Source organism: Lygodium microphyllum, chromosome 11 (genome assembly GCF_053477565.2).
Source record: "Lygodium microphyllum isolate KBCC chromosome 11, Lygodium_microphyllum_v1.1.10, whole genome shotgun sequence".
NCBI classification, from domain to species: domain Eukaryota; kingdom Viridiplantae; phylum Streptophyta; class Polypodiopsida; order Schizaeales; family Lygodiaceae; genus Lygodium; species Lygodium microphyllum.
The window spans coordinates 122,167,657-122,239,745 of record NC_141145.1 but is presented as its reverse complement, the minus strand read 5'-3'; the positions used below and the strand labels follow the sequence as shown (position 1 = coordinate 122,239,745).

General features: G+C 40.7%; 1 protein-coding gene and 2 pseudogenes across 4 annotated transcripts; all 3 read right to left on the bottom strand.

Moving 5' to 3' along the window:
* Nucleotides 1-11,523: 11,523 nt before the first annotated feature.
* On the bottom strand, nucleotides 11,524-49,521 carry LOC148029313 (phosphatidate cytidylyltransferase 4, chloroplastic-like). 4 transcript variants are annotated; one of them, XM_087688089.1, is made up of 7 exons: nucleotides 48,665-49,520; nucleotides 48,161-48,531; nucleotides 43,940-44,133; nucleotides 14,697-14,806; nucleotides 14,450-14,583; nucleotides 11,823-11,938; nucleotides 11,524-11,727 (listed from the first exon to the last, which is right to left on the bottom strand). In XM_087688089.1, the coding sequence occupies exons 1-7, from the start codon at nucleotides 49,076-49,078 to the stop codon at nucleotides 11,651-11,653; spliced, it is 1,416 nt and encodes a 471-aa protein (XP_087544215.1). In that variant the 5' UTR covers nucleotides 49,079-49,520; the 3' UTR covers nucleotides 11,524-11,650. The 4 variants fall into 4 exon arrangements, 1 of the variants encoding a protein (XP_087544215.1); XR_015692402.1 differs by having other exon boundaries at nucleotides 11,695-11,727; nucleotides 11,823-12,600; nucleotides 48,665-49,521; XR_015692403.1 differs by having other exon boundaries at nucleotides 11,695-11,727; nucleotides 11,823-13,633.
* On the bottom strand, nucleotides 25,681-27,349 carry LOC148029315 (uncharacterized; annotated as a pseudogene).
* LOC148029314 (uncharacterized) lies at nucleotides 27,341-28,391 on the bottom strand (annotated as a pseudogene).
* Nucleotides 49,522-72,089: the final 22,568 nt, after the last annotated feature.

Below are 72,089 nucleotides of genomic sequence, written 5' to 3'. Positions count from 1 at the left end.
AAGTGCCAAAATTCCTATGTTTCAATTACATCTTGTGCAAATGTTCTGAGCACCCAATTGCATTCACTTATGACCTAGATGTGGCTGCATTTTGTATGTGCTTCAATTTTGGGCCAAAGTAAAACAAAAAATTGGGAAATTCTACATTTGATAAAATAAATTATGAGATTATAAGTCCCAATATTGATTCAAAATGATCGCATACACCACAAAAAGTGCTTAAGAGAAGAATGACAAAGGGGGAGTTTCTTAATCTACTTCCTTTTGTTACAAATTTGTAGAATTATTCCATTTATTTTATTGCATTGCTGATTAGAGTCATGTCCTGTCATATTAAGATCTCATCTTGATTTGATATCAATTGGATTCACTAGGAAATTCTAGTTGAACTTCATTAACCATGTTAATCTTGAGTCAATAAAAATTCAAGTAATATTGAAGTTATTGATTCAAGGGCATAACTATTAATTGTTAGACTCATGAATGTAATAACTACATAATGTACACTCCTCAAAGTCAAGAAAAACCTAAATGCACCCTAGAAGCCTTTATTTCTTTTATGCTAGCTAGTTGTTTAATTACTAGATTCTTTCATCATCAAGCACAATCTCAATAATGAAACAACATGTATAATGATTAAAAATTGGATGTTTCGTAAGATGTAGAGTGCAAATAGTTGGACGACAACATTTGATGTTGTGCGTTCACTCTACTTTTACAATAAGGAAGGTGATGTTGTTACCAATGTTGAAATGCCATAAACATGTCACATGTTTGGAATAACTAGAGTCATGCATATAACTCTTTCCATGAGAAGAGTGAACATGTTTATCTAATCCAACTTCTAGCCACTAAAAGCAACCTGTAGATCCCTAATCAACCATTGGGCACATCAATTTGTAGCGGTTGTTCCTATAGTCTTCTTTATATTTTGCTTTCGTCCAAGCAAAGGTCTCACCCACACTTCCCATTTAACCAAATTTTATCAAAGAGCACTCTTAGCATAACTTTGAGTAAGCTAAAAAGTTGATTCCACACCCAAGTACTTTATTATGCAAGTACCCATATTTTTTGAGGAGGCAAAAGAATATGTCACACCATGTTCATGTCACTTCTCAAGACTTTCATAAGGTCTACTAATAAGAGTTGGGCATGGCATAGATGCGCCAGATGCTTAGCAAGTTACTAACACTCCAGTAAAGTAGTTTCCATGTTACTAAAAAAAAAATCCATGTTCTTGACAATAAAGAAATTCGAGAAGGTTTCCTTATCTTCTACACATGAAGATATAGGGTAGTGACATGGCAAACTTGCTAGACATGAAGATTAGGGCAGTGAAATGCCACTAGACCTTCTTGAAGTTTCACAAGTAGAGTTATGCATCACATGGCACTACCTTTAACTTTCTTTTTCTAAATCCAAGCCTCACTTCAATTTAACTATATTACCTTACACCCATTTTAAGATAAGAATGCAATACAAGGGTATATTGCATTTCAAACTCTGCTCTTCCATACTCAATTTAGTTGGAATGATTATTAAAGTAAAAACTGTGTGTTTTATAACTTGCATTTGATTCCTCAATTATTGCTTCTTACCTACTACTAGTGAAGCATTAATATGGATTAGTGGGATTAATTTGATGCCTAGTTGAATGAGAATTGAAAGGCTTCTTCCTCAAGTGTGCACAGGGTTATTGCTTAAATGTCATGTTTGATGATGATGAAGTTTGCTTGTGGAATTAATCAATGGATATAGGACCCATGGAGATTAAGCTAATGCTAATTTCAAATGAACATTAATTAGAATAGTACATCCTAGGCCTAGTCATTTATCGAGGACCAAATAATTATGGTAAGGATATGTCATTTTATGAGTGCCACATTGAGACTTACTAGACTTTCTTGATTGTTGCTAAATGAATCGAGCATTGTCAACCATTATACCAATATGCTTAAGATACATGAGAAGAAAAACATATTTTGTTTACATGACCTACATTAGGCCTATCCTTGTTTATGCAAAAAATCAAGCAAAAATAAATCTTGGAATAATATGTTTTAATAATTTCACACATACAAAATGGTTTTCACCAATGCCTCTTAAAGGTAATAATAATTTTATCAAGCCATTATGGATCTTAATTTCTATCACTAGTGCTTTGAAATATGTGACCATTTTATCAAGTCGTTATGGATCTTTATTGAGAATCCCCCTCAAAAATTCATTCACTATATGGGCTCCATTCTTTCTATGAATGAAATAAACTTAAGAAAGGCTAGTATAGACCTTCCAATAAGAGCAAGACCATATTTTGGATTATTTTTCTTTAAACGATCAACTCACAAACTTTGGATCAATTTCATGATAAAGTTATTGTCTAGTAACAAAGTCATAATGTCTAGCCTTGATGTGCATGCCCTTGACTATCTAAATCAACATTTTGGTAGCAATGTTATTGTTTAGTAACAAAGTCACACAATGTCTAGACTTGATGCACATGCCTTTGACTATGTGAATCAACATCTCACAATGCTCAATCCCCAAATTTTAGTTAGCTCCATGTTATTTATCATCATCGATAAACATTGGAATTTCTCCTAGAAGAAACATTAAAACTTAAGATCCAACCTAGAGCTTTCCATATCCTAGCAACACATGCCTTAGGGTTTGGACATCTTTAGGAGTGAAAACTAAGGGAAAATGTCCAAGAAGTAGTTAGGAGCATCAATGAACCAACAACAAATAAAGAGGGAAGAGCAACAAATGTATCTTAAATTGTTGCATGATTAACGTTCTAATATTCATAGAAATGAAAAAGTTATCCTTATGAGCAAGTCAACATTCTCACTTCAATTGGAAGTTATTCACAAACCACCTAACCATCTAGACTCCAAAATCTTAAGTCAATGGATAACCCTCGCAAGGTCTAACCCTTTTGTTGAGAACATCATCTTATAAAGAAAACCATATATTGCTATTCAAATTGGCTTTAATTCCTCTCAAAAATTTCACACTCACTTTCTACACTCATATTATTTAGATCACCATCAAAGCTTGTAGAAGATCATTGTGAACTTGGTCATCAATCATCATTTCTATCTTTAGTTTGGTATAACATAAGTTTATTGTTCCCTCCTATTCTCTTTGTCTTCGTTGTTATCATTCTTTATAGCAAAAGTACAAGTTCTTTTTTTTTTTTTAGTTATTGCCTTTCCTTTTACAATGTTTTCATTCATCCGATGGATTGAGTCCTTAAACAATTGCTTTGCTTTTAAGGTTTCTTCCATCTTTTGCATTTAAAGAAACATTTGGTAGAAAAGCCTTATCCAACCAGGGATCATGTCTAGCTAATTTGTTCTTTTATTTGGTAAAGATGGCTACCTGACAAATTGCAACCATTAACACGGACTTAGCCCTAAAAACGTTTGGCTCTCTAAGCCAAGTATTATTTATTGTGATCTTGTATCTCAACTTGCATGTGTAGTAGGAAACATAGATACCTCTTGATCTTCAAGCCTCACCATATGTGCCACAAAAACCTAGTCTAATAATCTAATGATTTTTAATATTCAAATATTCTTGAATGCAAGGGGCCACATAACAAATTGCATGTGAATATATTATCTCATTACAAGAGGATGGAACTCCCTCCCAAAGATAATCCCCCCATATTGCAAGTGAACGAGCCATATTGTTGAGCATGCAACAAGAACCACGCATCAAATCTAGCCTAATGATTAGTGAGAGCAATGGTGATCAATTGAGCATGTTGCCTTGGCATCACCAATTTCACAAATCAACTACTTTAATTATATCATTCCATAGTCACTTTTCTAGAGTGATCCACTTTTCTATATTTATCATGATGCATGTTCCATATTTTCATTATGATCTAGACAACTACTAAAGTCTTTTAACATGTTAGAGATAGAATGATGTGAATTCATAAATTCCTTGTATCAATGTGCATTGTTGCTTGTTGGAACAATTTCATCTACAAGTTTGCAATACAAGCAATGTGGCTCTTGGTAAAGATCATTATATCCCACATAAAAGATATCATATCCAATAAAGGAGCACTAACTAGCTTGCCAAACCAAGTTCATAATTTCAAAATAAGAGCCACTTATTTACATGGCTACGTATTAGCAAACTCTAATAGTATCTCCAAGGTAAGTATATGTGAGAAGCAATTGATTAAACCACCACCCATAGATTTACGATCCACATAACATATGTTAGGTGCTATAAGTCAAATCATCCACATCGAATGCCTTTATCCAATACATCAACCCATAGACATGTCACGAGGTTGCCCTCATTTGAATTAGCAACCTACCTAGACAAAGATAAGTATTTGCTCCAATTGGGGGATTAAATAGATGTCCATTCTCAAGGATGAATTTTGAAGACTACCACTATTCATCACATTGTGGTGATAGCTTATAATTTTTCTATTGTATGTCTCTCTGGCTTGAACAAGGCATTGCCATGGGCATCTAGTATGATTTTTTGGCTAGCAATTCAATTCCAAGGTTGGAATATTAAATGGGTGGCCCATTTAGATTATGTCCAAATTTGTAGCACGTATTGAGACAATGGCAAAGCACACATCCCTTGTTTCACAAAACAAATGTAAAGGCTTTAAAGAGACAAATTATGTTGAGGATTCATGAAATATAAACCTTAAAAGTGTCATGAACGCCTTCAATGTAGCATTCACTTGGCAAAGCATTTACCCAATTTGCTATATCACTATCAACTATCATTTGAGAAAGAGAAGCTTTTATTCGTTCCAAGGATGGTGCAATTCAAAACAAGCGTCAATCACCCTTCTTTTACATCAAACCATTGAGATTCTATTCTTAATAGATCTATTTCTAGTAAAAGATGTGTTGGTCCAAAAACACCTCCTTCCACATATGCAGCCCCCAATGCTCTACCTCCGATCTCTTGTAGCTTGTAGTATTAAGAAAGGGTTGCACTAGTAATAGCATCAATGATGTGTGATCAAGAGAAGCATAAGGGATTAACATCACATCTAAGAACTATTTTGCTTTGTTTTTCTTTGTTGTCCACAACAAGACATATTGTAGATCAATTATATTCACCATTTTGGACTTAAGTTATTTTTTCCTCCAATAAGCATTAGTGGTTTAATTCACACTCCTTCCCTTGAACACATGCGCATGCGCTCTCTCTCTCTCTCTCTCTCTCTCTCTCTCTCTCTCTCTCTCTCTCTCTCTCTCTCTCTACCATCACTTGCAAATATGATGTGATCCCTCCAATGAGCAATCACCACAAATCCCCAAATACCACTTCACCAAATTGACAAGTGCCTACTCAGATCAACTCTATTGGAGCTTGCAAGAGATGGATCCTCACATACCCTTGGAGTAGTTCATAGCACAACTTGCCAAGAGCATTTCACACCTCACCTACTATGTAAGCTCCTCAAATTCATATGTGAATTTAGGTGTTGATCTCCTAACCCATTGTGGTGTAGTATTAAATACCATTGCCTTGGTTTTACCAAGGTTCACTGAAAGCCCATTGTCCAAAGTATAGGAGTGTAGCGTATCCAAGTGTCTCTGTAGACCTTCTGGAGAGCAGGTCCCTGTGAGTAAGACTCCTAAGTATGTATAAGAATCCACATACTCCAGCTCCTTAGGTTTATATGTGAATTTAGGTGTCGATCTCCTGACCCATTATGGTGTAGTATTAAATATCATCACCTTGGTTTTACCAAGGTTCACTGAAAGCCCATTGTCCAAAGTATAGGAGTGTAGTGCATCCAAGTGTCTCTATAGACCCTCTGGAGCGTCAATTATCAATACAATGCCATCTACATACAATAGGAGAGGTATCCAAGTGCTAGCTAGTGGAGCTTCTCTATTTCCTTTGTGTGAAATGTAGTAAGCAATCCTATCAATGTACATGCCAAATAATGTCGGAGAGGGGGCATCCCTGCTTCACCCCGGTGGAGTAAATAGGTGTCGAAAGGCCCTTAGGTGTTCGGACTTTGCCCACAACTCTCTCATACAGTGCCAAAATATCCCAACTAAGCTCTTTCGGTACTCCCATGGTATACAATCTAATTATCAGCTTGTCTCTTGGTACTGTGTCAGGCTTTGCGGAAGTCCACAAAGCAGCAATAGGTTTGTCGGCCATGGGCCCTTCCCTCCTCAATGATCGCTCTGAGTGTGAGGATGTGATCCAATGTGGAGAAGCCTCTCCTAAAGCCAGTCAGTCCCTAGGCTCTAAGATCCCACATCTCTGCCCACCTGCTTAACTCATGCTCAAGGATGGAAGCATTTAACTTAGCCAATGTATGCCCAACCATGATAGTCTGATAGTTACTAGGTAGAATAGGGTCCCCAAACTTGGGGATAGGCACAATAGTGTTCGTGCTCCAGTTTTCTAGTAGGCCTTCACACATGGCTCTGTTAAACATGTAAGCTAGGAATCTTGCCACCAAATCTCTAGCATGGATCAAGTGCTTGGCTACTAATCCATCGTGATCTTGTGCCTTTCCTCTGCTAAGTCTATTAATAGCCTCTCGGACCCTACTTTCTGTAAAGAAAGTGGTGGTCTCTAGACAAGGCTCAAGTGGGTCAGGAAGAGGTGGCTGACCCTCCATAGTATAAAGACTAGTTGCATACTCCTCCCAAACAACGGTGGACGTAATAGGTGTGGTCGGGCAATGCTCTTTGGAAAGCCTCAAAGCCTCTCTAGAGTCTTGGCTCAAGAATAACTGATATAGGTCTCGCTCCAACTGGGCTAAAAATGTTCTCTTCTTCCACCGTGTAAGGCGTCTAAAGAGTATCTGTGTCTGTCTATGGGTAGTGGACCCCAATGCTATCTCTCTCTATAGTTGTACTCTGGTCTCATGGCACTCGTCATCATACAAGTTGTTCCGAGGTGTCACCCCGGTGGAGGCTCTCTATGTGGGTCGTGAGTATGGGAAGGCTACACCTGTAGCGATGTGTAGGGCCTCACTGAACTGTTGAGTCAGCTCTTGTAATGGAACATTGGGGTCTGCATCATGTAACAATCTAAGGATCTCCTCCTCATAGGTATCCTTTCTCTCTGGAAAAGAGGTATCTCAGGTGCCGGTGAGCTGCATGATGGGTGTGCATGTCAGTGAATTGGAGGTCGATGGTGAATGATAGGTAGGCATGATCCACTACAACTTCAAGAAGTCGTGGGGATACTCAGAGATCTTGGATGTGAGATATCAGCATTGGTGGGGCAAGAACATAGTCTACTATGTTGGCACCATGTCGGTGAGGATAACATGTGAAGGTGCCGGATAGGGGGTATTTAGCTAGGTCATTAAGAATGGCCAACCTATGTGCTATGCCCATCTCCTCAAGGTATCTCCCATATTCGATGACTTCCCCCATGTCCTGAGATGTCCTCTCTAGCTGTACCTCTGACACGTCCTACTCCTGTAGCATCTCCCCAGATGCATCAAAGAAAGACACCTGATGGAAGGTTGTCCTAGCATTAAAGTCTCCTAGTAAGATAACCTCTCCCTCTTGAGAGAGAGAGAGAGAGAGAGAGAGATTGATAAGCACATGGAGCATAATAAGTTTAATAGGATGGTACAACAAGGTTTGAGGACAATACGAGATGCCATTGTTCTTGGTTAGTCTTGGGTTCATCCTCTTCATCATATCCTCTTGATTTGGCCTTCGATATTTTTGGTTATGTGGGCAATGTTTGAGAATTATTATTATGGCAAATACTTCCATGGTTTCAGTTGGTGTGATTGTTAGATGTTGATTGCTCCATAGATGGACAGCATTTGCACCACCTCATTTGTCCTTGCTTTGTCATCCCCTTTCACCATTCTTGTAGCCTTGTGTTTTTTGTTCTCATTTAGTTGTATGTATTTTTTTATACCTTTCATTGAGTGTGTTTGGTGACTCTAGTGCGAGTTGGTGGCATCTCTATGTTGGCGAGTTGCAGAGTCTGTGTGTGAAAGTTATGTTTTGGAAAAAAGCCTTAGCCACTATGGGTGGTGCTCCCATCTCTGCTCTTACAATCTCATGCAGTATAGAGGGCTTAGTTTGAGCCATTCTAAAATCGTTAGCACTAGGGGTCTATATTTACTTCCATTCCTTATATATCTCTTATCCCTTGGGTAGTGGTTGATCTTGTGTAGCTCTCCCCATATGAAAGTGGCTTGATCCTCATATGGGGATCCCATATAGAAGTGTTGGGCCAAAGTGTCTAGCTAGATGTTCATTCGAGGCCCTTGAAATAGTAGGCATGTGCATTGGCTCTCCATTGATCCCTAGGGCCGTGTAGCCTTGTGTCAAGCTATCCTTTGTTGCCCTCAAAGTGAATCTCGGCCTTGAAAATGTAATCCTAAAGTAAATATATCTTTGGATCCAACTCCACTATCTCCTCTCCATATGTGAAAGGGGGCACTGATCGCCAAGGCCATTGGTTGGAGGTGTTAAGTACCATAACCTTGCACTTTCCAAGGTTAACAATGATGTCCATGTCCTAATGAGGTAGAAGGCTTGTAGTGTATCTAGGTGGCATCGCAATCCCTTTGATATGTTGGAGATGAGAACTAAATCATTTGCATACCATAAAATGGGTATTGGTACCCCTACCAAGTTGGATCCCTCTCCTTCAAGTTTATTAATGTAATTTGATATCTCATCAATATTAAGCTTGAATAGAGTAGGGGAAAGTGGGCATCCCTATTTTACTCTAGTGGTATTAATGATATCCTTCAACAACTGTTCTAGTGCTTATACTCATCCATTGACATACTCATATAGGTCTAGTATCCTTATCTCATCTCAGTTGGGACCTCTAGCTCTTATAGTCTCTACATGAGCTTGGCATGGGATATTGTGTCAAATGTCTTATGGAAATTCACGAAGCAGTGGTATATCTACCTTTGCCATGTCCTACTCTCCTCGATTATCGCTCAAATTTAAGGATATGATTAAATGTGCAATATCCTTTCTTGAATCTTGCTTGTCCACTTGCTCGATGTTGGTGCTTCTCTATCCATTTGCTTAGCTCATGCTCTAGTACAAATCCATGAAGCTTGACTAGCAAACCATGACCGTTTAGTAGTTCGTAGGAACCACGGGGTCTCTAGCTTTTAGAATTGATGCTATAGTGTTAGCCGACCAATTGGTAGGAAGACCTTCACATAGGGCCCGATTGAATAGGTGGGCCAAAAGGGGTGTGAGTATACATGTGGTGTGTGATAGGTGCTCTGTTGCTAGTCCATCATGGTCTTGGGCTAAACCATTCTAGAGTTTGTCAATGGCCTTGCAAAACCTTTGTTGAAGTGAAGATGGATGATGTGGGTCTTTTCCTTAATGGTTGAGGTAGAGGGGGTTGTTTGGGTACATTATACAAATAAGGTGGCATATGTATGCCATATATTTGGAGAAGTAATGGGTGTATAGGCTTGGGGCTCTTAGAATGCTTTCCACTCATCTTTGTTGCCTTGCCCCAATAATAATTGGTAAAATTGATGCTCTAATCTAGATAGATATGCCCTCTTCTTATGTCACACTAGGTGATGAAAGATCAAGGTTGTCTAGTTGTGTGTGTAGGTTCCTCTTGCCACACCTTGTTGGAGACAAGCACAACACTAGGTGGTTTAGAGAGGATGTGCTCACAGGTGCAATTTCAAGAACCCCGTACCAAGCTATGGCTCTTCGATACACTGGTCACATCCATGCTACTTTATGGAGTACAAATATGGAAGCCTAATCTTGACCATCGTAGCAGATCAAGGCGCACTTATGACGGATGGAGGTCGATGGAGAAACCCCTAGTGTCCATGATATCCAAGATGATCATATGTAAGGCCTCAGTGCCACATGAGATCATCAAACCCGAGCTAGCAGCCACACCGATTGTGGTAGAGACCCTCACTCGATCGATCGCATACATGCAATCTATGGGACTTGCCCAAATACAGATATGCACGATTGGCCCTTGAGTCATCCAGGCAACTTGCCAAAGAGGGTGATACTTCATGTTGGTATGCACAAATATCGGTCTGGTTTGAGCTGCATAGCTTTTGCATGGACAAGTTACCCCCCTTCTAGTACTCCCTTGATGCACCATCTCTTGATCTGAGCAGGTTGGAGATCTGCAAGATTATCAAGATGGATCTCACCCAATTGGATATCATGCGAACATGATTGATGTCAGGGCAAAAACTAGGGACAAAGATGGCTTTCTACCGTATTCATTTCCTTCATACTATAGATGATGGATTTATTATTCGCCAATACATGGACACCCACCTTTCCCATGAGATCAAATGTACTATTGGCCAGTTGCGCACCTCCTCACATCAGCTAGAGATTGAGACTGGTAGATATAGATCCATCCCACCAGAGGAGCGCATATGCCAAATATGCCAATTAGAGACAGAGACAGAGACAAAGAAGCATTATATTTGCCGTTGCCCATCATATTATGAGGTCCGTGATCGTTTTCACTCTCTTTAGAGACAAATTTGGACCACTATCCAGAGTCATGGATTTTACCGATCAGTGATACCTTGGCCTCTTTCTTCTCGAGATACGACGGCTTCGTGACATGCACCTCAAAAGTACAACTGCCCCAGGACATCGAGGCCCTTCACAAAGGTGGCTCACACACTTTGCAAATGAGACTCATAAGACTTCAATATCACAAGAGCCTCTCTCACCGCCACAGTCCACACACACACAAGGAGTACTAATTGATTGAGCCGCTCAACTTAGCTGATCCAGACGTCCTAGGTCTCGGCACAGACACCGACGACACCTTCATAGGCAAATACAAGGAATTATTGCTCGAGGCTAGAGCTAGGTCCTCCATACCCACATGAGATTGTACCATTTGGAGCTCATTGTTACTAGATAGAGCTCTATGTTTTACACATAGCTATAGTTAGTTTCCTTTCTGATTTTGCTTTGTGCTACATACATATTTTGCCCAGACAGTTGTACCATCATACACATGATTGTAACTCATTGTCTCATAGGTCATTTTGGCCTTTTGTAGACGTTAATATATCATTTCATTTCTCATATCAAGCTTATCACGGCAAGTCATTGAGCAAGAAAAGAATCAAGCATGTGTGGAGATCAAAAACATGGAAGATAAATTTTCCATATCTTCATATGTGGATATGCAAGAATGGGATGTTTTGCCTTGCCAAAGACCCAATCAAAGGGATGCATCAAAGGTCTAGCCACAACTCTCTCTCTCTCTCTCTCTCTCTCTCTCAAAACACACGAAGTATTTTGTAAAGTGATTGCTTTTCTATTGTAATTTGTTTTGAAAGTTGCCTGTTATCATCCGCATCTAGTCACTAAAATTACTAATCCTATTACTCCACTGCATCATATGCTTGAAGAATCAGAGACTTTCCTTAGCACTTACCACACTCTACCTTCAAGCTGCTTCTGTCCACCACAATGGAAAAGCACAAAATCTACTTCAACTTGGCACCGTTTAACAAATACAAGCATGTGCTTCTTGGGTGAAATTTTACATTTATTGGGCTTGCTTAAATTTACCATGTGATTACATGTGATGAGCTTTACAAGAAAAAGAGGCTTGGATACTAAAGCTTGTGATAGAAAGGCAACCCAAAAAGGAGTCACATCACTATTTTAATGAAAGAGTAGACCAGGGCCCCTGTGAACATGTAACTGTCAACACGGTCCAAAATGCCACCTGCAAATCATTGGAAGCATATAAACATCATTTGTTTATTTACCAGCAACTGCCAGCACATGTAAAGAATGATTTTGTATGGCACACTATCTCACCATGTCCTGGGATCAATCTTCCAGAATCTTTGACACCAGCATCACGTTTGATCATTGACTCTGTCAAATCACCAAACAATGACCCGAGGAAAGTAACCACTGAAAAAGCTGCAGCACTGGATTCCAACACAATTATTAATTAAGATGTAGTTAGCTTGGAGTTTGAGCGACACAGAGAGAGACAGAGAGAGAGAGAGAGAGAGAGAGATCCTTCGAATTGTTGCATCTGCTTGGTTGGCCAGAAGGCCTGGCATCTGCTTGGTTGGCCAGAAGGCCCTTCATCAATATTCCAATTCACCATTAATTCAAACTTCTTCAGGAGAAGCACAAAAAGCAAGAAATCCTTACAAAACTTTTATTGCAATTAGCTTTCCTTTTATGAAATGTCAAGAGTACTTTGTGGAAGGTTAAAAAACAATGTCCACATGTAAAATCAGCTCACCCCCCATTGAGCAAGTCATGGTGGCTGTGTGAGCATTAGGTGGTCAATACCCATACCATGTTACAAATCACTCTCAAAGATGGACAAAGCCATTCGTAATATCATCGAGATGCCCATCACCATCTTAAAAGTGCCCAGCTTCATTTACACATCTAGGTGAAATAGTTGGTATAACACATTTGAAGTATGTGCAGAAGCAATCCTGAGCTTTAGATCTTAGTACACAATCCTAGACCTTATTCTTGAAGTACATGTGCCCACGCTACCTAGAAAATGGAGGTGCCTTGATACAAAATGGGTAAGAGCAGTTGTAGTTCTTCTGTGGTAAGACCACACCTGCACCGATTCCAAAGAAAAGCATTTTGAAGACAGATTTTGAGAGAAAATCCTAGACCTTATTCCTGAAGTAGACATGCACGGGCCACCAAGACAATGGAGATTCCTTGATGCAAAACGGGCAATAGCAATTTTAGTAGTTCTAGTGGTAATAGCACACCTGCACCAATTCAAGAGAAAAGCATTTTGAAGACACATTTTTTTGAGAAAAGCTAGGAAAGGTCTTAAAACACCTTGGTCTGTCTGGCATCACTGTTATGCTATTGGGCTGATGAATGCTTAAGACTGCAAAGATATATAATGTATGAATAGTAGATGGTGCCATAAATATTCAATGAGCCATAGTTCTCAAGCCTAAGAATGGTGACAACTCTTTACATGGTGGATGATGGATCACGTAAGTTTGACCATAGTTCTAAGCTGATGTGGCCTGTTTGGAGTAGTGGACCATCCACAATGGCCCAGAATTACACTATGTACAGAGTTTCCTACATCAACATCTGTTCCCAAACAGTTTCCTAACAATACTTATGACCAACTCTCTTGAAAGAACAGATCCATTTGCTCTCAAAAGAACTGTCATTGTAAGATCAGAGAGACATGCCACTGCCTGTTTCAAAAGCATTTTGAGCCACCGCGCAGAGTCATGGAGTACGAGGACCAGAGGTGGCTAGGATTTTTCTTGCAAGAGCTCCAACACCACGGATTGACCCTCTTGAGTGGGGAGAGCAGTCCATCCAGATCCATCTAGATAGAGGCCGCACATGGAGTTCCTTGCACCGGAGTTCCTAACACCGGTGATCACCAGAGCAGTCCATCCAGATCCATCTAGATAGAGGCTGCACATGGAGTTCCTCGCACCAGTGATCACCAGAGCTCCTTCCCCACTGATGACCACCTGCCAGCCCTAAGGAACTCATCTTCACCATCAACAAATACGAGCCATCATTGCCCATAACAAGAGATACCCATCAAGATACCTCAGCCTCCTTGTGCTGAAGCAGCTGTTGCATTATGCTATCAGAGAGAGATCCTACAATGTGAAGAGGCCACATCATCCTCAAATTTCTAGATTTACTTTTTTCAGTACACTCCTCTCTAGCCATAGGTTAGATGTAATCACTAGTTAGACATACAGTTAGATTGTACCCTTTGATGAGACATCACTGCAGTTGCACTATATGCTCAGGTCTCACAGCCATTTTGGCCTTTTGCAGATGTTGAGTATATATATCTCTCTTTTCTTTCTACATGACAAGGAGCTCCAAGAATCCAATAGAGTCCCCATCGCCACTAGATGCGAGTCAAGAGGTATCCCAGGGACACCTAGGAGGGTTAGCCATGGTTTCATTAAATTCCAGGTTGAGCAAATCAAACCCCCAAGAATTCCAAACACCAATCAAAACATCCCCCACTAGATTCTAGTTGTATGATAAAATGCAAGGTTGAGCAAGTCTTTCTAGAAGCTATTAGTCAGGAGACAGCTAGTCCCTTGAGAGCAATTCAACCATTGGAGGCAAGTTTATGAGGTCTCTACAAAGGTCTCATACATGGTGGATGTTCAGAAGCTAGACCCCCTTTGACCTTACGAGATGCATGATCTATCCCAAAAGCATTGGGCCAAAAAATAATATTCCTGGATAGCCACTGTGGAAATGCAATGCTAGTAACATGAAACGCAGTTCTCCTCAAAGTGCACATCTAAAATGCTCATGGTTCAAATGTAACTAGATGCCAGTCTGGCATTATATGCAGATAAACAACAAACAAGTAATAATCACTTTCAAAAGGAAATGCAAATAAGCAAGTTTACTGTCCTAGATTAATCATCATGTCAAGTTGTTCATACCTGGGCAAAGAAGGTGGCCAGCCAAATATCTTGGATAGAAGAACTGTGATAATTACAGATGAACTAAGGCCCACAGCTGCTCCCTCCAGGGTCTTCTTGGGGCTGACATTTGACAAGGGAGTCCGCCCAAGGGCCTGCCAACCACAAGCATATAAGCTAAATCTACATGTTGCTATGCCAAAGTTCCACAGCATTGGAAGCTTGAGTATCACATGAATCAACAAAACAGAAATACAGAAGCCATTACCCGGCCACCAAGGAAAGCACCCGTGTCTGCAGCAATAATACTGCTTATGGAGATCAGAGTAGCAACCAGCCCCACTGAGAGTCGGCCCCCAAAAAGAATTGGTGTAACCTCTAGGTTTCAAAACAAGAAAACAAGCAAACCGACAGAAACTATTAACAACTTAAGCTCTGTTATTGCAACAATAAGACAAGAAGACAAACACCAAAGTTGAAATAGTAACAACAGACATATAAACACTTTAACTTTGTTAGTGCAACAAAAGAACATAATAATAAAAACAAACCATCTCTGTTCAGCGAAAATCCTTATTTCTAAACAGTACCTTTCATTCAGTATGTTACAACACCACGTTGCTTCTTACATTGCCCTTGAATACAACTTAACAAGAGTGACAATGTCATATACCAAGAATCCTCAATTTTCAAGCCAAAGATCACAAATTATTGGCTATGGTAAAAGTAACATAGGCCTAGGATGTGAATGGTCCCACATGAAGTACTGTAAAAGAGCACCACACGCCACCACAATTTTTCTGTTTAATTTAACCAACAACTTGCTTTCCTCCCAAACCCAGCAAACACATATGGCATGATGGTATCATGAACTACTTCTGTAAGGCACTCTTAGCAGCCATTTGTGTCATGCACAATCATCTCCTGTCTGTAAGCGTCAAATCTGAGTCTGAGAAGAACATTAGAAGCTCTGACATTCTGTTTGTCTGTCATCTCATCTGTTTTGATGGAAGTGGCAGCTCTTTCTAGAGTGTGCATTTCAGTGCATTACACTTTTTGGTCAGATTTAGTGTGTTCACACTGGCTGGTTTAGTGGACCAGTACAATGCATTTCTATTTTAGTGCCCGGATGCTGCATTCACGCTGGCAATCAGCATTTTAGATCAGTTGCTGTATTAATTGCAGCTCCCAGATCAGGTCGACTGATGTATGTCATCTTTTTGCAGCGGTCAGCCAGTTTTGGTCATTTCCACCTATTTGTAGCTGGTTCCCGTCATTAGCAGCCACATTGTTTTGCAGATTTTCAGCACTATCCATCATCATTGATTTCCTCCATCCGGTGTACATCTCTGCCTGATCAGGTGCCCTTGCTGATGCTTTGGGCTGCGTGTAGGGACTAGTCAGTCTGCTTTGTATTCAGTGTTCTTTTGGAGTTCAATGCAAATTCCTTTGTCCATTCCTCTTCTTTCTATGTAGCCTCTCTCTCTTCCCTTCTCTCTCTATGTTCGTTGTTCTTCTTCCATCGCACACTCTCACATGGTAACATCACCAAAAGAGAGGACCGGGATGTTCTACGAAGAGGAGACCACACACTATTAGCTATTTGATGTAGATTTGTTGTGAAGAATGTTCATTTTCTGCATTGTTCAGGCCTTCTATAGCTTACTTTCCAAGGGTATAGTTGATTCCTCCTCTGTTCAAAAGCGCAACATCAAAATGCAGCAGTGGATTGTGTGTTTTGCAAATGCTTGAAGGAAGATGGATTGCCGGTTTCAATGGTCTGATGATGAGGAGGACTGTCATTCAAAAGATTGACACTCCCATCCATCTGATCGTCAAGATGATTGTCATGATCATGAACGATCGCAAAGATTATCACAAAGATGACCAAAGATCAAGTCCCTTACCCAAAAGAGATCAGCTCTCTGACCAGTCTAGAAGATGAAAGCAGCCTCATCCCCCACCCCCCCCCCCCCCCCCCCGGTTATCTTTGTTTCCACACGAGCTATTACTAATTACCCTGTATGGCCATAATGGCACCAACTATTCAGGTGCCAATCCTTCCATCATTGCCCAAGGAGGATCAATTTGATGGCATCAACTACTCCCCTTGGTCTTGCAAAGTGAAGAGTATATTGGATATCTTTGATATGTGAGCATTTGTTACCATCCCGATACCCTCCCATAATCAAGCTCCTTTTTGGGATTGACTCAACTCACAAGTCGAATATTCTCTTTTCATGAGTTTGAAGGATTCTGTCCTTGTTCATGGACTTCAAACCACAGCATAGGTTTGGACAAAGCTCTCTTCCCTCTACTAGTAAAAGCCTTTGCCCACCATTTACCACAAAAGAGAGGCTCCAAATGGTATCAGTTAGACAATATACCTTCCATGAAGGACCACATCAACAAGATGGAGGAATTGCAAGATAAGCTTGCATTCCTCGGCAAGACAATATCATCCAAAGATATGTCGATGATTCTCATTACCCATCTCCCATCTCCGAAGTATGATGCCTTCTACGCCAACTTACTTACCTCCATTCGAGACATCATTTTGTGGGAGAAACCATCCGTGAAAGCTTTTGCTACAAGTTCAGGAGGGAGTAACAAGAAGGACAAAAAAGGCCAAGAACTAGTAGAAGAAGCAAGTTAAGCACTCTGAGACTTCTTTAGACTCTGAGACAATTTCGAAGGGGAAGCCTAGATGCCCACATTGTGGAAAGGGCACCCATTCCAAGAAGAGATGTTGGAAGAAATAACCTCACCTCGTCTAGAAGCAAGGGATGGAGGTACAACATCTAAGCCTTTCTCTACCTCTATGCCAACTGTTACTTATGACTCATGAGTCTCCATTACTTCACATCCATGAGATGGCGGAGCATTCTACTTCAATCGTCTCATCTTCAAACAGATATATTGGCTCATTAACCACGGAGTCATATGACTCTTCGAGGAGATCTACTCCAAGAACTTGTTAGAGACTATAGTCATTTGGTGACATTTCTTCGATGCCTATTTGTGGTCTTGGCATCTTGTCTCGTTGAGCTCCATTTCGGAGGTTTTACATGTTTCTAGTTTGGGCTTCCAAATCCTCTATGTTCGTGGCCTTACTAGACTCAGTACCCAAGTTGTCTTCATCAAGCAAGCCATCTTTGTTGAGGATTCTTCTACAAGAGCCATTCTAGCGACAAGTTGACAAGAGAGGGGGCTATACAAACTCCATTCCCCTTCCTTTGTGTAGGGCCTTTCGAGGCAATCTTCCATTGCCACACTTGTTCCTCTCCATGCAACAGTGACCCACCCATTCTACACATTACATCCAATCCCCCACCATCTCCTTTAGTGATTCCTTCGTACCCTCATTCCTTTATAGGGGACAATATCGGTGATATGGCTATGGATTCCTTGGCCCCTTGTACTTCAAAGCAAGATTCCTAGGATCATAGTTGGATTCAAATGCGTATGATTCAACATACCAAATGTCTGTAGATGTCTAGTATGCAATTGTATGAAAAGCCATTTCATACCTGTCCATTTTTTGGGTTTTTTAAAAATGACTCCTAACTTGTCAAAGCTGTTGCTTTCTGCTTGGTGACATTCTTTGCTGCAATCTCAATATTTTTGTTGGGAATAAAGGTCCATCATGCCTTTTATATGTGCACGAATGTCAACACACCCTTAGCACATCTGTACTTTCATATATATCTACCTTAAACCTAAAGAGGTACAACACAACAAATTGTACCCAAGAACATCGTGCATCTCTCTCTCTTATCTCTCTGACTCTCACTCTCTACTCTTGCTCACGTTTTGCTCTCTACCTGACAATCTCATCGCCGGACATTGCATCGCCACTGCGCATCGCTCACTTCAATTTTCCCTGTAGATTACCTACATGTGCAGCCTACGCACCTCAGCATGTTTGTGTGCAACCAACAAGATCAATCGTTAGCCTGTGCACTGTACAGAACAAGGGCACCATATGCAGAAATTCGGATTTAGGGTAGTGTGCTCAGCGTGTGCAAGAATAGGGTAGCCTGTGCTTAACCCATGCATATCACAGTGTGCTCATTGTAAGTGCTCAGCCTCATCCTCTCCCTCTCTCCTGTGATGTGGTTCTGAGTGCTCTATAGCCTACACACTCTCAAAATTCATACAGTTCCCTCGTCAATTTTCATTTTCTTTTATGCTTTTTTTTAGAGTGTAAGCTTTGTTGAAATGTTTACAATTCCTACCAAGGTTCAACTTATCATTCTTACATATTTCTAGTTTTTAAAGCAAAAAATTAGGGCAATGTATGATTCAACCCAGGGGTCTGAATCATACTTTCATGCCCATACATGTGTGGAAGTATGAAACGTTATGTTATCAACTATGCCTAGGATCGTGAGGAGCTTCTTCATCAATGGACTTTGACGTTACTTCTACTATCCTCAAATCCATTCCGTCTTCTTTGGCCTTCAACCACATCAAGGATCTAAGAGGGGGTATTAGCATTCATTTGTGTCATGCATAGTCATCTCCTAGCTGTGAGCCTCAATCTGAGTCAAACACATACTCTCTTTCTAGACATTGCATTACACTTTTCATTCAATTTTGGTATATTCGCACAAGAGTCAAACACATACTCTCTTTCTAGACATTGCATTACACTTTTCATTCAATTTTGGTATATTCGCACAAGTTTTAGTGCACCCACACAATGCATCCCTTTCTCAATGCTCAGAAGCTGCATTCGCATTGGCAACCAACATTGTTGATCAGTTGCAGCATTTATTGCAGCTCCCAGATCAGGTCAGCCAAGTTTATGTCAGCTTTTTGCAGCAATTGGCCCATTTTGGTCATTTTCAGCTATTTATAGCTGGTCCTTATCATTGGCAGCCATAGTATTTTGCAGATTTTCAGCGCTCCCCATCACCCGGTGATTTCCTCCATCATCCAATGCACATCTCCATCATCAGTCTGATCCAGTCCCTCACTGACATTTTGTTCTGTGCGCAAGGACTTATTGGTCTGCTTTGTATTCAGTATTCTTTTGGAGTTCAATGCAAATTTCCTCTCCCATTCTCTTCTTTCTTTGCAGTCTCTCTCTTCCCTTCTCTCTCTATGTTCATGTCTTCCATTGCACACTCTCGCAAGCACCATCTAAGACAATAAACAACTTTTCTCTATATTTTGTGCAAAAAAAAAGGGAGTGGATGGTGGGAAGGAGTTCCATTCCCAAATCCATCTAGCAGCATATTTATAAAATTTAGAAGATTCTCTCTCACTTTTCCACTACTAGTGCTCCTAGGCAACACATGAAGAATGGAAAGGTAATGTGACATGTCACAATGGAAAAACAGGCCCTCCCTTTTCACTACATGTTTTGTTATACTTAATAAATGAAAGTCATTGTAAATTCAAGATTGAAGCACAAACCCTCTTAACCTATCAACTTACATTTTTAAGGCAGCACATCAAAGTGCAAAATAGACAAGGGTAATACAATTATGAACATTCAAGCTTCAGTACATCACTTGAATAAAGAGATTGAAGCCACATAGATGATGGAACCGGTCTATGACTCACATAAAGTGGTAGTCCCTTCAATTAATACCTGGTCTTTTCACATACACACACAAATAGAGACCTCACTCCCTCGCTCAAAACCAGATTGGCCCCGAAGACCGGTGCCCCTCTCAGTATTTCCTTATCAATTAAAAGATGGAAGGTTACCAAAAAAAAAAAAAGTTCAATAGTACAAAACCTGTGAACAGTTGGCTTTTATCTTTTTTGAGTAAATTTCAGCTGCATAAGGATAGTACAGCATATCCAGAACAACATCCCAAGTAGGAAAACACTTTCTGTGAGCATAACTCAATAATTCAAGTGTAGAATTGCAATCTGCAGAACTCTGTATTTACTTTTTTTTCACCTGTTTCTTGACCCGTTCTCAGCCTTACTCCATTCCATATTTGTTCCATACCAGTTGGACTACAAACCCTTTTGACCCTGGTGTCATTCCAGCAGTAAAACAGTCCCACAAACAGCACTAAATCAGAGCTGAAAACCCTATTCTTGTGTGGCGTGGTCAACACTTTCTTTAGTTCCTGCATTGGAGGAGCAATCAGCTACTCCTGAACCTGAACAGTGAGGCTCTTGCCACAACAGAAGAGCAAAGAAAACACAGAACTGTACATTTGATTGAATCAGCCCATCATGCAAAGCATTTCCTCTGAGAATCGAGAGAGGGTTGACCAAAGGGGGCAAGCTCTACCTTCGTACATGAGTCAGAGACAAAGAAGTAATCTCCATAGCTGATGTACTTACAACAATCTGCCCTCAGCCCTTGAAAACTTCCCGCTCAAATCTGCCCCTCCTGCCTATTATGCTTTTTTATTTATGCTCTCTCTCTTTTGGGAATTTGTGCCCAAATTGTGACACATGGCATACATGTAACAATTTTTTTGTTTAAACCTTCCGGTCTAAAATCTCCATGATCGGTGCAAAATTTAACCTCGGCACAGACTAGAGAATTAATCTTCGTGCAAAAATGAAGATAATGACGCGAACAAATTCTGGGTCCAAAAATAGTAACTCCTTAAATTTTAAGAATGGTGACCCTTACATTCCTCAAGTTGTTCTGAGCAAATTTTATCATTGCAACCACATCAAAAAGTGTAACGTGACTCAATTACGGTGACTTTTATTCCGTGAGCATTCTCACATGTGCATCTTCTATCTTGGCCAGGCTCATTGTCCTGCACCATCTCTAGTGGCTTAGCACACAGTCCCAAACCCTTGGCATTCTATTCTTCAGTGCCCATTCAATCCAGTCCCAAGGCTCAGACAAACCATTAGTCCAATTTGTCCCAATGGCTGCCTCTTCTAGCCATGCAAAGATCCCGGCTTAATCCAAGAGAACTCTGGGGGTAAAAAGCAACAGTAACTAAAGAAAAGAAAAATAAAATATTTATATAAGTAAATAAGGAAAGCAACTAAGAAAAGTATCACCACCTGGTGACAGATTATCAATGTTGTGAATTATAGGTTAGGCCCAACTACTATCATGGCTACAATTTTTGACATGTGACACATGGTACACAGTATGGACGTTTAAAAAAGACATGAAATTCTATTCCTATCCCTATCTTTGTTTTTTTTCATGAGAAGTGTTTGTATTAATTATACTAAGAAAGTACAAACATCACAAAGAACTAGGAAGACGGCAGAAGTGCTGAAGACACTGCCTTATGCCAAGAGACTAAATCCTCCTGCAAAAGAATGCTTGCATGATGAACAAGATCAACCAGCCAATGAAGAAGACCCTTCAGTCTGGCCACATGATGATGAACACCAAAACTAGAATAAAAAACAAAAGCATTTCGGATGACCCGATTATGGCAAATTCCCAAAATTATGAGAAAGTGAAAAACCAAGAAACTTAGCTTTGCCAAACACCCAATCAAAGGGACAAAGAGAAGGTCCCACTACCTTGAGCCAAATCTCAAACAAAAGAGACCAATTCTTCCTGGCCAATGGACATGAAATAAATCTGCACTGAGAAATCTCCACACTAGTGGTGCAAAAAAAAGCAAATGCCATCAAAAATACAATGAATGGAAAGGGCCAAAGTGAGGCACGCCAACAATCAACATTCTCCAAAGGAGAACCTTGCATATGAATGGAGTTTTATTAATCCAACATTCCATTAGAACCTGCTTTCACCAATACTGACTTTTCTAGAGACCCCACACTAAATTAGCCTTATCTATTAGCCAATCACGATTCTTGAGACGCAAATGATGAATTTGGGTGACAAAAACTCTCTCTAGATGCAATAGGCTTGCAAGGCACCAATTCTACCAAGGATGATCAATAAGACGGCTAAGAAAAGCCTACCAATCCCACAAATGTAAAGCAAGCATATCCCACAAGCTGCAATAGCAATGGAGGATGCAAAAAAGCCGATGAATAGTGCAAAATGACCTAAGGACATGTCCCAAGGAAAAAGTGGCATCAACAATAGTGACTAATCCCAAATGAGCCATCCAATTAGATCTAGGACGATCATCTTGTTTCTCTTCCTAGCAAAAGAACCTAGACACTGCCAACAACTCGTGGATTTTTCCAAGTTTAATTAGATGTGCTAAATTTTATTAATTACTCCCGAGTTTAACAATGTGCAAATGTACAAATTTCAACCCCCTTTTGAAGCACAAGCTTCCAAGACTAACCAAATGGGTTGTCAAGGATGAGCATGGAAGAGAAACTAGTTGATCACTGTTAGGCATGCTACCAAGAGGCCTAAATTCTAGTATTTGCCATGGAGCAAACCATGGTCCTCCAAGAAAAAACAAAAAATTAAAACCCAAGAGTGATTATCAGCACACAAGGCCTAAAACAATAACCAATATAGGGAAACCATATGAGTCTCCACATCCAAAACACCAACACCTCCCACCACGACTTTGGGTGTACAGACATAAGCCCAAGAGATCCAAGCAATGCCAACTCAAAATGGAATTTTTTTCTCAAAGCAAAAATGAATAGAACGTGTAATTTCCCACAAAGTACTCTTGGACCAAGAAAAAAGAGGCAAGAAGTCAATAAGAGTAAGAAGTATAATTGCTTGCACCACTTTGAGGGGCACAGGGAAGGGCTGCACTTGAGATTTCCAATAAAGAAACTTGATATTCAGCTTGAGATCCATTGCAACAAATGCTTCGATGCCACATCCACACCCAAAGGATAACCCAGATAACCAAATGTCTAGTAATATGCCCTTTCTAAACCACTTTTCCTTGGCCACCCCAAAGCCTACAAATCAAATTCAGTGTAGTTGATGAGGGAGGACCTAGATGCATTAATACTCACTCGGGAAGCACAATCAAACAGACCCCAAATGTACAATACCTTACAAGTGTTATTCCTATCAACTTTCAACATCATAAAAGTATGATCAGCCAATGCCTGCCCAACAAAGTACTAATGTGACGATAGAGACAAACCATCCAACTGTCCAATGTCTACTAGATACAATAACATCATAAGAATTCGGTGGGTAGCCCAAGGCAAAAAAAGGGGGCCAAGTAGGCAACCATGTCTCACCAATGCTTGAAAGAGGGGACTGAATGGACAGTACGTCTAGTCGATCGTGCAAGAGAAAAAGATTCAATGACACCACTGTTCAACATAACATGGTTGATAATAGTGTAAATCAAATGAGACATGAGGCCCAAACCTCATTGTTTGCATGAGCTCTGCCAAGAATGACCATTCCAAGTAGTTAAAAGACACTTTCAAATCCGATTGTATAAGTACAACTAATGGGAATGTAGGCATAATCAATGCCCATCTTAACCTTTAGAATACTATGCAGAATGTTCCTGCCCATAATAAAACCATTCTGATGAGTGTGCACAACATCAAGGAGATGCTTATGGGCACGATAAGCACAAAAAAGACTGATGAAGAGAAGCAGAGGATTGATAGAGCCCTTGATCCTATTCAGGCCGCATGGATAAAATATGGTTGCTCCATTCTCACCAATGGATGGAGTGATCTTAAAAAGTGGAGCATCATCAACATACTTGTCTCATGTTCACTAGGCACTTACTTTTTGCAGGCCGTAGATACCAGCAAGAGGGAGAGAAAAACGACGAGTGCATTCATCTACCACCACATTCGGCAAGCTGTCATTGAGGTATACATTTGTCATTGCCTTTTAAAGTTGTTTCACTTTCTTTCATTCTTATAATTGATTTATGCATAACTATCTATCTCCCTATTCTATTTTCTAAATTCTCTCTAATATCTATCTCAATTCTCTCTTTCCCCCCAGACCCCAACCCCATCTCTCTTTATTCTTGAATCTTGAAAGTTGAAACTTGAAAGGCTCATCTCTCGAGTCTCTCTTTCTCTCTCTAACCTCCAAGTATTGTTAGTATACTTACTTGTAATTTGTAAATTGTGGTTGTAGGTGGACCCCTTGAATGTGGTGCAAGTTGTTACCAACAATGCATCGAATTGTCGGTGCATGGGCCGTTTGCTTGAAGCCGAGTTTCCCACGATTGTGTGGACTCCATGTGCAAGTCATTCTTTGGACTTGCTCATGGAGGATATTAGGAAGCTCAAGTGGGTGAAGAGGGTGGTCCGCAAAGCTACATTAGTTGTCACCTTCTTCACGATAAAGATAAAGATGCTTGCAATGTATCGTAAGCATAGCACACTAGAGTTAAAGAAGCCTTCTTCAACTCGCTTTGTTTACATATGGTTATTTGTTAGAGCGCCTTTATGAGGTGCAGTAGCCACCTTGCGCCAAAGCCAAAGCCATACAGCGCTTGTGCCTTCATGAGCAATTTTAGCAAAAACTCTCTGTCGTTGTCATTGTCATGACTCCCTTTTACAAGGTGTTGCATATGAGTGATTGCGAGGGGTCCACCATGGACCTTCTCGTTCACTTCTTTAGAGCGGCATTGATGGAGGCACGTGCTTGTACAGTGATCACAGAGACATAGTGTGCACATGGTTTAGAGATAGCAGAGAGGAGATGGGCATGGATGCATAAGCCCATCCATGGTTTTTCCGCATTGGTATACCCGGCCTACAAGTCGCCGGTGGTCATGGATGATAGAGAGATCCGTTAGGACCAGCTTGCTTATTTGACTCGTGTGGTCTCTATGGATGACCACAATGCAATGCTAGAGAAGCTAGGATGCTATGCAGATCAGAGAGCGCATGCAGCTTTTGCTTCTCCCACTTTTTGGAGGAGAGAGTCACTTGTGAAGCCTTTATTTTGGTGGCAAAACTTTGGATACGCATTGGAGACCCTTTAGCCCTTAGCAATGACGGTCCTTGCCCAAGATTGCTCTTCATGTGTATGCATAGTTGTCAGGTACGAGAAGTACGATACGGTACGGTATGATAAAATACTGTACTAAATGGTACCTTAAGATTTTATAAGGTATAGTACGATATTAGTATGAAAAAAAAAATAACTTCATTTTTTTTAAACTATAAATAATAGAACACATGTTTAAAGTGAAACTAGCAGTGTCATTACAAAATATGCTGAATACATGAGATAAAAAGCCCTCGCAATCACATGCAAGCAGCAAACATGCAGGCAACGCCGAACGGTACAGTATACTGGATACATCATATAATCATCAATGAGTGAAACTTGATACAATCATCAATGATAGTACTTAGTAGATACAAAAAGGTGAGACTCGAGAGATCTGAGGCCTAGAGGCTAGGATGACTCATGAGGCATCACTATCATTAGCATCATCATCATCATCTGAGTGCTCATCAAGAGAGTTTCAAGATGACTCCTCGTCATTGAATGATGAGGCACTCTCATACTCATCCTCACTGATAAGGTTACCATCATCATCAAATGATGGCTCCCTAGGGAATGGCGATCTAACTGTAGGCAAGGAGGGAATGTCATCGTCAAGAACTGGACGAGAGCTACTAGAGCTCCGCCTCATATATGTCTGCAAACCACCTGAACCACCCCTGTCGATCTCGGAGGGTGTCGGAAGACCATGCCCCTGCTAGCAACTCGAACTCCTTGCCTACGAGCACGCTGACTACGAGTGTCACGGGTGTCTGCTACTATGAGCTCTCTATAGAGCTCTGCAAAGATCTGCTCCTCCTCCTCATCGACCTCCTGATGTACACTCGCAAGAGTGTCGCCCGTCAACTTGAATGTATCAATATTCACCTACACAATGCACATAAGATAATAGATTATAAATACTAAATTGTTGAGTATAATACTATAAAGTAACAAGTTGAAACCAACAAATTTAAAAATTAAACTTGACTTATCATTTTATGGTTAGGTGTTTACCTGATTTGGACTACCCATACTCATCATGGCCTTCATCATGCGCAAGTTAGTGCAGCAATAGACTAGCCGCTCTAACTGTCGTGTGCTAAGACGATTGCGAATCTTCGTGTGAATGAGAGAATAGGCACTCCAATTTCTCTCACATGCACCCGAAGAGCAATCCTGCGCAAGGACTCTCATGGCCAAGGGCTGAAGAGTCTCTAGCGCATATCCAAAATTTTGCCACCAAAATAGAGGCTTTAGAAGTGACTCCCTTTTCCAACACGTGGGAGAAGAAAATGCCACATGTCCTCTCTGATCTGCATAGCATCCAAGCTCCTCTAGGACTGTGTTGTGATCATCTATGGGGACCACACGAGTCAAATATGCAAGCTGATCTGACCGGAGCTCTCTGTCATCCATGATCGCCGACGACTCGTAGGCCGGATGCACCAATGCTGCAAAACCATGGATGGGCCTATGCATCCATGCCCATCTCATCTCTGCTATCTCTATGATATATGCACGATGAGAATCTATGATCATCGTACAAGCCCGTACCTCCACCAATGCTGCTCTGAAAAAGTGAACGAGAAGGCCCATGGTGGACCCCTCGCAATCAGTCATACGCAACACCTTATAAAAGGGAGTCACGACAATCACAATGGCACGGACTTTCTGCCAAAACTGCTCATCGAGACACAGCCTCTGCATGGCTTTCGCCTCCTCTGTCTCATGCTCATCCCACTCATTCCATAGGGTGGACACCACTGTTTGGCGTAGGGCGCGGACCGCACCTCATAAAGGCGCTCCAATAATAACCACATATAAGCAAACCGAGTTGAAGAAGGCTTCTTCAACTCAAGTTTGCTATGCTTGCGATACATCGCAAGCACCTTCACCTTCACCGTGAAGAAGGTGACAACAGATGTAGCCTTGTATACCGTCCTCTTCACCCATTTTAGCTTCCCGATGTCCTCCATGAGCAAGTCCAAACAATGACTTGCACATGGAGTCCACACGATCGAAGGAAACTCGACCTCAAGCAAACGGCCCATGCACCGACAATTGGATGCATTGTCGGTCACAACTTGCACCACATTCAACAGGCCCACCTACAAGCACATCATACATGGCACAAATTATAAAAGCTTCGGGGAGAGATGAATCATGAATCACGACTTGAAAATTCTAATTATGATTCATGAATAATGAAAGCAACTTTAAAAAGACGATGTGTACCTCAATGATAGCTTGCCGAATGTGGCGGTAGATAAATGGACCCGTCGTTTTTCTTCCCCTCTTGCCGGTGTCTACGGCCCGCAAAAAATATGTGCCAAGTGGACATGAAACAAGTATGTTGATGATACCCCGTTTCTTACGGTCACTCCATCCATCGGTGAGAATGGAGCAACCGTATTTTGTCCATGCGGCCCAAATAGGATCAAGGGCTTTATCAATCCTCTATTTCTCTTCATCAATCTTCTTCGTCCTCATATCATTGTATGAGACGCCGCTCCATCCTTCACATGGGCCCACATTGGCAATGGTTCTCACCATCTTCTTCCATTGCTCATGCTTTAGGATGTTGAATGCAAGATTGCACTCAATCACCGTGCATGCAATCTCAACATCGGCTTGTTGTTGCCTTTCTCTAAGAAAGGCAACCGATCCACGTGTATGACCGGGAGCTTGAGAGAGAGAGGATTGCCTCTCCGGTACCGCATGAGCCTCTAACCTTTGCCTTTTGCCAATGCCGGAGCCCGAAGCGGATGTGGAATCGGCACCACCAATGGTGGAGGCCTCACCCGCATCGGTCGAAGATAGGCCTACATTTGATGCTTCCTCATGAGTAGGCATAGGTGTAGATGCCGCCTCCGCCAATCCGCCACCTCCTCCTCTAGTGGATCCCCCTCTCATCTTGGCGAGAATCTCGTCTGCAATGTGTTGAGGGATCGACTTGCACGGAGCGACTTGCCCCTCCCTCTTGGAAAGATGTTGGAGAAGTCGGGTTGCACCACTTGTGTAGCTCTTCTTGCAATACTTGCATATCCAATTGTGGGAGTTGGACTTCTTTGTGTCCCTCTCCACATGGATGGTGTGCAAGTTGAAGGCCTCATGCTTCTCGCGTGTCATGGTGCCAAGGCGAGGCCGGAGGCCCGATGAAGAGGAGAGAGTCAAGACTTGTCACACTGATCGGCAGTGATACTTGAAGAGGAAGGGGATGGGGGAAAGAGGAGAGAGTGAGATGATGCTTGAGCCTTGAAGAGGGAGGGGATCGGGGAAACTTGGAAAGTTGGAAAGTTGGAAGAAGAACGAACTTTGAAAAGGGAGAGGATGGGAGGAAGACTCAAGAGAAGAGAGAAAGAGGAGAGAGGAAGAGGGAGCTTGAAGGGGATGGAAGCTTGATGCAGCCTTGGAGACTTGGAGACAAGAGCAAGGGCTGAGGAGAGAGTCGAGACTTGCAAGAGTGTGTGACGTGTCACGTGTGTGTGTCGCAAATGATCAATCGTGCCCAAATTGCGTCTTTTTCCCCAAGCTGTTTCGCGCGGAAACTCCCTAGATAGCTTGCCTTGTCCCGCAGGATACGTGGCCAAAACATGCTTAAAATATCGTACAAAACAGTACGGATACGTATCGTACGGTTCGTATGGTACGAACCTGTCCATTCGACATACGAGTGCAACCCTGGGTGCATGTGAGACAAATTGGATTGCCTATCTCTCATTCACACAAAGATTCGCAATCGGCTTCGCACATGACAATTAGAGCGGCTAGTCTATTGCCACACTAACTTACGCATGATGAGAGCTATGATAAGCATGGGTAGTCTGAAGCAGATAAAGTTTAAACACTTTAATCATAAATTTTAAAATTTGTTGTTTTAAACTTTGCACTTTGAAGTTTATACTTTACAAGTTAAGACTTTAGCATTTACAATCTTACATGCATTGTGAAGGTCAATAGTAACCTCATCAGTGAGAATGAGTATGAGTATATCTCATCATCCGATGCTAAGGAGTCATCTTTAGACTCTCTTGATGAGCACGATGATGATGATGATGATGATGATGATGATGATGCCTCATCATAGATTCATAGGGGTCTCTCTTTTTTGTATCTACTATCATTGTATCCACATGCATAATGCCACTATGACACACTAGAGGCTAGACTGTAGTAATATCGCATGTTTTGCGCAGCCCATGCGACCACGATGGTCACCCTCATGTATTCATCTTATTTTGTAATGAAATGGCTATTTCCACTCTAAACATGTTTTCTATCATATAATGATTTATGGTTTTTTTTAAATCATGTTAAATTTTTTTTCATACTAATATTGTACCGTACCTTTTAAAATCATAAGGTACCATTTAGTATCGTATTCTATCATACCATACCGTATCATACCTAACAACTATGACCCAACCAACTTCAAGTTCATCCATGAAATTGGCGTCAACATTTCCAAGTTCATATTCCTCATTGCAACACCCCTCGATCATTCCTAAAGGGGTCTTCTTTTCCCTCTTTGCTTTACACATTCCTACCAAAGAACTCGAGAACAATGAAATTAATTTGTTCCAACTTAAAAGCCCAAAGAACCAAGTTAAAAATTCATCCCGATGATGACAGCTCTAAATCCACAAGCTACCTCCACACCTCCATAAACATGTCCTCATAGTTGCAAGGCCTTTGACACAAGCATATGTATAGCCTTCTTTGCTTTCAGGACCTTCTCATCCTCAACTCCTCTAAAATAGCATTTTCACTTCTAACTCTCCTCAACCTGGTAATGATACTCCTCTATGCCCTTGTCCTTCTCTCAAGCTCAATCAATTACACCTATCTCCTCTATCTTCACCCCACCATATCAAACCCTTCAATTCCTTCCTACTACAAACAATACAACCTCCTTAAATACTTCTTTAGAGGCCATGTAGGGCACCCTAGCTTTTCCTATTTAAAGCTTTTACAACTCTTTTTAGTTTTGATGTGTTACCAAAGGCTTTTATAGCCTTCAAGAACACAAGGACATGGCTATCAAAACAGCAGGCCTTTCAGCTCAGCCGTCAAAAGCATACACCATCATGAAAGCTGGCAATTGGCTTTAAAATTCTACCCCGTCGTCCTCTCCATGAGTTAAATCATAACTATCCCAACTGCTCGATCAACTTCTTATCAACTCTCCTCAACAGCAATGTATAGATCATTATCCCCACCAGCTAAAGGAGCAACCATAAAAAAGCTTTGAGCTTGTTCATGGATGTCATTATCATACTTGATTTCCTTGCACAATTGGACCTTCCAAACACACTTCACTAATTACGGAAAGCTAACCCAAAAACCATAATAGTAAAACGTATGTATTAAGGCTCATAGCTTTGATATTCTCAAGTCCCATGACCTCAAGTGCACCTCTTTATGATAAACACCAAGAATTTGGAGTGTGTGTGCATTCTTCATTATAAAGGTATTGCAAATTTATACCCAAGCTTGAATATCATCAAAGCATGCAAAACATCATGTGTACTACTTTCAAGGAGACCCACTTGGAATTGGAAGTACATGCTACACATCTTAGATAGCCACCAAATAGCAAATGCCAATCAATTGCACTTCTGCGCTACCAAATCCAAAGTTTTGATAGCATACTTGTCTCTAAACTCAGGTTATCAATTCTCAAACCTTGGAGTCTGTAAGTCCCAATCAATCCCTAACTACTCATTCATTAGTAGTCGTAGTGCCAATCAAGACCTTCACTAGCCAATAGGGAAAACCCTACCACCTTGTCCTAGAAAACAAAAGCTCCAATTAGTTATATCCTTTCAACATCATGCTTGGCTAAAGGCCCAAAACTAGTCCTTCCTTTCCTTGTTGAGGCTAGTCCATGAGCATGACAATAGCCAGGGACGCCAAAGTTAAAGTTCATTTCAAGTAAAAACCCAGTGAATATTTAACTTAATCTTTAACTTGGTTTCTATGCCTACTACTTTACCCTTTGCTCCATTTGAGCATGCTCTTGGTGCTATCATATCCCTCCCATATTGAATTTGTGTTTAAGTTTTCTTCCTCATGTCTTTAGTGGCAACTACTCTCACCTTGTTGCTGGTCATCTCCCAATGGCTATTGTTCATATAGGCGGCTGCATTTCTCTAATACACACCCTTCACATGTTGCCTTCCACAACCAAATCTACCACCCTTCTACTGGTGACATCATGTTGTTGTTCTTCCTGCCCTGGGCACCCTTTTGTTGAGCTAAAACATGCTTTACAACTGATTAGCACCTTTAAACAGCCCCAGAACAAGCTTAATTAATGAAAAATGTAAATTTGGTGCGTGGTTCGAGAGAGTTTAAGTGGTCCCCCAAAACCCTCATTTTTTGGGGCACCCTTCAACATCTATAAATAGACAAGCTGCCACCCATTTTGCCTTCTCCTTTTATGCAAGTTTCTCACTCTATCGTACAAATTTCAACCATCAACCACCTACCATCTGTTGTCCAACCATAACCGACTCCAACCCATCACCATCCAGCCCTAGGCGGCTTGTTTTCAGCCATCACCTTGCTGTTTGAAGGTCTCCATCTACTACATCATCATAACACCTAATCAGCCTATGTTTTCAACATCCAATGCCACGCAACAAGCTGCTGCCAATTGCTGCAATCCCTACATTTTTGCTCTCCAGCAAGCTGTCTACATCAGCACACACCTCACTTCTTGTCGCTTGACAGTTCTCTACCTCCGATGACAAGTTTCTAGCATTCTCTAGACGTACACCACTACGTTTACCAAATTTCAGCCGTTGACTACTGTGTTTTGATGACCAGCCTGCTACCCTTCAATATTCAGCACTCTTTCATCTCCGACTAGTGGTTACAACACTCAGGATCCGTCTCCAATGGACATCACTCTCCGACACTCCATCGCTCTGCCCTTGGGCATTCTATATACTTTTACATTCATTTACTGCATTCATTCCCTTCAAAGTTTCTTCTCTCTATGTTTGTCTTTGTGTTTCAATTGTACCTTCCCCTATGCATCGCATGATTTCATCATCCTTGTACTAGGGTGCTTAGACAAGTAAACAATTTTTCCACGAGGGACATTGTCCAAGTGGCACCTATTGCATAAGCATTTTTTAACATGTAGCGTACTGAGCATCCCATTGTGCAAAGCACCACTGGACAAATCCTAAGCTATTTCCACCTGTAGATTATACCACCATCCTTCTTCACATGATACTTCTTCACCTTTCCCTCATCATCAATATCCTCGAGTGGTTGGATAAGCTTGTACTATTTTGTAATGTATTGGGCGTACCGTCCCTACACCCACCTTCTGGGTCAATGTTACTTAATCGACTGCCACCCCTAAAATTAACTTTCCACCCCAAAAAAACACTCACATACAAAAGTTCAATGTGGTTCCATCTGCCTTTGTAGAGCTTATTAGGCCACTAGGCAATCGACAAGCACCCTTTGTCTAATGCCTTGTCCTCTTTGGGTTGACTACTTGGACTACCTTGGTAAGATAACCATCGCCTCTGTAGTCTTGGTAAGCCAATGGGTAGCCAACGTGCACCCTTTGTCCGATGCCTTAGCTACTTTGGGGTGGGATGCCTTGGTGTAAACTTAGCTGGCCTTTCCTTTTAGACTCCGTTTTGGGCTTGAGAGGGGGTGTTGATTAGCATCTTTAAACAGCCCAAAAACACACTTAAATGGAAAAATGCAAATTTGGTGCACGGTTTGAGGGAGTTAAGTGGTCCCCCAAACCCCTAATTTTTTGGGACACCCTTCATATATAAATAGACAGGCTGCCCACCATTCAACCTTATCCTTTTGTGCAGGTTTCTCACTCTACCATGCAGATTTCAGAGATCGACCACCTACCATATGTTGTCCATCCATCATTGACTACAACCCATCACTATCCAGCCCTAGGCGGCTTGTTTTCAACCATCGCATTGCCGTTTGAAAGTCTACATTTGCTACATCATCATAGCATCTGATCAGCCTGCGTTTTCAACATCTCGTGCCAGGTAGCTACTACTACCATCTCTCCCACCACGTGAGTGCTACAATACTTGTGTTTTTGTTGTCTAGCAAGCTATCTGCATTAGCATACACCTCTCTTGTTATCACTTGACAGTTCTCTATCTCTGGTGACTAGTTTTCGGCATTCTCTAATGACACAATGTTGCATTTACCAGATTTCAGCCTCTAATTGCCATGTTTCGATGGCCGACCTGCTACCCTTCATTATTCAACACTCTCATCTCCAATGTAATGAATGAAGCTGAGAGAGAGGAGAATGAGCTGGAGAGAGAGAGAGAGAAGAGAAAGGAAGACTAGAAGAGGAGAGAGAAAGACAAGAAAGAGGGAAGAAGGGAAGAAGGGAGGAGGAAGCCATGGAAGCTGAAGATGAAGGTGAAGAATATGTTCTTGATAATCATTGGTTGCCCTAAACTGGGACTCTTACACCTTATATACCTCGGTCAGTGTGACTGGGTGTCTAACCCCTAGTTCCTATGTATCCCACTCGTTACAATCCATCCCCACCCTGAAGGTTTCTTGAAAATTTTCATTCTTACAATACTTCTTTACATATCTTTCAACCAATTCAATTGCATCAAATAGTGTGGTAGGCTTTTGAGCCATGACATCTGCTAATAGGCTCGGTTTCAACCCATAGATATGCAATTTGGCATCATCGTTAATGCTCTCCACATACATGGTCAAGTTCATAAACTAATTTGTGTACTCTTGCACATTGAGATTGCATTGATCAAGAGTATACCATCGTCTTACCAACTGCTCTTTTTCCACGAGGGATACATATACTTGAACCATATGCACTTTAAAGTCTTCCCAATCAATGAACTAATGATTCTCTCGATTGATATAGCACCACCATGTGTGGGCAAATCCTTCCGAATGAAGAGAAGCAAAGATAATTCTTTGATCATCAGTGCGGGGGTAGATATTGAAGTAGGACTCTAGCTTGGATATCTGTTCCTCCAAGTTTGATGGTGAGGAGGATTGCCCATTGTACTTAGTGAGAAGAATCTTGTCACGTAAATCATGTGGGCCTTGTTGCCCATGAAACCCTTGGTGTCCATACATCCCATGATGTCCATACATACCTTGCTGCCCATACATACCATGTTGTGCATTTATCCCATGCTGCCCATTAATGCCATGCTAGCCATTAATACCATACTGTCCATGGGGGGGCTGATTCATATAAGTTCCGTTGGGGCTCCAAGGGAGAGTGGGGGAGTTTCTACCAATGGTGGGAGAGGGCCTCAGTGGAGGGTTGGCTACATGGTTGATGGGGAAGCTCAACAGAAGCTTGTCATGAGCATTAGAGGGTTCACCAACCTCATGGGTAGAAGGGGGAATACCCTTGGATCCAAGAATGCCCTATGGCCCGTACAGTGGCTCTAGTGGTGGAGGGTGTCGAGATTCACACTTGGATTCATTTGCCTTCTCTTGGGACGAAGTTGTAGCTAGCTGAGCTACCAGAGTGGTGAGTTGTTCCAAGGTTGCTAAGTGCTAGAGTTTGAGAGAGCCATTTACTCAATTGCTTCATCAAACTTGGACATCATTTGGCAGCGGTTGGTGACCATGTCATTATGCATCTCCATGTGACAAAGCTCATGCTAACATAAGGTGTGGTTGAGCAAGCTGTAGGGATCCATATCGGACACTTCCTCATGCATATCACCATGGTAATCTTGTGCCAAGCTAGATTCATCATTCATGGAGGTTCTCAAGTCTCTAATCTCCCTCTGGAGTTCTTCATGGGCCTTACTTTTGTCTTTCTAGTCAGAGATCTGGATGCAATCCATGGGACCCAATGTCAGTAAATAGGGTATCACTTTTGGTTGGAAACTCCAATTGGTGAGATTTTTTATTCAAATCAGAGGGGAGAAGGCCCTCTTCAAGATGAGCTATTAAGCTTTGTGATAGAAAATGATCAGAATTTTCTGCAATTGGATTTCTATGTTTGTCCTAGAGTAATCTACACCCTGTCCACAGTGACCTCAGAGCACAAAAATGACCATAACTTTCAGACTGTAGCTCTGATTGGGGAGATTTTTTATTCAGACCGGAGCGGACGAAGCCCTCTTCGAGATGAGCTATAGGGTTCACTCCTAGATGTAATACAAAATTTTCTGTAATTGAATCTATATGACTGTCCTGATGGACTGACTAAAAACAATGTATGTCCCTTAATGCAAAAGCACTATATGAATGGCTCATAGACTCAAGGGCCAAAGCAGCATCATAAATAACATCCTGAGCATACTAATCACCATCCCAAGCACATTTGCATGTCCATCTGCTTTGCCATCATTGCATAAGTGACGCCTAATGCCATACATCTCTTCTGACTACATACACTTCAAGTGTCATACATAGGTACCATAAGCACTAAAAGGGTGTCCAAGGGGGATCATTTCATCAGGAGAGGTGGTGACCATAGGAGAGTACCTGCACCTGCAAACAAGTATCCTACTTCGAATCACCAAGAGATGGGCAAAGTTCCCCCCGGGCCCGGTTGTGCACCCCTTCAAGATCTTAAGTGGTAAGGGAGGGTCACCTCTCTTTTGGCTTACCACCTCGCCTAGCATCAGCCTTTTTCCTCAACCTTAGTGCACAAGGCATACATTTTTGTTAACAATCAGCATGAGATGCATTGGAAAGGAAACATTGGATCGTTTCATGAGATGCAAGGATGAACAAGAGCTTGGATAGGGATTACATTGGCAGTCCAATGACTCATTGGCTACTGCTTACCCGTTTACAAAGGCTTATTACTCACTTGGGATTTATCCAAGCACACAAGAGCGAGAAGGGGTTAATATCAATAAATGCAATTGAGCTAGGATTGATTTCAATAGACACATGCATACAATGAAGGAGTGAACTAATAAGACCTTTGCAACCTTATTCTCTCCAACAAAGGGCACCAAGCTTAGGAAGTGGATTAAGATGAGAGATTAAGATCAGATTGACATACCTCTTCAGTGTTTGGTTAAAATAGTTGAAGCATGATCCACCATGATGCCAATTCCTCCCATCAAGCAAGCCGGATTGGTTGGAGCACTCCAATGGATGAAACCTCCAAGCATTCAAATGCTTCCACTGACGATGGGGCTCCCGTGTTTACTCCCAAGCTTGAATCTCAAGGATGGAGAGCTTCAAATGGAGCTTTCATGGCTGCCCACAAGAATTCCATACATGTTGAGCTCCATGTCTTCAATACGATTAGAAGAGGCAAAAGGGGCTGAAGGAGCTTGTGGGGGCTGGGCTCTCAAAGGTGGGAGAGCTTGGGTTGATGAGCTTCAATAGCTGAGATAGCTTCAGGTGAAGAATCCATGGCTGCCCAACCTGTCCAGCTACTGTCCATCTTCCCAAGTTTGTTCCAAGGTCAAGAGTGCCAAAATGGGAAAGGGGGGAGTGCTGAAGGAGTGCCTTGGGGTGGCCAAGAATGCCAAAGGGGAGCAAGAGGAGAATAAGAGAGCTAGGGCAAGTAGGAGCAGCCAGCGCAAAATGCGCCAAAAATTGTGAGGGCTGCCTTGCAGGCCTCTAGGGGCAGCAACCCCCCACTCCACTGCTTGATCTCAAGCTGATGGTACCAAGGAAAAGGTTCCGGTGCTAGATGGAGGTTTGGGGCAGGCACAAGCAAGTTCCTAGGGATTTTTGGGGCTACCAACCATGGGAGCTTGCAAGAGGAGAGAAAGAAGAAGGGCTAGAGCAAAAAGTAACTGAGATTTTTGCCCTCTTCTAACTCTTGGGTCTCTAAACTTGACCTAGGACTCCTAAAATTTGCATGAAAAGGAGTGACGACTTGCTAAGTTAGCCATTTTACCTCCAAATGTGTCTGAGTCTCCAACCATAGCTCTTGCTTGCTCCAAAAAGCTGAGACTAACTGTGGTCCTTCCTACTGTACATGTACCTGTAACCTAAGTAACTAGGGTTTTGGGATTTAAAAAGGGAGAAAGAGGAAAGAAGAAAAGGACCAAAGCCTAATGCTCTGATACCACTTGTAATGAATGAAGCTGAGAGGAGAGAGGAGAATGAGCTGGAGAGAGAGAGAGAGAGAGAGAGGAAGACAAAGGAAGACTAGGAAAGGAGAGAGAAAGACAGGGAGGAGGAAGCCATGGAAGCTGAAGATGAAGGTGAAGAGTGTGTTCTTGATAATCACTAGTTGCCCTAAACTGGATATACCCCAGTCAATGTAACTAGTTGTCTAACCCCTAATTCCTATGTATCCCACTCATTACATCTGATCGGTGGTTACAGCATTCAGAATCCAACTCCAGTGGATGTCACTCTCCGACACTCCATTGATTTGCCCTTAGGCATTCTATACACTCTTACATTCATTTATAGCGTTCATTCACTTCAGATCTTCTTATCTCTGTGTTTAAGTTTTGAGTTTTTGCATTTAGGGTTTCAGTTTTGCTTGTCTCTCTCTAAGTCTTTGCGTTTTAGTCTTAGTCGTACATGCTATGTTTCCTCAATGCAAACCCTAGCATATCTTCACACCTTCATGAGTCAAAGACTACGGCATTTGCTAAAAATGATTGAAATCCATTCTCGGAGAACCACAATCTCCCCTAGCTTGTCCCCCACGAGAGAGAGTTTGTTGAACCAACTCCACTCTTTGAGCACACACAAATATATCTCCTTTCATTCATCCCTCCATTTATTATCCATTCTTCTTTTTTATTTGTGTTCTTGTCTAAGTTCAATATGTGTTAGTTGTGCTTGTGCGCTCTACATTTTTCTCTGCAAACCCCATTGTATGCTCATAATAAACCCATACCTTACATGCCATGGCCCAAAGGGCATGCCTAGAAAAATATATAGTCATCTCCATGCAAGCATGCAAAAGAGGTTCTCCCACAAACAATTTTCATTTACCTCCACCAATCCCAAGTGGCATAACCACACCATCACTTTGCATAGGAGCAACTTGCTTTGGAGATGAATTTTGGAAGACAAAGCATTTATTAGAAAGAGTACACCTATCTATATTTAATTTCCATATTCCATTTGATTTCTTTGTGGTCCACGGCATACATACCTTTCACCAACACATGGTAAGTCTCATTTGATATTTGACTTTTTGAAGTACCTAACACCCAATGCTCCAACCATCCAAATATGGAATAAGCCCCATATATGGCAATGGTTGTGCGACACTTTTCCATATGATTCTTTAGCCCCAAGGCCTAGACACCCCATCTCTAGTTAGCCATTCTAACAATGACTTACCACTTTGTAAGGTCCCTAATGTATCACTTGAACATGGTAATCTAGAAAAATGGTGAAGACGTTCACCTAGTAGCAAATAAGTCCAATTTCCTTACTGCTACTCAGCATATACACCAACCCCCAAGGAAGTATTTGATAGTGCATTGTTCACCTATTTTACATCAACTAGCATTTGAACGTGTACTGCTGCTAGTCAGCTGCATGTCATTTGCTTTCTCATGCTCACCACTGATAGTACCCAAGTGTCACCTTATAGGCTTGTCCACTCTTAGTAGGACCTCTAGTCTTTTGGTTACACATGACCCACTCAAGCCTCATCACCACTACCTCCAACAATTATTAGCATCCCATGGTCAAGTGCCCTCACATGCGTGTCAATTGGTTGTCCCTCATCTTGGCTAGCCATGTCCTACATTAGACATCACTAACCCACACTTTAGGCATACAACTAGTTGTACACAACCATCTTATTGGAGATCAACCACCATAATTGTGTTGCAACATGGATAAGAAGCCTTTTATAAAAATTAAAAATTAAAAAAACGGAACTTCATATAATACAACAAAAAAATATGGTGTACAAGGGGAAGATCAAAAATGCACATCGCATAATGCTTGCACGGCATGCATCTCGACGAGCATGCTAGCCACTTGGGTTTGTCAACTACCAAGCATGTGCCTACTTGACATCAACCTTTGTGGCATGACCCATTTGCCTTGTCATGTATACCATTTCTTTAGCCCTTAAGCCACCTTGTTGAGCCTTGGTCACGCATTTCACCTGTTCAAGCCTCATCATGTGCCAAGCATCCTTGACATGCCATGGTTTCATGTACTCATAGGGCCTTTGACCTATTTAAAGAATTAAAAGTTGTTCTCCTAGAGTTGGATCCGGACACTTCCATTCTATATAACACAACCACAAATGTTATCAAAGGTGGTGGTATCAAGCACAACAGCTGGACATCCCCTCACTACAAGCTCGCTTTGAGTTCACATATATCGCAAGTCCATAGGTGTAACCATAGTTGTCTCCGTACATTGTGCGATACTAATCATACTGTACGATACGTACAGTACCGCATCGTACATATCCATACAAATTCATACGATAAAACTGTGCAACTTCTGTCGCTGTGTCAACGCATCCTCCTGCATTTTGTTGCCTTTAATCTAGCGCATTTCGCCTGCGTGCCACTTTTTGGGGGGTGGGAAGCCTTGGATACCTCATCTCAACCCCTTTTCCAACTATGCACTCCCCCCCCACCCCCCAGCCCTCCTTGGATTCCATCCAACTGGCAACCCTCTTTGACTGTTGACCCCTCTTTGACTGTTTGAACTTTGACCCTTCTCTCATCTACAAAAGATGCTCCTCTCCTCCATCCTTCCACATCAATTCGGCAAGCATTTACCATTCTCATCTTCCTCTCTTGGATCTTGAATGGACCTATGATTTGTCATTCTCATCTCCCATCCCCTCTTTCCTACACCCTATCAAAGCATTTGCCATTCTCAAATCTCATCTCCCATCCCCTCTATCCCGCACCCTATCAAAGCATTTGTCATTCTCATCTCCCATCCCCTCTCTCTCACTCTTGCTCTTTCAGCTTTACCCCAACCCTCAAGCCTCTCCCTCTCTTTCAACTTTTAAGTTTCAAGACTCAAGACTCAAGCATCTCACTCTCCCTCTCTCTCTCTCTCACGCTTCCCTAGGCCTCTTCATCCATCATCAGCACCATGACTCGTGAGAAGTATGATTGCACACGATCCATGTGGAGAGGGACACAAAGAAGTCAAACTCCCACCATTGGACATGCAAGTATTGCAGAAAGCGCTATACAAGTGGAGCAGCTCGGCTTCTCTGGCATCTTTCCAAGACGAGGGGGCAAGTTACTCCATGCAAGGAGATCCCTCAAAACATCGCAGAGGAGATGTTGAGCTAAAACACGCTTATCAGCTAATTAGCATTCTTAAACAGCCCCAAACCACACTTAATTAATGAAAAACCCTAAAATGAGGAGCGGTCCAAGAGAGTTTCAATGGTCCCCCAAAAACCCTAATTTTTGGGGCACCCTTCAAACATCTATAAATAGACAAGCTGCCCCCATTCAGCCCATCCCGTATGTATGGGTTTCTCACTCTGCATGCAGATTTCAGCCATGAGCCTCCTCGCACTTGGCTGTCCAACCCTCATGACTGCTGCCACTCCATCTGTGTTTGTCCCTGGTGCTGGCGCCTTCATCCATGCTGACGTCAACTGCTAGCGACATCATCATCTACAACGATCTGATCATCCAATCATTGGCAGCCACATCAGACACTGTTTCACCCTACGTTTGCTCTACCCTTGAGCACACTGTACACTCTTACATTCATTTACAGCATTCATTCACTTCAGAGTTGTGTTCTCTCTCACCCTTCTTCTGTTTGTGTTTGAGTTTCTGAGTTTGAGTTTTGAGTTTTGCGTTTAGGATTTGAGTTTTGCTTTCTGTGTCTACCTCTTTGTGTTTCTGTCGTGGTCATACACTTTGTGTTTCCTCAGTGCAAACCCTAGCAGTTTTCTTCACAGGAGATTCTCTCCAAGATGAGAGGGGGATCCATAAGAGGAGGAGAAAGTGGCTTATTGATACCAATTCCTATGCCTACTGAGGAAGCATCAAATGTGGGTGTATCTTCAACTGATGTCGGAAAGGCTTCTACCATTGGTAGTGGGGGCTCCACATCCGCATCCGGCTCCGATAAAAGACAGAGTGGAGGCTCATGTGATGTTGGAGAGACAATCCTCTCTCTCTCTCTCAAGCTCCCAATCATATACATGGATCGATTGCCTTTCATAGGGAAAGGCAATGCCTTATAGGCATTGAAATTGCACACACGGTGATTAAGTGCAATCTTGCACTCAATGTCCTAAAGCAAGAGCAATGGAAAAAGACGGTAAAAGCCATTGCCAATGTGGGTCCATGTGAACGATGGACCGGTGTCACATACAGCCACATGAGAACGAAAAAGATTGATGAAGAGTAGGATTGAGAGCCCTTGATTCTATTCACGCCGCATGGATAAAATATGGTTGCTCCATTCTCACTGACGGATGGAGTGATTGTAAAAAGTGGGGCATCATCAGCATACTCGTCTCATGTCACTCGGCACTTACATTTTGCAAGCCGTAGATACCGGCAAGAGGGGGAGAAAAATGACGGGCGCATTTATTTATTGCCACATTCGGCAAGCTATCATTGAGGTATACATTTGTCATTGCCTTTTAAAGTTGTTTCACTTTCTTCATTATTATAATTGATTTATGCATAACTATCTATCTCCCTATTCTAATTTCTAAATTCTCTCTAATATCTATCTCGATTCTCTCTTTCCCCCCGGGCCTCAACCGCATCTCTCTTTATTCTTGAATCTTGAAAGTTGAAACTTGAAAGGCTCAACTCTCGAGTCTCTCTTTCTCTCTCTAACCTCCAAGTATTGTTAGTATACTTGTAATTTGTAAATTATGGTTGTAGGTGAGCCCCTTGAATGTGGTGCAAGTTGTTACCAACAATAAATTGAATTGTCGGTGCATGGGCCATTTGCTTGAGGCCAAGTTTCCCACGATTAAGTGGACTCCATATGCAAGTCATTGTTTAGACTTGCTCATGGAGGACATTAGGAAGCTCGAGTGGGTGAAGAGGGTGATCCGCAAACTACATGAGTTGTCACCTTCTTCACGGTCAAGGTAAAGACGCTTGCGATGTATCGTGAGCATAGTACCTTGGAGTTAAAGCAACCTTCTTCAACTCACTTTGTTTACATGTGGTTATTTGTGGAGCGCCTTTATGAGGTGCGGTCCCCGCCTTGCGCCAGACAATGGTATCTACTCTATGGAATGAGTGGGATAAGCATGAGACAAAGGAGGCCAAAGCCATGCAGCGCTTGTACCTTAATGAGCAATTTTAGCAAAACTCTCTGCCATTGTCATGGTCGTGACTCCCTTTTACAAGGTGTTACATATGAGTGCTTGCGAGGGGTCCACCATGGGCCTTCCCGTTCACTTCTTTAGAGCGGCATTGGTGGAGGCACGTGCTTGTACAATGATCACAAAGACGGTGTGCACATGGTTTAGAGATAGCAGAGAGGAGATGGGCATAGATGCATAAGCCCATCCATGGTTTTGCCAAATTGATATATCTGGCCTATAAGTCGTCGTCGGCATGGATGATAGAGAGATCCGTTCGAACCAGCTTGCTTATTTGACTCGTGTGGTCCCTGTGGATGACCACAATGCAATGCTAGAGGAGCTAGGATGCTATGCAGATGAGAGAGAGCATGCAGCTTTTGCTTCTCCCACTTCTTGGAGAAGAGAGTCACTTGTGAAGCCTTTATTTTGGTGGCAAAACTTTGGATAAGTATTGGAGACCCTTCAACCCTTAGCCATGAGGGTCCTTGCCCAGGATTGCTCTTCGGATGCATGTGAGAGAAATTGGAGTGCCTATCCTCTCATTCACACAAAGGTTTGCAATCGGCTTCACACATGACAATTAGAGCGGCTAGTTTGTTGCCACACTAACTTACACATGATGAGGACTATGATAAGCATGGGTAGTTCGAAGCAGGTAAAGTTTAAACACTTTAACCATAAAATTTAAATTTTGTTGTTTTAAACTTTGGACTTTAAAGTTTTTACTTTACAATTTAGACTTTAACATTTATAATCTTATGTGCATTGTATAGGTGAATGTTGATACATTCAAGTTGACGGGCGATACTCTTCTGAGTATACATCAGGAGTTGGACGAGGAGGAGGAGGTGATTTTTGCAGAGCTCTATAAAGAGCTTATAACAACAGATACTCGTGACACTTGCAGTTAACATGCTCCTGGGCGAGAAGTTCGAGTAGGTGGTAGCACGGGCATGGTCTTTCGACGCCCTCCAACATCGAGGAGGGGTGGTTCGAGTGGCTTACAAACATATGTAAGACAGGGCTCTAGTAGCTCACATCCTATGCCTCATGATAACCTAGCTCAAATATGAGTAAACATGTATGTCACTTAAATCTAGACCTGGATTCTAGCATAAAGTTTTTAGCACTGCGATATCCATGCCAAACCAACAAGTGCTGTGAAACAAATAGAAAATGTCAAGACAGATTGAACTTTGAATCTTGTATAACTCATACTAGAACAATTGATTTTAGAGCTTATACAATTTTACAAAGCTGGTTATTTTATGCTTACAAAATCATAGCACAATGGTTAATTTGATGCATATGTTCAATCAAGTTAACCACGATTGTTTTGTAGTGTATGTCAGTTTTAAACTGTGGACGTTTAGGCAATGCAATTCTTTCAACAACTACTGCACCATAAGCAACAATATTGTGACATTTAAGTACTCACTGTGACTCAGAGCAGGAATCGGACTCCCGCATCGCAGTTTTACCCAAAAGCTAGGCAAATAACCACAATAAAAAAGCCCGAAGATAACACTCGTCAATTGAGCAAATCGAGGCTTTTCTCGCTGAAGAAGTAAAACAATAGCTAAAAAGAATGCAGCTGTTGTAACTGCAACACTGATGCAACCTCCGCAGTATCTGATATCCAACAGCAACAGAAATTGTACTTCAGAGGAAAGAAACTGAAAGAATATGCTGCAAATAAACTGTTTCAAGGATGAAAGTGAAATATAGAAGGACAAGACACACAGCTGTAAACATGCTCAATAGCAAACTCGAAACATTTAAAGTTCCAAATTCCGTGCAGAGTAAAAAGTTGTGAGCATGCATAAGAAGCCTATTGAATTTTGGTAAATATCATACTAAACTGCATGTAGGACAGGTCAAATAAGTATTTCCAAGTCAATTTGCCAACAAGACATTCTGCTTCCTGTGACAAGACAGGAACACAAGAAATCTGTTATTGATAACTGTGCAAAAATGAACATGGCATCCCACATGGATGCTCTTCCATTTCCCTGTGCCGAGACATGAAAACAATATTATGAATCACTCTCCAAGAAAAACAGCATGCCTCTCATACATATACAAATCAAAAGAACATGCAAAGTCATCTTGGATTTAATCCTATGTTCAATAACTCATCACTTACTAAACATCAAACTACAAACATTATGATGTTCATGGTTATCTAAGAAATGCATTCTGTCTTTTCAAAATAGTATAGCCTATCGGTTGCTAGTAACTCTGCCAGAATTATGCTGTTCTTCAAATCAGTCAGCTTTACACATTTCTGAGAGGCCAGAAGACTGGAAGGGCGAATGATTGCAACCCCAAGTGCCGTCAAGTTGCAAGCAAGGCAATTATGTCATGCAAAAATGCAGGCCAGATGATAGGAGAGCTAGGCCGACAGTTACCATGCCAAAATTCCCATATTTCAAGCTTCTTTTTATTTGCTTTGAAGTGGCCCAAGTAATAATGGATAAATATTATTTCTCATGGGCTCACAGGAATCATGCTAGAGTTCCTGCATATGTGAGGGTTCATCCATCAGACTAAAGTTCCTACTGAGCTTCAACGGCCCAAGCCCAGAAGCATCTCTCTTTTCTTTGCATACATCATGACCCTCTTAACTTGCTATCAAACCAATGAAGTATGAAACCAATGGGGAATAATGTCTATCTGCCATGACCCTATTATTGCTGTCAAACCAATGCAGAATGAGGTCTATCTGCTAGACCTACTGTACGGCAACTTTTATTCTTGCAGTCTCTCAGTATAAGCACTAGCGACAGGGGTCTCAATTCGTGAAAGGACAAGTTACACTGTACTAACAAGTACTAATGCAACATGTGAAAGAAGCATCCTGGGTCGAATCCAAGGGCAAGATGGAGAAGTATTGTTTGCAATGGTTAATTACCAAAGCGGATAGTAGTTTGGTGAGCAAGCTGTGGTGAACTCTTCAAAGCAAGTGGACTTAGTCCTAGGGAAGCCATGGCTCTGAAATCGTATGGCTATTGAGTGTCACCTGATAGTCCTGTCACATGACAGAGAGAGCCAATGAAATTGGCACTGCACATGTTCTCATGATGCCATAATCAGGGAAACAACACATCTTTGTTGTGGAACGAAGGGCACCAGTTAAGCCAACTTCATAAAATCCAGATCAAGGGGGACAGGTAGAAACAAAAACCCAAGTCAAGGCCAATATCGAAAGGGAATACAGTCCCAAAAAGAGTCTTTCTTGAACCTTCTATGTCCCATCTTGCTACTGTATTTCACTTTTCTCCAGTATGTTAATACTTGGCTGAGAGATATGAACTTTTATGAAAGTTATGCATAGAGGCATCGTGCCATTTTTGTCTATTGGCATGTGTGAGCCTGATTTTACAAAATTGCCAAGATATATGGTTTTGTAGCAGGCATATGCAATCCCCATGCAGTTGCAGAAAAAGAATACTCGTTCCTAACCGCATATTTGTTCAACCTTCTGTACTGTCTCTTTCTACTGATTGCATGGGTATGTTAACTCATCTTGCACAATTAAAAGGTGGGAGCATCCAGCCATTTGCTTGAGGTTAGGGTACTACAAAGAGAAAAAGACAAGCTGAGCATTGTTTTGACAAACACAAAGACACATGGTGAAACAAGGATCCGGGCCTACATGCAAGAGCAAGATGAACTGCCACTGTCAGCATGCTCTCAAGGACAAGGCATAGAGCAGTTCAGCTCTTCTTGTGGCATCTTATGTGCGAAGAATAGATAAGCCTGATGACTTGAACCTCTTTGTGATTTTATGCTTTTCTTTTCATTTGAATGACAGCTTTATAGAGTTGTAAATGCAGTTTTGGTGTTGCTGTCACATGGTTCTTGGACATTGGAGGATTCAAGCAATGCAGGGCATCCACCTCAAAACCGTGTAGTTATGGGCAAATATATGCAGTGGCAACTAAGAAAGTGATACTTAAGAGAAGAGCATCCATCTTGACATTGTGTCGCTACACACGGGCAAATAAATAAATTGGCAAGAAAGATATCCAGCACAGATGTGACCAACCAAGTGCAGGCAACCCCGGGCAAATATATGCAGTGGCAACTAAGAAAGTGATACTTAAGAGAAGAGCATCCATCTTGACATTGTGTTACTACACACGGGCAAATAAATAAATTGGCAAGAAAGATATCCAGCACAGATGTGACCAACCAAGTGCAGGCAACCCGATGGGGATCTGAAAGACAACCATACACAAGAGCACAGGACTGGCATCTAAACGACTAATTAGCCAAGAGTAAGGATGTCATGTGATTCACCCTGATGACAATACCTGTGATTGGCCTTATTGTTGCTAGGCACAAGGAAATTTCCATGCAGTCAGGATTGTGATTGTGCGAGTCAACTATAGACCTAACGGATCGGTTAAACCAATTTTCTGGTTTCCAAGTCCTTAAACAAGGGGATTCTTATGGTCACAATCAATTATTATCAAACACAAAATATGGTCGGATAGCACATATTAATGATCATGTCCTAAGTGCAAACTCTTGCTAATGGTGTGTGCACATTTGCACACATAAAATTGGAACAATGCTTAACTAGTAAGGTTTTAAAAACGCCAATTCCAACCTCTTGGATAGAAGAGCATGCTAATAACCTTAGGAAAATGTGTAAGCCGCAAATCGCTGGGTTGAGAACCTTCAACTAGAAAAGTAAACCGCCCTTAAAGAAAAGTTTTTCTCTCAGAGACTGTTGTCACACCTACAACTTGGGGAAATCCTGGCAAAAGTGTAGGAAGCGTTCCTTTTGTTGCAAGATGTACAACGTGGCAAATGAGATCATTTCACACTTACAATGATAAGGACTTCTGACTAGGCAATAATCGTCCTCTCTTCCTGGATGCACCTTGCAGTTCCCATAATAAACCTTTATAACAATCTCTTTATGATTTCTGATTTTCATTAAAACGTTTGTTGCATTGGCAACATAGTTTTCACCCACAAAAATGCGTGCGTAAACTTCAGGATGGCTGTCCAGACATCAAAAACAAAAGTGATTTTGGGATGGCTGTCCCAGATTACTTAATTTTTAGGCTTTCCTGGTGTTTTAATCACTGTTTACAGAGAGTGACCTTCTTGTGCATCATTGTAGGAGTGCCTTCTATTACCACCTGTGCTCATGTGCATTTATCGCCAACCAGATTTGCATCAGCCTACTGTCCTCCTGTTCCTACTACATAAGCCTGCCATCTACAACTGCATACATATTGCGAATGCCAATGAAATGTATGTACCTCACACCCAGCCAAGATGATGACAGATCCAGGTATTTTGTTTTCCTGTTTACTATTCACCTGTCACTTGTAGATGAAGACTTGCTTGCAAGGTGCCATCAGACAGAGTAATGTATCTAGGTCGTGTGTTCTTATTTCCTAACAGGCCTCACAGGAAGTTGAAATACGGCATAATAAGTGATGCTACTAAGACAGAAACATGAGAAAGCTGATAAAAGGGAGTTCCACATGCTGGTGAGACTCCACCTTACTTCACTATCCCTGTGGCTAAAAACAAGTTTCATCATAGACAGGGACTCTGTAAAGTCCAGAAGGAAAACCATCCAGTAAAGAAATAAAAATCATAATACATGAGAAAAAAAGTTGCTTTAACATACAAAGTGATCATAGGCATCGCGGCACAAATTACAGAGCATGCTCTTGAGACAGTGCGAGGTGGTGGTGTCATCCCTTCAGATATGCCACTGCTTCGGACAAGTTCAAAATACTCTCGACTAGCTACCAAAACAGCTGCCGCTGCACCCATTGTGAACCACCAGCCACCAAGAATGACCAATGCACCAACTCCAACCCCAATGGCACTGCCAAAGATAATTCTGTTCAACATCTGACTTCTTGGCTGATAATGCAGCAGTGTCTTTTCCTTGTGTACTTCATTGATCTCTTCATGTACCACCTTTTCCAACCCCTCATCACAAATTCCCTTTTCATGATGAGCTTTCACTTTGCCATTATTGTCAACAACCTCCTACACAAAGCTATAACGTCAATTGGACATATACAAATCTTGCAATAGACTAAGTTCAAACTTTCAGACACGTCTCAGCTATGAAAATACTTTGTACGTGAATTCAAGCAGCAGATAGCTGAGAACAGGATACCTGCGCATCACTGCCCTCCTGTGCCTGACTTACATCATCCTCATTGCTCTCCTGCTGGACTTGTTTAACATCGAAACTCGAGACTCTACTCAAGTACCTTTGAAAGTCTCTGCTGCCTAGACAAGGAGGACTATTGTTGCAAGCACCAAAACGAGAAAGCAACAAACTCTGAGGAGGAAAGCAATGGGAGAACCTTAGCACTGGTTCTAAACGTGAAACAGTGTCATATGACACTGAATGTCTTGACCACCGTGATAGGCAATCACATCTGCCAGAACGAGGATTGAGCCTGAATCCCCGATGTGAATTTAGATAAGGTTCAGACAGGGATGTGTAGCTGCAAGAGCATAAAGATGGACTTCTGTCATAGACAAGGTAACCTTCTGATACTCCGGAATGCAATGTTGTCGTCATTATCAGATATCAGCAAACGCACAAAAACGAGCTTCCTTGGTGGCGAATTTTTCAAATTTATCAAGCAAGCTTCATCCCATGGCTAAACGGCGAGCCAATAAGACTTGCCTAAAGTCGGTTGAAATCAGGGAAGTATTCTCCGACTCAATGCTTCGAATTCAGCAGGATGCGCAGGTCCTCTGGCAGTATACCATCGATTAGCAATACCTTTCTATGTGAGCTTAAGACTTTGCAAGCTCTGCTAGCTACCTCAGGACAGGAAATCTTTTTCATACCCTAGAATGAGACTGCTTCTTCTAGTTCCAAAGCAAAGCGAACGACAATCTCCCCTCTCCATCTTCTTGATTCATGCACTTGACAGGCCGAAAAACCCTAACTGTGACCGATGAGAGCATAGGCAGAACACAGACACGCACACAGCCAACAGAAACGAATGGCGCTGCCTACCTATCCACAAAAGCGCGGCCCCATGTCTTGAATCTTTGCGAATCTAACAATGGTTTTTAATTTTTCAAAAAACATAGAAACTAATCTCTCAGGTAGATAACCCAAGCCTAAACTATAAAGTCTGAACGATAATTAGAGGGGCTTCACACATGGCCCATTTAGCTGTTTGCCACAAATCCCATAAGAGTGAGGTCACGCGCAGACTTACTAAACCTTTTACATGTCAAATAAGTAAAGTCAGCAAGGTGTAACATGCCTTTTTGCTTTCCCACTTCCTAAATATGTAGCCACCTTCACGTTTGGATGCAAATACAGACTAAGCGTGTGGTTGCACTCTAACGCAAATGATACCACGTAGAGCAAAAGTTTGCAAAAACTTAGCTCTCTTCTTTCAGTTAATAAAAGATTTTTGTGGCAACCAATGCAGAGGGCACACTTCTACTACTTCAACATACAAAACCCCTTTTAAATCACTTAGGTTAGGACAATTGCGCTATGAGCTATGCTAAGGGTGGTTACACATGCAAAAAGTGCAACCATGTTTGCCACTTTGTAAAGTGGGCAAGGGAGACTCTCCAAAAGTAGGTTATGTTTCTCCAGTGTGTAAAGGAGAGAAAAATCCCAACCCCTAAATAAATACTTTGATGGATTGATAACTTGCAATGTGGGCATCTGTCACTTGGTGTGTAACTAGACTAATATGTGTAACAGGTGGCTACACACCACCATTGGCATGCAAATGTGTGGGCACACAATTCCCCTTATGGACAATCATTTGTCCCAACCCCCTCCCCCCTTTACAATTCAGGCACTAGGCAACTTTTTGGACTTAAAACAACGAGCAGGCAAAAATCGACCCTCCCCCCTATTTGCATGTTGCCCACACGCCACTAAACTATTAAGTAGCATGTTAAGATATGATTGTTTTATATACCAGAGCAATAATCGTGAGACGTGGATGTCGGCCATGCAAGAATGAGCATGAAAGAAAAAGAAGAAATCAACATCAACAAAGCAACTTATAAGCACATTGCTACAAATAGCACAACATAGTTGATTAATCTTAAGGATCCAATTAACCTTGGGCATAACATCACGCTTAATTAATCTAATGGCTCACCTTTTGTAATAAAACAAGTTTGTTTCTAATCAAAGTTTCCAATTTGAGCTAAATGACTTGTCATCTTTCACATTTGCAATCACAACGTATTTGAATGCCTTGCTGGTGATAATATACTAGAAGAATAGCTAGAGTTGGCTTATCAAACACTAAATCAACATGCAATAAAATGATTCTAACACATGATTTTTGGATTTCTAACGTGTTGAGGCCCACAACAACATGATTCCCATTCACAATCCAAGCAATGTTTGTTAAATATGCATCATCTTCACTTGTCTATATTAATTGCCAATTACACTGATCTCTTACATCCCATAGATAGAAAGTTGTATTGAGAGTAGTTGCCAATACATTTTTGGAACTTCAATATATCAAAATCAAATAGTAATCATATACCAATCCTAGGGCATCAAGCATGCTTTCTAAGGACTGCAAAGCAAAAAATGGAATGAGACTTTATATTTGACTACACCATGAGCATCACATAAGTTGTGAAACTCAAACACATTGAATTCAATAAGGGGTTGTTGACTTAAGGAAAATGACAATACACTTTTCAAACGTTAGTAATACTCTCTTCTAAGTGTTGTTGCTCAACAAGATCTTGATCGGTTCCCAATATAGGGATTCCCTTTTCTTTAAAGGCCAAAAATTACTTCACCTGTGGCGCATTACCACCTTGCAAGAGATTCTTTGCAAGATTTCCTGTGTATTTTTCTTGGTAAATTCATTGTCTTGCAATTTTATGTGGCTATTATGATCAATAATTATATGCACATAGTCCAAATTCCATTCATGACACAATATAAAATAAGTTTGTTAATGCAAAATTTGAATTTCAACTATGATACTACATAAGAAAAAATGGCATGCATGACATCAAAGAAACCGATCAAACATTGATGAGGCAAGTAATGCAACAAGTGAGGGTTTGAAAGCAGTCCCTCTTCAATCTTGTTGACCTTCTTGATTAGGCATCCATGGCTCATAACACGTCTCCTTAAGAGACAAATCATAATCAAATGGTTCAATTGTTACCTAAAGAAAAACAAGCTAATTTGAATTGTATGAACATGTGTCCCTCTTCAATCTTGTTGAGCTTCTTGATTAGGCATCCATGGCTCATAACAAGTCTCCTTCAGAGACAAATCATAATCAAATGATTCAATTGTTACTTAAAGAAAAATGAGCTAATTTGAATTGTATGAACATGTGTTAAACTGTCAAATGAATTGAGTTTTTCAAAGCAAAATTGAAAAGTAAGTTAACTTGAACATATGTATGGTATACCTTGTATAGATTTAAACTCTTCTACAATTTTACACATCAAATCTACACCATTCAACTTTATATACAAGTCTTGCAAGCTCAACCTCTCTATTGCATCACAAAAGTCCAAAATGAATTTTTGTATAGCTACCATTGAGACCCCATACAAGTTAATGATCACTTCTACAATACCACACAAACTTGTTTCTCAATTGAGTTTGATTTGTAATAAGTAATGTTTCTTATCAATAATATTGGAGTTGGTTTTGATACCTAGGAATGAAATGAATATTTGCTTATTTTTAACCTCTTTTTGAACACTTAAAACAAGCTCAAAGGTCTTGGCGACATGGATGATTGTGGTCAAGTAAACAAGCTCTATGTTCACTCCTTTGACTAGTAATAATCATTGCTTATTTGTAACCTCTTTTTGAACACTCAAAATGAGCTCAAACATCTTGGCTACATGGATGATTGTGGTCAAGTAAACAAGCTCTATGTTCACTCCTTTGACTAATAATCATTGCTCTATGTGCCGATGGCCATTATACTATGAACCACTTCCTCACTTCTAAGTATCGTGGTCTGAAAACCCTCCTCATTAAACGATCTTCATTACACTCCAATAACTCATACTTGCAATAACATTTACAAGAATACCAAATCACTTTTTCGTACACATTATTGACTCTCCCAACTTTGACCAGTCGGGATATGATGCTATAGGAGAGGTAACACAAGTTTTCTTGGCATCTCTCAAGAAATCATGTTTAATGCTTGCTTGGTTAATAATTTCACAATTCATCCTTTTATTACAATAATTTCACTTTTAGAAGACCGTTTCATACATGTTAATATTAGATTTTTATCTAACATTTTAAATCAGTGTGATTAATTGCGATGAAATACTGCGGGTGCCTAGGAGTGAGCAACTATAATTGGTTATAGGTAAGTGCCTATATGCGCACTATGTGGATGAGTGGTTGACCTTTATGCACTAATGTATGAGAGCATGTCTATGTGTGTAAGTATCCTATGTTTAATGTGTGCAAATAAGTGTGCTAGTGTAAGTGAAACTGTGTGTAAGTGTCTTATGTTTATTGTGTGCAAGCCTATGTGCTAGTGTTAATGAGCTAGTGTATATGTGTGAAATATTATGTGCACAAGTAGAGGTGTGTGACTAAGTACCTATGTTCCATAATGTGTATGAAAAAATGTATTTACCTTTTTGCATGTGCACTAGTGTATGAGAATGTGTCTATGCATGCAAGTATCCTATGTGTATGCTAATGTTGTATTTACATTTTTGCATGTGCATGTGTGAAAAACTACGTGCACAAGTAGGACTACTAGGGTATGCAACTAAAATGATATATGTATGTGGGGTTAGAGTTTGTGCATGGTGTTGTGTGTTTGGGTTAGTTATACACACACTAATCAACACATGGTGGAATTTAAAGAAAATAGTTAGTATGTGTAAGAATGGTCACTATAAACACCTTAGTCTTAATCTTTTTTTATTTAACCTTTGAATTTGTCAATGCTATAGGTTAGATTGATATAGTCACAAAACTGTGTGAAGGCTAAAACCGTTTGCTCTAACTCAAGAGGTTGTATGATTTTGCCTAACCAAGTTAGGCACCTTGGATACCCATCTGCCTATCAATTCTTTCTCTCCCTATTTTTGCTTTTTTCCCTCCAATGACTTAGTGGGAAGAAAACCCTAAAGCCTTCCCTTTTAATTGACTCTTTCACAGCTTGTGAATTTCTTCATGACCCCCTATGTGCACCGAGATGCTACATGTTTCATTCTAAATCTCTCTCTCCCTCCCTCCCTCTCCCTCTCCCTCTCCCTCTCCCTCCCCCTCCCCCTCTCCCTCTCTCTCTCTCTCTCTCTCTCTCTCTCTCTCTCTCTCTCTCTCTCTCTCTCTCTCTCTCTCTCTCTCTCTCTCTCTCTCTCTCTCTCTCTCTCTCCCACTTGAACTCCTTCACGTCTTGATCAACCTCAAGGACCGGTGCCATGGTGGCCTATGGTGCAAAAGTGGTAGGGCAACCCCGAGGAGTACTTTCACAAATTGATTGATTCTCCCTAAGTCTCCATAGCCAATATTGGAATATTGTGGGATTTTGCTAGTACTTAGTCCATAGGATTCAATGTTCTTTTTGTCTAATTAATTACACTTGATTGAATGATGGTACAGAGCCCCATAGATGGAATGCCCTCTAACTTAGAGGTCCTCTTGAAAATTCAAGATTTTCATGTCTAGTTTGCTCTCGGCATTGCCTTTACCGCATAAACTATGCTAACCTTCATGGGAGCCACTCTTTTCTAGGATTTACCTACTTGCGCAAGGCATTGTGCTAAATTCATTAGCAATGATTCTTAAATCTCTCATGTAATTAGCTAAATATTTTTGAGTTCACAACAGTAGGGTATTCTTAGTTGTGAACCATTTGCCTCGAACTATAGCATAAACCTACTTTGGCCACCTACTACCACATGTACCCATCATTTTTCAACTTCCCTTATTGAATGTTGGTATAGAGCATCGTAGAGGGAACGGCCTCTAACTTTGAGGTCTCTTGCAAATTTGAGATTTTCATGTCTAGTTTGCTCTCAACATGCATGTACTACATAAACTTATGCTGAGCTTCATGGCAACCACTCTTTTCTAGGATTTGCCTACTTGTTGCGACAAGGCATTGTGCTAAATTCTTTAGCAACGATGGCCAACTATTCATAGTTGCTTCCACTGTGACAAAGTTTGAATCTACTAGAGCTAATCTCCTACATCAGGGGTTGCAAAAAACAATCAACACTCAAGCATACACTCGTATATGCATTAAAGGGGATAGCAACTAGGAGTGGACTCTTAACTTGTTGATTCTTACTAATATTTGTTTTAGTCATGTTTTAGGTACAAGTTCACTCCCTTGTTCGTATCCTAGTGCACAATTATTGAATATGTACTCATTGTAATTGCAATTTACTATTAGTATAACAATCTTTTGTCTTCAAAATGTTGTAACTTGTAGCACACAGTCTCTTCTCTCTACATGATATTTCTCGTGCCTCTATGGTTAAAATGTTGGAAATGGAATTTATTGTGAAAGTGTGGCATCAATGGTGTACAATTCTTACCACTTTCATAAGGTTAATGTCTTTTGGTAACACAAAACAAGCATGATAGTTTCATCATCCATATCTTTGCATGAATCCATAAAGGGAATGACTTCAACCTGAAGGCATACAAAACAATGACACAACTTGAAAATTATTCAAAGATACATCCAAAACTCAAGAGGTGGATGGAAACGTTGTCAAAGGGGTTTTTGTCAAAAGGTTGAATCCACCGAGGATCAGAAGTAGAAGGAAGTAGAGATAGGAGATGGAAGAGAAGATAGAGAATACCCAAGTGGTAAACACTACAAAAACAAATCACAATGAATTGAATCAATATGTATTGAAAGAACCTGGAATCTTCGCACTACTCATCAGAAGCAATCTCCAAGCATTAGTTCTCCTGGAGCTCCTTCGTAGGACAAAACGTGCATCAAAATTACAGCTCCTTCTCTGCTGCTCGGAACCCAAATCTGATGGCTCCCTTGGCTCCGAAAGGGGGGTAAAACTATAGGACGCCTAGTTACGGATCTCCTAGATCGCTCCTTCTTCTTCTTTCAGTTCAATCTGTAGTTTTCAACCTGTTTACAGCGATCGCGACGCGCGCGATTTTGTCAATCTGTCCTTCTTGTGAAAATCCCCTAATTGGTTGAAAAAGCAACTAGCTTTTTGCATGCCATCCTAATCTAGAAGCTTTTTCTAACTTTTTCATATTTTTACAATAAATAATATAAAAAATAGACTAAAATTATCCAAAAATCTAGTATTTTCAGATAATCCATGCAACTCACACTAGTACTAATGGCTTAGATCACATTGACTCTCTAGATCAATAAAGAAGTCGAATGATGATGCATTTCATACTTTTTCACACTGTGTCCTCATAACATCATGACATCCACCCCCTCTGAACCTGCACATCCTCCGGTATGTGCCAAAATCCTAGTTGTCATCGGATTCTGAGCCCTCCTCATCCTCTGCAACCATATCCTTTACTTTTTCATCTTCCATACCTTCCTGGCTAGCCCCTGTATCATGACCACTATTTTCTTCCAATTCTGGCAACTCATAGGTAGTAGATTCTCGCCTTTTGAATAATTTGATTCTTTTCCCTGCTACTGGAAGTTTGATGGCTATCCCATCCAGCTCATTTAATGCACAAGTAGCATTATCAAACACCTGTCTTACCACATAGGGTCCAAAACATCTTTTGGAAACTTTACATATGGCAATATACTAGTTATCTAAACTGCTATCATAAACCAATACCCAATCCCCATCTTGTATGGTTCTTGGTCTCAATCTATGTCTTTTGTCAAACCATTTCTTGTTTTGTATCCTTGCTGCCCTTAACTTTGTAGTTGTTGTCTCTATGTCTTCTAACTTTCTTTCCAACTGTCTAATGCGTAAGGCTAACAACTCCTCTCGATTCAAACTCCTCCTCCCAAGGTAACACACTCCATGTGACTATCATCTCTTCTATCGGCATGATAGGTTTTTGACCATACATCAATTCTGCAGGCATATATATCTTGCAACAGCACTATGAGTTGTTCTGTTAGCCCACAAAGCATAAGGGAGAAATCGTGGCCACTCTTTTACCTTCTCTCCACATGCTTTTGCCAATGTCTTCACACAATAGGTGATGACCTCTTTTACTTTTTCCATTTCCTTCAGGGTTATAGGCTGAAGTTAAAGCAAGCTTTATCCCCAACCGTGCAAAGAAATCATGAGCTTCATCTACATCCAACTCACCCCTATCTGCTGTAATTTTTCCCACACAGCCATATCTACAAAAGATCTCTTCTAAAAGAAAAGTACACACAACATTTGTCGTCTTAGTACATAGAGCTCTCCCTTCCACTTGATTAGTCAAGTTTAAGCAAGCACAAGATACCTCATTTGCCAAAGACCTATAAGCATTGTGACCAAATCCACCACCCACTTAAAATGAAGAGACAATGGATATCGATGTCTCACAATTGAATACATTTGACATGTCATACATGTTTCCACAAAGTGAGCAAACATCCTTATACATACCCTGCCACACCAATATCTTTCTTTGATCTTTGTAAAAGTACCCCAAACACCTCTATGACCAACCCACAAGCTTTCATGAAATTCTTGCATTAATTTTACTTATGAAGCTCTGTCACCCAAAACTCGCAATGGCATACCCTGTTTCTTTTTAGCATGTTTCCATAAGTATCCATCTTTTTTTAAAAAACCCATACCCTTTCATCTTGATTTTCTTAAACTCCTCATCTGACCATTCATTTCTCTTTGTTAATGTACTGAGGTATTGACCAATTCTCAGCCACTCTCCTGTATATTTGTCTTCTAGAAACACTTCTACACAATATACAAAACATCTAAAGTGTTTTCTATTTGTTGTCCAAGCTTTTGTTAATGCTGTAGCAACACCTTGCATTGCTAAATTCACTCTTGCAACATCATTTTCAGCCATAAGAAAGTCATCTTCTTCCTCCTCATCCATCATCCCATCTTCATTCTCATAGCGTGCTCGAGATAACATATCTGCCACTAGGTTATCTCTTCCTGCATTATGCTAAAATTCAGGGTTCAAAGATTTTATGTATGTAATCCACCGGAGCATAGCAATGTCCAGAGTAGCACAACTAGTAATCATACCCAATACTGGCAAACAATCGGTCTCAATGACTACATGAGCACCCATAAAATACTCCTTATCACATTTAAGGGTTGTCACAATTCCCCATAATTCTCTTTTAACCTATGGATATCTTCTCTGTCATTCAATCAATACTTTAGCACCAAAGTGAATTGCATATCTTTGTCCTTCCTCATCATCTTGCCCAATTTCCTATCCAATCCCGATTGGGCTTGTATCAACAATAATAATGATAGGCTTTCCATGTGAATAGTTAGCCTTTCTCAATGTAGGAGCAGATTTTAAGAGGCTTCAATTTCTTCATTGCTTTCTAATGCTTCCTTTCCCAATGAAATTTCTGACCTTTCCTTAGAAGCTGATAAAGAGCATCGCCTACATGTGCAAAGTGAGGAATCCATATCAAATAGGACACACATGCACCCAAGAATCTATGCATCTCTGATACATTCGTGCATACATCTTGCATTCTATCAATCCCATCTATTTTTGCTGGTGATGGCCTTCGCCCATAAGGCCCACACATATGCCCAACAATCAAAACCTCTTCAACTCCAAAGACAGACTTTTGTCCAGAAAGAGTTAAATGCACCTCTTCTAGATGTGTCAAAATCCTCTCACAATCTACAATATGGTCTGCAACAAACTTTCTGCATCCATGAGCATCCATCTCTTCATTCTTTTCATCCACTGCACACCCTTTGATTGGAACATCATCCAAGAAGGGCATAGTCAATTGTGGTATAAAATCCCTAAGTAACCTATTCATAGCATTTGTCATGTGTGCCACTGAGTTTGTTGCACCTTGTGGGAGAGTACACATCCGTACTAACCCCAAAGGAGTCTTCATGGTTGTGATATCCATGCTTTCAATTGCAAGCTAAAACTTATCATAACCTGAGTAAAGATCACCAAAAGAATAGATCGCTCTGCTACAAAAGCCTCTGCAAATTCATCAACCACAGGACCCACACCCACATTTTTTATGGTCACTTTATTGACTGGTTGCATGTTTTGAATAAATCTCAAAGCCCCATTCTTTTTGGGCACAGTAAACCAACGATTTGAGTACGGGGCTGAAGAAGGCTCCAAGATCTTTATGCGAATCTTTTCATTTAGCAAATACATCAACTTTGGCAAGTAAACTTTAGGCACTGGAATAGGCCTCAAGTTCCATGGTACATGTGGCACAATAAATATGACCATAGGAGAGACAACATTTGGATCCACACAACCTATTTCACTTGGTTGAAATGCAAATGCCTCCCCATGTCTAGCCAACATTTGCATAAAACAGTCTCTCTCAGTAGGCAAAAGAAACCCTTCTGCACCAACTTTCAATTCGTGTAATGTTTCAGATGTAAACTGATGACCTATATCTTTAGGATCTCGTAAGCTTGGCTGCCTTGACACTTTTTCATACATACTCTCACTCTCTGGTGGAAGTGGCAAAGCAATTGGTTTCACCTTTTTGTCAATTGTCTTATACTTTGTCTCCACAAGTTCTTCAGCCCATTGTAATCCTTCCTATTGAGCAAACAATACTATAACATCATACATATCCAAAGAACATACTGACAACACTCTATTTTCAGCCTCATTTTCTGCATGTATAGTTGCTGAAATTTCAGCCATAGTGTCAGTAATATTCAGCCCATAAAAGATGCTTGAAATGCCATCATTTTCAGCTAACAGCCCCAATGCTCTCAGTTTCTTAATAGCCCGTTTCATAGATATGCGTTCAGCCCTACACATAGCTTCCATAGGCTTAAACCAACATGAACTATTTGCTGTAAACTGAGAATTACCAATAGTAAATACATGCTTTATTTCATCAAGAGGCAAGTACACCCTCTGATAGCACTACTGTAGCCCCGCATTACAGCAGTGCTTAATGAAAATCCAGGTCTTTGAATTCCTTGCATTTGGAACCAAAGGAGACTCTCGAAGCGTATCACGATTTCTAGGATAATTAACACAAACAGTAAGAAATTGGAATGCTTTTCTCCCATCCTTGCTTTTGACTCTTGCATAAGTAGAACCATCATCAAGCACCTTTGTTTCCATACGCACACCTGTAATATAGGGCTGTCCCAAAATCACTGCATATGAGGAATTATCTTGCACAAAGAAGTGTTGCTCGTCCTATACATCACCAATCGTCACTTTTACATTAGGACATGTAGCATAGAGCTCCCCTGAAGAATTATTTGCAGCCCTCATTCGCCAGCCATGATCAATGTCTATAGGCCATGCACCATTTTCATACAATCCACGCTCAATGACATTTATCTCAGACCCATGGTCAAGTAAACCAACACAAGGAGTTTCACGCTCCTCTATTTTCACTACCGTTTCAGTAGTAGCTCTAGCCCAATGATTTTATTGTGTAGTGACTTCGAGGAATAAATCCTAGAGTCTCTTCTCCATATTGTTGCATTTGCCTTACTCCACCATGCATATTGCTACAAGACAATGCATTTTCAGCTACTTTCTTCTCTTTTCCACATGCTGTTCATTGATTAGTAGCATCCTGCATAGACAATCCTGTACTTACTTCATGCTCATATTCAGTCCGAATACCCAACAAACCAGTTCCCTCTTCAAATTGCAGCAATGCACTAGTGGTATCACCAAGAAACTGACGCTTCCTTTTAATTATGTCAATGATCTCATCACGAAATTCTCGCTTGGCAATGCCAAGCACCTCTCCCAAGGTAAATTCCACTTGACTGTTTAAGATCCGTTCTTTAAGAACCTTCTTAAGATCTGTGGCTGTCTATAGAAACAATTCAATTTTCTGACTTGCAAGAGCTTGCTGTTCTGCGAGATCCAATTGCTCAAATTGACTTTCAAATTCTCTTAACAATTCTATAGCCACAAAACCCTTATTGGGTTGTATAACCCACTCCTGAAAAGCCTTGCGCGTAATCAAACTGGTGTCCTCAATGTAAAATTTTTCCCTGAGTGTCTTCTTGAAGGCTACCCAATCAGCATCCTGCAAGTATAATTCAGTAATCTGTGCTTTCAGTTCATGAACAGTAACACGTACAAAATACTGGCTCCATGCAGATTGAGCCACCCCAAAGAATTCCATCTTCTGAGCATAGGTATATACATATGCAGATACATTACTGCCATTGAATAACTTCACCTCACGCTCAACTGCTTGCAAAGCATTCATCACAACACTTTCTGTTTGAGCTGAAGCTTGCATCACCTATTGTTGTTGTTGTACCTGCATAAGCATATTCATATTTTGCACCAACTATTGCAAAACATCACTGGAGAATGTATTCAAAGATTCTCCCATCTTGTCTTTCCTTCTTTTGTGACGACCTTTCACGTCGGGTTCACCAATGTCGGAGGGGTTTTTGTCGAATCCACCGGGGATCAGAAGTAGAAGGAAGTAGAGATAGGAGATGGAAGAGAAGATAGAGAATACCCAAGTGGTGAACAAAAACAAATCACAATGAATTGAATCAATATGTATTGAAAGAACCTAGAATCTTTGCACTACTCAGAAGCAATCTCCAGGCATTAGTTCTCCTGGAGCTCCTTCGTAGGACAAAACGTGCATCAAAATTACAGCTCCTTCTCTGCTGCTCGGAACCCAAATCTGATGGCTTCGTTGGCTCGGAAAGGGGGTAAAACCTCAGGATACCTACATACCTGGTCACGGATCTCCCATATCACTCCTTCTTTCAGTTCAATCTGTAGTTTTCAACTTGTTTACAGTGAGATCGCGACGCGCGCGATTTTGTCAATCTGTCCTTGTGAAAATCCCCTAATTGGTTGAAAAAGCAACTAGCTTTTTGCATGCCATCCTAATCTAGAAGCTTTTTCTAACTTTTTCATATTTTTTCAATAAACAATATAAAAAATAGACTAAAATTATCCCAAAATCTAGTATTTTTGGATAATCCATGCAACTCACACTAATACTAATGGCTCAAATCATATTGACTCTCTAGATCAACAAAGAAGTCGGATGATGATGCATTCCATACTTTTTCACACTGTGTCCTCATAACATCACGACAACGTTCCATTAATCTTTCTTAGGCTTTTCTAAATATTTAACAAGGTAGAAACAGAGTTGGCAAGGTTTTTTTTTTTGTGTATCAAGGTCTATGCTCCTCAAAAGGCCTTTCTATTCTCCATGCTTTGCTTCTATGTTGATGTCATGCGATTAGTTGATGTTGCCATATCACTCAATGGTTGTTCTACCTTCTTATCCTTCCTAGAGTGAACTTTTTATTGGTTACCACATTTAGCTTGTACATTCAATGCCTTTGTAGTGCTTATAATGTCTTGCCAACCCTTGGATGGATTGCTAACTATAGGTGAGGATTTCTCATCCAGTGACTTCAACGTACTTATTGTAGACACATGAGAATCACTAACTATGCTTACTCAATTCCACATGTACTCCTCCACAAGGTCAAACCAATGGCAAGGACTCACCCTCTCATTCGCATCCCCACCTCTTGCCACAAGCTTTCCCATCTTTGTCAAAATCATTAAACAAGCTTGTTGATAATTGTTGGGAAACTTTATATTACAAGTCAACACATTGCTTTGGTGCTTTGAAGAGTTTGAATTGCATGGAACCACAAATGTGGATCACATTGACCACCCAAGAATCCTTCCATGAGCCCTATTTTTATGGTCCTTCGCCTTTGGGGCGTTTATGCAGCTTCTTATTTCCTACCTCTTTTTGAGACTCTTAGTTTAGAGGTTGGTCATTGGATGATTGTTTGCCCTTGGGTTGATCTTCTTGGCATGGGAGGTTGGCCATCATGATTATGTGGTGGCATTGAAATGGGAGGTGGGCTTGAGTTTGTGATATGATGTGACACATTGGGAAACCTTTGTTTGTGTTAGCACTTGCATGGGAGGCTACATACCAACCAAACCTTATATATGTATATATACACACAAGAGAAGGTTGATTGGTTTGATTTGGTCAACACAGGAGGTTGGCCATCGTGACTATGTGATGGCATTGAAATGGGAGGTGGAGCTTGAGTATGTGGTGTGATGTGACACATTGGGCAATCTTTGTTTGTGTTGGCACTTACATGGGAGGTTGAACCTTAAATAAATACAAGAGAAGGTTGGCTAGCCTTAGCAAGCCTCAACTTGACAAATTGTTGAAAGCATAGCATAGTTGAGGAGCACATGTAGATAGTCGAGGAATAGTTATGTAGCTTACACACCAACTGTACCTTGCCTTCCCTAACAAATCCCTCAAGTTATTACATGTAAATATCCTCATGCAAGTCCCCATGCAAGAAAGCAATGTTTACATCTATATGAACTAACTCCGTATCCTTTTTAGCAACCAAAGCAAGGATTGTATGAAAGGTGGTCATCTTGAATACTAGAGAGAATATCTCATCAAATTAATCCCCTTCTCCTACTCGAATCATTTGGCCACCAATCTTGGTAAGCAATGTATCAGATGGAGATACTTTAGCTTGTAGACCCACTTAGATGGTAGTGCATGTTTTGCCCTTAAGCAAACGAATTAACTCCCAAATAGCATTATTTTCCAAAGAATCCATCTCTAACTAGATAGCCCTCTTTCACTTATAACTATTAGCCCTAATTGTAGCATCTAGGTAACAAGAAGGCTTAGTATAATTTGTGACCATGAATAGTCTAGAGACAAAGTATATCTATCTAGCATCTCTCTACCATTCTTGAAACCCTTGTAGACCTAGGTAAAATTGGCTAAACAAGAGCATCTAGTTGTTCCACCTATTTAAATACAAGACATGAGGTTATTCACCATCCCATGGCACTTCCACCCGAACATTAGGAAGTTGCCCAAGCCTTGTATCATGTGGAACATGTCATGCAATCTACTCATGTCCTGGCTTTTGATCCTCTTGAAATACCACTCTATGGGTCTCAAAAATTTTGATAGGTTTCTTATGCATCTTATCATCATCAAAGATGAGATCATGGTTGCGTACTACCCTTCTAGATTCAGGATCCCACAAGTGATCGTCCATTTCACTTGACTCTCCATAGCCAAGAAAAATGCATTTCTTGGACGTAGGATCAAGCTTATTATGCTTGTCCTTAGGGACATGCATAAATGCCTCACAGCCAAAACCATGCAAGTAATCATAACTAGGTCTTTTGCAAGACCATAACTCCTCTGATACCTTTCCATCCAATGGCTTGCTAGGAGACCTATAGTCAAATGCACTATTGCATTTATAGCTTTTCTTCACACCTTTAGCCTGAATCTCTCAATGAGACTAGGCATTAGAGAGCATACTATGTTTTGAATGTTCTTATTCATATTCTTAGCCATGCCATTTTGAGCAAGATTCTCAAGAGCTATCAATTCTCTCTTAATGCCATAGTTTACATAGAAGTTCGTAAAGGCATGAGAGGCATACTCTCCACCATTGTTTGTCCTCAAGCACTTAAGCTTCTTACCTCACTAATTCTTTGCAAATGCTAATTACTTTTGAAAGGGGGAGGACAAAAAGTGAGCTTTTTGAGTGAGCTTTTCTAGGCAAACTCCATTTCTTATTCCACAGAGCCCACTTATTCCACCCCTGTATATTTCCACATAGTCCACTTATTCCACCCCTAGATATTTCCACCACCACCACCACCGCTACCTCCACCACCACCACCATTGCCACTGCCACCACCATTGCCGCTACCATCTCCACCACCATTGCCACTGCCACCACCATTGCTGCTACCATCTCCACCACCACCACTACCCTCACCACCTTTATGATCGCTACTACTACCTTTACTTTGTATACCTCTCTTACTCTCTCTCTCTCTCATCTCTCATTCTCAATTTCTTAGTTTCTCTCTCTACATGTACATTCCCTTTTTCTCTTTCTAAGACACCCACTCAAATATAGCACTCTATCTCATGTAAACAACTCTCTCTCTCTCTCTCTCTCTCTCTCTCTCTCTCTCTCTCTCTCTCTCTCTAGCTTGTAACATGGGTACATTCATGTGAATACCCCAGAATGGTACACCATGGCCCACCTCTCTCTCTCTCTCTCTCTCTCTCTCTCTCTAATTGCTCTATCTCTTTACTCTCTCTCAATTTCTTTGTACATGTAATTTCTCCCTCTCACTCTACACACTCTCTCCCTTGTGTTATGTAAACAAATAAACACACACACACACACACACACACACACACACACACACACACACACACACACACACACACACACACACACACACACACACACACACATGTGTGTGTGTGTGTATAAATCTTAGGCACTCACTCACTCTCTTTGTTTGTCTCCCTCTCTCTCTCTCTCTCATGCATGTGATTAGTCCACATTGTATAATAATGCCTCACATTGGATTATGGTATGTGTTGTAACAAACACTTCCCTTAAATCATAAATACGTCTCTCTCTCTTTCTCTCATAATGTGGACACTCATGCAACCACTTTGCATTTTTAGAACTTTAATGGCAATGGATTGATAGCTCCCTCCCCTCCCACCGTCTCTCTCCCTTCTCCCCTCCCCCCAACGAATTTGATACAAGACAATTCATACAAGCAATCCAAATGTACATTTATATTGTGTTAACTTTGACAATTGTACTTTTGCTTGACAAACTAAGAGAGACAAGGTCATCAAAAGCTTGTCAAAATTTTGACATAAGCTAACCAATTGAATTGTATGATAGTATTTTCTTGAGAAAATAAAATCCAATTGTGATAGGAGGTAGTGTTGACATTGCATTGCTAGTCACAGTATAGGTAGTGTTGGAAAAGTTATTCTCCTTCTAAATATAATGTGCAACTTTTCTTCAGTGAGTATGGGTTGCTATAAACATGTTTACATTTGCATCCATTCCAAACACTCAGAGGTACACATAGTACAGGTGCTTGCATGCCCAATATGCTTTTCCTTCTACAAGACAATTAATGAAATCTGAGCAATTACATGTTGGATTCTTTGCAATGTGCACATCATAACACTCTTGCAAGACATTTGAATTAGGTGTCTCTAGTTTAAAAAGCTCATGCTTCACGGGCTTCACCACTGTGTGGCCCTTCACAATTGCATTTAGAGCCGATGTCGAGTCTATCCTTTTCCCTACAGTCTATGAAACACCTCTTCGATATTTACATGAGCTCTCATTAGCATCCACCTCTCGTGTTGCCTTTTGTAAAACAAACCCATTACTCTCCAACATGTGGATTTCTTCTGCTATCAAATTTGTGCCTCATGCCACTGGCCATACTTGTGGAACTTTGGGTGGTGTGTGATGAATGGAAGGACAAATGTTCCATGTATGGTCCACACTATTGTTACAGAACCACATGAACTAGTGCCACATTCCATGTTGATTGCTAGCTTCTCCTCTTGAGATGGATTGCTCCATGATGCCCCAAAACATAGGTGTAGGCACCCCATGCGCCATGTTTTTTATTGTTTTTTTGTATTTTCCCTGTCTAGCTTCCAACCATCCTTGACATTGCACACGATTGCGAGCTGGAGTTCTTCTTATAGCCCAAACGATGTCATGAAGGACTGCATCCACCACCATTTCCTTCGAAGAATTTGGTGATACGGCCCTTTTATTGGTTGGAAGGCAAAGGGTTCTCAAAGTTTTGTTTACTTGTGCCCCTTTTTCTAAGTATATTTTTGATCACATGCTTAGGCCTGTGAGAGGCGTTTGCTTCCTTTGACCCCATTTTCCCATCAATCTTATGTTTTCTCACTACAATCACAATGTCCCCTTGAAAATCAGGATGCTGATACAATTCAGTTCCTCTTGCCACCTTCTCAACCATCCTTAAGGTTGAGGTGTGGGGCTAATTCCTTGTTGTAGTTGACTCAAAAGCTTATCTGCACTAGGTCCTACACCATGGAACTTTTTGCCAATGAATGCATGCCATTTTGTGCTTTGCGTAGTAGAGGATTGGCCAAATCACTAACACATGCATCATACAAGCTGATAGATCCTTTGAATGCCTCCCTTGCCAATCGACTTGCATGCATTGGCTCTACTAGGTCCGTGGTTGGCATATGAGCAATGTCCTCCACCACCTGGACAAATAACACATGAGAGAATATGGAGCGTGAGAAAACAATTTCACCACACATCACATCCTACTATTACGAATTAGTCTTATCCTAGCAAAGTGTCGCCTCTAACATGGATATCTGATATGCCACCAATCCATTGTTGGTATATTGCAATCAACAACTTTCCCTAAGGCCCACCAATCCCAAATGATTTGATATTGCACTATTGCATCATCTTCCGTGGCTGTGCATCTCCACATGGGGCATAAACGCTTATGCTCATCTTGGAGACTCTTGTGCACATACTGTGATGTGTGTATTTGGAGACTTTGTTCCCAATGAAATAAACAAGATCTCTCCCTTCCTTGCATCATGTTGTTTGTACCACCATTGAACACTGTGCAGATGGCCCTCTAGTTTTTGGTGGCTGCATTGTTTGCCATGAATCCTCGAAAATCAGCGCTTTGATGGCCACACTTCTCTATTACTTCATTCATCTTTGTCCAAAAAAGTGCATGTGCATTTGTCTCCTCTTCCTTCATCTCACATATTGCCAGAGTCATCAACTCTTGCGCACTACAAAAACACAAGATAGGAATGGAAGAATAAGGAGAACTATGTTCGTTAAGTTCGTGTTGTGATGGTAGAATCATATAAGAGAATCTACATTGGGTCATACACATGTGCTGCCATGGTGGTCCAAGCATTACTGCGATGCACGTGGTCGAAGCATATCCAACTATTGCATAGGTTCCCAATGCCATTCCTTCGCATACGATTCACTAAGTCAACCCTTGAGGCTAGCCCAACGTTGACATTTTGAATATAAAGCACTTGATATCACGACTTGCCCATGATATAGGCTACCATGGAAAAATTTATATGCGCAATGTTGCTTTAACTTTAGAAGATGAGTTTTCATCCCTTGATCACTCTCAATGCGTACTGCATGGACCATGTGTTTGAACCTACATGCACATAATACTGATCTTCATATGCATGACTTTTTAATGATATTTTGGGATACATTGTGAATGGAACAATATGTTATCTATTCCTCTGAATGAATAGTTGGAGTTCCTCGACCATCGTTGAGAGTTGAGAGAGAGAGAGAGAGAGAGAGAGAGAGAGAGAGAGAGAGAGAGAGAGAGAGAGAGAGAGAGAGAGAGAGAGAGAGAGAGAGAGAGAGAGAGAGAGAGAGAGGGTAGACAGAGGGAGCTAGAGAGAAAGAGAGAGGGGGTGATGGAGAGAGAGAGAGAGAGAGAGAGAGAGAGAGAGAGAGAGAGAGAGAGAGAGAGAGAGAGAGAGAGAGAGAGGGAGGGAGGGGGGGCAAGAGAGATGCACGTACCTATGAGATTAAGTAAATATTACTGCTCTTTTTTAACATGAAGATATGTGATATATCATGCACCCATCACCATTCTGGAGCTCCCAACAAAATGCACACTATTCATAATAGAGGGAGCAATGCTATTAGAATTGGAATTTTCAAGCTTTTTAGCAAGAAATTGTTACTTAATCCACTCTTATGTGAGGGAAAAAATGGTGACCAAGAATTATCCAATCACAAGGCCACATAACTGATATTTAAAGCACAAATTACTCTTGCCTCTTGAGTCACATCTCCTTATTCTTGCCTACAAAAAGTGTCCATAACTGGGCTTTAGCCAAATCTTGGTAGTATCTTCTTTTATCAACCTTATGGCGATGGAGATAATCCTTTGATACTTGGTATCCAAACAACATGGCAACTTCAAATGCTCAATAAGTATGGTCATAATAGCTTGCTAGCAATGGATGCGACATTTGGCACTAATAAATATAAGGTACTATATCTCTTATTCTTTCTTAACTTTAATTTTGTAATTATGTTATCCCTAAGTTTTTTTATTTTTTAGCTTCTCTATGCAGTTCCATTTGTATACAATTCTTATGTTTGATCATTGTCGCAATGGAGTGCCTGTGGCATGGACTATTATATCCTCTTCTTGTACCACATCGGTTACATCATGGCTAGTTGCATTAAGAAATCGATTCTTGGACTATAACAATTCATGGGAATCAAATGCTTTTATGGGGGATGATGTTCAAGTAGAAATCAATGCTATTCGTTAAGGTTTCTTCTACAATTACATTTGTTGTCTTTTCTCATCATGGTTAACCACAAAGTGATTTTATCCATTTGTGTTTTCACAGGGAGGTTTTTGGTGTTCCTATATATCTCTGTATATGGCAAGTTTGTGGTTATATGTTTAGAGCTCTTTGCAACATTATAAGTAAGAAATGTACACTTAATTCACATGAGAATGCTAGGATAGATGAGGCTCAAACTCTACTATCAGAGTTCTATGAAAAATACAAGAGGAAGAATCATTCATCAAGTACTTCAAGGATTATATACAATAGTATTCTTGTTGCCCAATTCAAAGTTGAGACCATTATTGAAGAAATCTGTGCAAATGTAGATATCAGTCTGACTCCCCTTCTTTCTATATTGTTCCTTCTCTTCCAACTTTTCCTATTAGGGACAAAGAATACATACTACTATTAGACATCCAAAGACTCTTTAATCTCAGGGAGGATTATTGTTTCGCAATCATTTCAAAGGGCTTTTAATGCTGTAAATGGCATAATTGATGTCGAAAATGAATCCAATGAAGAGTTATTTAACTTGGACACTGAAATTGCAGACGACCAGTTTATTGATGCAAGGGGGATGCCCTTTCTCTTTTTTTCAACAAGGCAAAGGATGTTGAGAAAGAATTGGGGATGACTGACGAGGAGTTCAACTGTCTTCAAGATTGACTTGGTTTTTCCAATTTTGGAAGGCAAGGAGTCAAAGTATGTTAAATAATTGCAAGATACCAATGAGACATCATCATCAATTAATATATAGAATCCAACTAAGCTAGAGCATGATGAAAACCAATTAATATATAGAATCCAACTAAGCTAGAGCATGATGAAAACCAATTGGTACTATTATCGTAGGAATGTGGCATATGTGCTACAAGAATTATCCCTCATGCAAATCAAGAGACAAATGGTAGCATTGAGTCTTACCACTCATTTTTTTAGTGAGAAATGCAACTTGCATGGTCAACACATCGACTAGTTGATTGAGAAGTTGGTATGCTTTTATCATGCATACTATTGGTACCAAGATATGCTAAAAGATGTGGATTTCAAGAAGTACTTTAATGTTTTAAAAGTCATAGAAAATTCCATTCAAAGAGCTAAAGAAATACTAGATTTTCATGTGAATTTTATTCATGGTGATAGAAGTCAGGCTTCAATATAGAGTTGCATAAGAGATGGCCATTGGTACCATGTTCAAAATGTCAATTGTAGTTGGGCATGTTGTACTTGTGATTGATCATAAACACGGAATATATGCAAACATCAAACCAAGGTTCTTATGTTAAATGGAATAGAAGTGGAGACCATTGTAGGAAAGTCCAGGGAGTTGTATGGTATACAATTTCATGAGCACCAAAGTAAGTATTTAATATATCACCACTATGGCCAATTGAAGAATTGTTTAGTAATTTTTTAATGTTTGCATTCTATGTTTTTTCTTATTTTGGATACATGAGAAGTTTTACCCTCAAAGGAGAGTCAGTCACATGTCCACTCACTTAACATGCACACTATTCAGGTACGATGATGAAAGGTATGGTGTAAGAATAATGATGTTAGCAAATGCCATAGGGTGTAAAATGTAATGGTAATATGTGATATATAGGGCTACATATAATGTATGGGATGGTGTACAATATTGACCCATGTTCAATAGCATCATCGAGAAAAGCAAGGAGGTGTGCCACAAATCTATTGTAGAAGTAATTGACTATCACTAGCTTTATCATATGCCCCGTAGTTGACATACATATGAGAGCTTGATTTTGTGAGTTCTTTTACAAATGTATTTTGGCCTAACAATTTTGACACCATCATAAAGCTATCTCAATAAAAACTTCAATGCCTTAAATGTGGTCATGGAATTTGCAATAGAAGCCAATGCCACATCAAATATCATGCAAATTTTTTGATCTTGAAGATACAAAGTACGAGTCTTAGGTGTCGGTGGTATAATTTTTTGAATGTAGCTTGTGAGGGAGATTGTTGTGATTGCATTTGCATTTGCAAACACATCTTCTCTCTACCACGGGACAATGGTAAGAAAACTACAAGAAAATATCTCAACTAATTGTAGATATGACTCACATGTAATAGTGTGGCTTTTCTTGATTATCATTATCATTGTTTGTAATGAATTTAGTTACAATGATTGATTGGAGTGAATCAATACTATCAGTGTTTGTTATCAATTGCATTTTAATTTTATTCCAATTTTATTACTTATTTATTTATATTCCACCTATGGATCCCATGTGTTTCAGCATCCTTTTTAGGCCTCTAGTGTCTCGAGTTACCAAAATCATGTGCCTTATCCTAGCATCCGAAGTGTCCTTAATTACCAAAATAATGTGCATTTATTGCATTCTATCATGGAGCCTCCAAATGATGTCCTATATCACCTCTCATGTATGTTATGCTAGTAATATTCTAGCCTAGGTGCTTCAATGTCTAGCTATATCACCAAGTTTCTCACTCGGTCACAATATCATGCCATGTGTCCTCTATTTGTTACGTAACATTATGATAACACTCTAACCTAGGGCCTCTAATTTCTAGATATATCACCTATCATAGACATTATGCTGGCATTTTAACTAGGGACCCAATGCGTAGCTATAGCACCCATTTATACATTATGGTACCATTCTAACCTTATGGGCTCGAGTGTCTAGCTATATCACCAAGTTTCTCACTTAAACACCATGCCATATTACAATTCCTTCTCTTTATATCATGTAACAATTCATAAGACACCTAATTAAATATGACACAATGCACACAAGTTTGAGCCTATTATGTCTTTACTTTCCCATGGTCTTATATCTTATAATATTCTACTATGTCCTTACAATTGATAGAACTCATAGGGAACAAATTCTATGGATGGATGATAACAATATGCTCACAATTTTGGATATTATATCCCCTTAGGAAAAACCTCAAGGGGGGGTTATTGATGCCCTTAGGAAAAACCTCAAGGGTATTATATCCCCTTAGGAAAAACCTTAGTGTGTAGAAAAAAAGGGGGTGGCATCCCTCCCATCATCCGCGTGCACTCGGATGATGGGGGGTTGCCATCCCTCTTTTTTCTACACTCAAAAAAAGGGGGGTGGCAGCCCCCCCATCGTCTGAGTGCACGCGGATGATGTGTTGGAAGAGAGGGAGAGAGACAGAGTGGAGTAGAAGATGAACCTCAGCTCATTGTTG

Excerpts from the sequence above, each read along its gene's own strand:
- LOC148029313 (XM_087688089.1), bottom strand. The coding sequence starts at position 49,078 with ATGACGACAACATTGCATTCCGGAGTATCAGAAGGTTACCTTGTCTAT. Across the intron at positions 44,134-48,160 it reads GCGATGCCTATGATCACTTT|ATACTGCGGAGGTTGCATCA; the intron begins GTATGTTAAAGC and ends GTTGGATATCAG. Across the intron at positions 14,584-14,696 it reads GTGCTTTCCTTGGTGGCCGG|GCCCTTGGGCGGACTCCCTT; the intron begins GTAATGGCTTCT and ends TGTGGTTGGCAG.